Genomic DNA, 72,089 nt, shown 5'->3' with positions numbered 1-72,089 from the left:
CTCAAATTTTAGCTTTTTAAATAAGAACACTAAATTCCAACCTTTTCAAAACTCTAAGGATTAAATTTTTAATTTAACTAAATTGTTAATGGATAATGACTTGTCTAATTTTATCTAATCTCCTTCCTCCCTTTCTATGTGCTAATTTTCATTTTTAATCCTACATTAATATTTTTACAATATAGTTTTCAGGCTTAATAATAATTCATGTTTTCTAAAATTATATATATATATATATATTTACTATTATTGCTTTTTGATTCAACAAAATATGGCATGAAAATTTTAGGTCCGGTTTGATAACCAATTCGTTTCTTGTTCTTGGTTTTTTAAAATTAAGTCTATTTCATCTCGATTTTTATAATGTTTTATATATTTATTGAGTATAATGATTGAATTCCTAACTAAATTTCAATAACAAAAACAACTTTTTTAAAGGGTATCTTTTTTAGTTTTTCTTGATTTTTTTAAAATATTGGTAAAAAAGAGATAACAAATAAAGAAATTTAGAAATGTGAGTAATACCTATATGCTTAAGTTTTTTTAAAAAAAAAAACTAAAAGACAAAGCAGTTACTACATGGGATCTTGACAAAAGATTTGAATATCTTAATTAATTAAGTTAGAATAGAGTTGAGGGACAATTATATGAAAATTTTTATAAATAGAAAAATTGTCAAACCATTTACAAAAATAACAAAAAAAAAAAAAGCACTAATAGACAACGATAGACTTCTATCGACGTTTATCGGTGATAGATTTATATTAATTTTTATTCATGATTAACTTTTATTAGATTATAAAAATATTAAAATTTTACTATTTTATGTAAATAATTTTTCTTAATTTTCTATTTTTAAAAATCTCCTATAATTATATTTATAAACATACAACTTATCGAAACCGTTGTAATTTAAATAGAAGTTGTCTGTTTCATAATTATATAAAAAGAAATTTAATTTAATTTAAAAATGTCATTGAAATTGATGTTACAAGTAAAATATGGATACAATGCATTTAGGATTAATTTATAAAACTGTCTCTTTAGAATTAGAATCGTAATATAATAAAAATCGAGTTGTCATTTCTTCAAAAAGATGAAAAGAAAAGCAAATCCAGTGGTCATAAAACTTGGGTCGAGATTGCATGTCACCTCCCTACAAAAACAAAATCTTAATATAATAAAATTGGAAAATAAAGTTAAATAAAATTTACCATAAACTTTACCACATCGAGATGTCTTAATTTTCAAATTATTTTTGAATTATGTGATCAAACCGTATCAATTCTAAAAATAATTTTTTTTATTATTTGAATTCAAAATTTTAAAATGTAGAATTATATTAAAATGGATAAAAACGATAATAAATATAATATTTCATGTTGTAAATTTAATTATTTTTTTAAATTAAAGTATATAATATATTATGTATTATATGATATATGATATTACAAAATAATATAATTACCCAATTTTTTTTAACATTAATAATAGTTTATAATAAACCTAGTATTTATTGGATAAGTATATTTAGTTTTATAGCTTATAAATATATTTTTAAACATGTTTTGTAAAATTGTTTATATTGGAATTTAATACCCATCACATATTGAAAACTTATACAACTTTAATTTATTTAAATTCATTATTTTCAAGATTTTGTTCTCCGATTGCCTATCAAACAGACTTAAGTTGAATTATTGACTTAATTAAATATTATAATTTTTTTTTTTTTTACCTTCTACTCAATTTTTTTATTCCCACAATAGTTCTTTATTCTTTTCTTTTCTTTTCTTTTCCATTTCGAAAAAAAAAATAATCTAAGCTTGATTGTTTACGGAATCAATCATTGAATAGCTCGATTAAACCTCATTATGTTTTTCTTTTTTTAGCTCTAATGTCTGTACTTTAAAATATTATCAAATTTGCACAAAACATATATACTTTATAAATAATTGCAAATATATATAATGATTCTTCTTAAAATTTATATTAAAAAGTAAAATTAGAGTACTTATTTGAATTTAAGGCATTGATTGCAAACGTTTACCTAAATTTAAAGTGTTATACAATGATTTCTTAAGTGCTTTAAAAAGTGTTTATAAACAAAAAAGTTTTTAAGCACTTAAAAAGTCAATCCAAACATATTCAAAATTAAATATACGTATCAAATTTAGCGATGTCAATCTTCAAAAGGAAAAAAAAAAAGTTGAGTGATATTAACAATTATCTTCACATAGACTTCGTTTGGTAATCTAGCTTTTAAAATAACGGTTGGTTCTAGAAAAATCGGTTGGGGATAGAAGTAAACAAGTATTTGGTAAATTTTAATTTTAAATTAGAAAAAACCTTGTTAAGGTATTCGGTAAATTAATGTAATTTAGTTATACAACTATTTGAAAATATATATGATTTGAATTGCAACCATTTTTGTTTAATTAAAAAAAATTATGAAATAATTTTTTTAAAAAAATAATTGTTATAAGAATCTGAACTAATTAAAATTTGGAATAAATGTGAGAAAATAAATTAATGAAATGAAAATTTGAGATGAAGGAAAGATACCAAATGTTTAGGAAAACTAAAATCTAAAAGCTTAAAAGTGATTTTAGATAGATTAATAAATAAGTTGTTTTACCAAAATAGCAGTAATTAAGATTCTCCTAAAATAAATTTTTAGTATTTCAAAAGCAATCCCAAACGGACTTATAATCCTCCCATATGAACACAAATCAACAATATTTAATTTACATTTTTTTTTAATCTCTAACATTTCACATTTGTTATATTTAAAATTAGATGAATAAATGAAAACAAAATGGTAACTAAAAGTTTAGAGTGAGAATTAATATCATTTTCTTTATAAGTTTATAGGGAGAAAAATGACTCTCATATTTACTTGAATGGAGTGATAATATTATATATTATTTGGACTTTGGATTAAAATGTTACAAATTGAATTAAAAGGGCATCTTCAAGATCCAAAAGCACAACCACCCACTTGGAAACTGGAAAACAACCAACATTTTTTTAAAAAAATAAAATATAAATTCTTTTTAATTTTCCAGTTGTTCCAACTCTCTCAAAACATGATTAAAAAGATGGTGACATATGAATTTTTATTAAAAAAAATACTACTTTTATGAGAATTAGTTATTTGTATAATAATATTTTTAATGGATTTATTTCCTATAACATTAAACTGAATTGAATTATTAATTCCAAAAAATAAAAAGTTGAGTTGGATAAAGTAAAGTTTTCAATTGAATGAATTAATGAACACATTTATTTATTTATTTCGAAACTAGCACATTCAATTCATTAAATAAACAATTAGGCTATTCTAAAACCATGGTTTTACAAGTAATTTAATAATTTGGAATTTTAACAAAAAAATCAATTTAGACATGGTTTAATAATTATCTTCATTTCTTAAAATACTATTTTGGTCTTTTGAATACTCCTCTACTCTACTTTACATATTCTCAAATATCTAATTTTATTTCTTGAACTTTCAATAAATCTTAAAATTTATAAATACAATGAGTTTTTGTTGATTTTTTCATAAAGAAAGATATAGTCTTTATTATCTCTTCATTTATTAATTCTAAAAATATGTTCATATGTCGTTTTCTCTTGCATGAAAATTATTGTTATTATTATTACTATTTAATCAATTTTGATAAAAGAAATTATAATTTTTAATGACTAAATTTAAGGTTTATTGAAAGTATTTGGACTAATTTTAAGATTTATTGAGAGTATAAGAGTTAAAATTGGTTAATTTAAAGTACATGGACTAAAATAAAATGAAACCCAAAGTACAAGGACCTGTAACTTTTAAAATATTATAGGGTTAGAGTTATAGTCCAATTAAAATTCTGAATATCGTGATTTATCTGGTCCAATATGGTACTTGTCAGTTGTCACACAGGCTCTCTATGATGTCTAATTTTGATAGTAGGTTCCAATGATGTCTAAGTTAGAGATCAGAGTATCAAGTAGGAGTGAGTATGATAAGGCCGAAAAATTGAGCTGAACGACCAAACCGACGTTGGTTGGTCGGAGAAGGAGATGGGTTGGTTTGGAAAAATTCTAAAATGGGAAATTTCAAACAAAAAAAATTAAAGAATAAAATCAACCAAACCGACAACCGTCTTTTAATTCTCGATGGTCAAGATCGAGTTGAACATTTACTAAACCAACCATAATCGATTTGGTGGTGATTTAGTCGGAAAATCGATTCTGACCGATCGATGCTCCAAGAACATAATAAATTAGAGTTTGAGAGAATGAGGATGCAATAAAACTTCCCTCTATTGGAATTATTTGTTCCGAAGTTTTTCATTTTTTTGAAGATTCAACAAATTCATATATTAAAAAAAAAAGAAAGAAGAAACAAACAAAGATGATTAATCATGACTCACAGTTGATAAAATTCAAATCATCTAGTAGAGTGATTTGGGATATTAAAATGTACATATATTAATTTTCCCACATGTTGAAATTGTTTAAACATTCAAGGGGCCACAAATTTTCCATTATCCAAGACTAGTCATATATCCACTACCAAAGGAAGAAATAATCAAGTTTCTTTCTTTCTCATTTTGTAGGTTAAAATATCATTTAGCGGTGGTTCGAATTCAATCATTGTACTTTCAATTGTCAAATTTTAATTTTGGTATTTTTAATAAATCTTAAATTTTATCTTTCAAAATTGAGATCATCCGTTAAGAATTATGCCAGAGCAGTTTATGAATGTTTACACGGTGGACTAAATGTCCACTCGTAAACCGGCATATAAATTACATTACATAGTCCGTTTTAGGGATACTTACCATTCAGTGACTTTTTTAATTTCAGTATTTTCAATAAATCTTAAATTTAGTTTTTCAAAATTAATTTTTTTAAAACTGAAATTAATTAAATATTAATAATAAATTTCATGTAAGAAAATATTATATTTGAATATGTTTCAAAACGTACAGAGTGAAGTTAATATTTTATAAAAAAATGAAAAAAAAAATCAATATTAATAAACGAGCAGTAGGGAATAATTTAAGATTTTGTGAAAATACAAGGCTAAAGGATATTAAGTACATATTTGTGCGTGATTTTGAAATTATTAAAATCTTTAATGATTTGAAAATAATTTAATATTTAACTTCACACTTATAAATAAATTTTTATTTAATAAAAATTAGTTTTAAATAATTAAATAAATAAATTTTTATTTAATAAAAATTAGTTTTAAATAATTAAAAAAGTGTTCTATAAAATAAAAGATACAACTATATATTGAGAAATTGTATGTGTGAACATGAATTTCCCCCCTTTTTTATGTGATAAAATAAAGTGGGATAATGATTTTACTTTTTAGGGGTCCATCTCCTTTCAATTATTCAAAAACAATTTTTTTTTCCCTTTTTGAATACCTTTCCAAGGCTTGTTGCGGCTTTTTGCTATCTCTTTGGTTTGGTAAATGTGAAAAATGTTTAGAGAGGCCTAAAGGATAGCTCCTTGGTTTTGTGGTCCAAGTTTATGTGGTATGAGCTAATTCTCTTTTCTCTCAATTATTTCTAGAAACCTTTTCTTTTGTTGTTGTTGTTTTTTCTTTTCTTTTTAATTTGTCCATGTGAACCTTGATTCCAAATTCTCTTGTGATGAGGTTCTTAGAAAATCGACTTTTTATGAATGTGTTGTTTTTATGTATATACACAAGACCTTTCCGTTTCTAACTAATGTGAGAGAATATATGTGGTTCGAATGGCAATGGATATTTTTAAATATTTATAATCATTATGAAGTGATTTAATAGTCAACAAGAGTTGTGTATATAATAAATATCTTAGAGAGATCAATGCATTCAATACATGATGATCAGTATTTAGGATTTATAAAAAAAATTTGACACCTAAATGTTGCAAAATTAGACCAAGTGTCTTGTAAAATTAGTTGAGATGCTCATAAGTTAGCTCGAATATTTATGAGGGGAGAGTCTTTACGTCCCCATTTTGTTTTTACATCTTTTAGTAATTCTTATTTTGTTTTTCATTACAACTATTCAAGTTAGGGTGACCACTCTTGAAGAGAAATTTCTCTTGTGGCATTAATTTAATTTAGATTATATATGTGAAAAATCACAATTTAATGGTGAATGTTGTTTGAATAAATAGTCACGTCATTTCCATTGTTATACTATTAATGGGTGTGATTATATATGTGAAACATCACAATTTAATGGGTGTGATTTTAGCTGTAAATATGAAACACTACAATCTAACGTGGATATATGTTTTAACAGACAATCATGTCATTTTCTCTTCAAATTTTCATAAACTTTTATTTTACCTCTCTTTCAAATAGTTATAAGTACTTAAGTCAAACAATGAGAAAAAGGTACAAAAACATCGATAACAATTGTATTGAAATAAAACTATTAATTTCACGTGCATCAAAACCTGTTATGTTCTAGTTTTTTAAAAAGGCAATTTAACTAGACATGAGTTAAGAAAGGAATACTTTGGACAAAGGGCCAAAACATGGTAGCCTTTTCAAAAAAAAAAAAAAAAAAAAAAAACGGTAAATACAAGTAAAAGACAAATATACCTTTATTAAATCCCAACATTTTTTTTGTGTATTTAAAATTAAAAACTACCAAATTAAACGAAATCTTATTATTTGAGAACTTTATTTTAAAAACAACTAGAAAATCTTACTAAATCTACGTTGATCACGTAAAATAATAATAATAAAAATGATCTCTCCATTATATATATATATATATATATAGATTTTGATCACATAAAATAGCAAAAAATAACCTCTCCATTTAAAAAATATATATATATATAATTTAGCATTTAAACACAGGGTAATTAGAGGAACAAGCCATGCATGCATAAAAATCTTCACCAAACTATACCCCACAAATACCTTACAATAAAAAAAATATATTTAAATTTTTCGTATAAACTATAACTATCAAATACCTTGTAATAACTAAACTAACCACTAATCATTGTCATCATATAATTACCATATACTTTTTTAATAGTGTTATTTTAATAATTATTAACAAAAATAGGATTGAGTGGAAATTATTTACAAAAATAGGTGTTTGAATCGTGTACTCGATACACGACTACCTATGACCTGGCATGCGCAGACTGCCACATGGATAGTCATTCAACCTTGACCAGGTAATCGTGGACGGGGTCCATGATTACCCTAAGTCATGTACCATGGTCCCTTAAACCGCCGTCTCCAATCTCGTTGTTGCTGCCGCCATGAATCGATCTACCACCTACCGTCTCCAATCTTTGTCGTCATCTGCATAGGTAAAATTTTTTCTTTATTTTTTCTAATATATGAATTTGTTTATAAAAAATAAAAATTGTTTCATTATAGATTTTGGGCTGTTGAATTTAGTATTGAATATTAAGTATATTTTTTTGTATTATAGATTTTGGATTGTTTCATTATAGATTTTGGGTGGTCGTCTCCAACTTTCAACTTCTTTAGTATTAAATATAATTTTTTTTTTAATTTTTTATGTTTTTATCTAGGTTGATTTAAATGTATACGGTATAAATATTAGATTTGGATTAATTATTTTTTTTGTAATTGAACTGTTGAATTTTTGTAATGTATACTTTATAGATTTTGAAAATATTTGATTTTGAGTTGGTATCGTCAAATATGTTTACCCAAATAGATTTGGAAATTACTAATTCAACATGTGAATATGAATGAAGGTCAACTTTGGAAGAAAGAAGTATATGTGTAGATAATTTTTCAACTTTGGAGAAAAGAAGTATATGTGTAGATAATTCTAGTTTGATACAAAAATAAATGTTATTTAATACTAAAGAAGATTTACATCTTGTTGTAAAAAACTATTGCGTGACAAAACAAATCAAGATATTTGGTAGATGGGTATGTGAGATGCAAACCGTGGAATGATGGTTGTGATTGGAGATTATGGGCATGTCAACATAAAACTCATAGGATGTTTAAAATCACCAAACTTGGAGGGGAACATCATGTTCGTATTCAGAATTGACATTCAATATTTATGAATATCGAAATTCAAATTTTGGTTAGAGTTGATCTTGGGGTACCTGTGGCCCTATTCTAAAAAAATTTTGGTTAGAATTGACATTCAATATTTATGAATATTGAAATTCAAATTTTGGTTAGAGTTGATCTTGGGGTACCTGTGGCCTTATTCCAAGAAAGCAATTAAAAAAAATATGTGGCTATAATGTTAAATTATAGATGAGTGTGGCAAGCCAAGATAAAATCATTGATTACTAAGTGTGGTGATTGGGAGAAATCATATTCAGAGCTTTCGTTTTAGCTTTCATATTGGTTGAGTGCTCTTATTCAATCTAGGAACACAATTATGAAAATCGTAGACCCGGTCCACGAGTATGTGCTTGATCAGTCCATCGACTGTGCTGACATGGTGTTCACTGGATTAAAGCCTAATCGTGTATAGGGTACACACGATTTCCCTCCCAAAAACTACCATATTTTTGTCAATACTTTCCATTCCCACCTATTTTTTAAAATTCTTTCTCATCTACCCTATTTTTGTTATTAATTTAAAAATGCACTATTCTTGAACTCAGTCCAAATTTTTCGTACAAATATATTGTTTTGAAACCCGTTAATTAACTTTTTGTCAAGCTTAACAATATGTTATACTTAAAAAAAAAGCTATAACTATAAAATATGTTGTAATAACTAAACTAACAACTAATCATTGTCATTATACTGAAAAAAAAAAACTAAACTAAACTCTTTGTCATTGAGCTACATAAATATATAGCTCAAACAAAATAATCATTTTTAATAAGGTTAATCTTATGCAAATAAGATGTACTAAAAAAGCCAAAACCTTCGTTAGAGTAAGCCACATAAATACAATGTACTCAAAAGCAACAAAACAATCAGAATTTGTCAAAATAAGGTTAAAATTTGTATTATAAAGGGAAGATTTCGGCAAATGCATATGGAATTTGACAACTTACTTACGAAGATGTATTTGGTTTCTGATTTCATGTCTTCCCTTCATTTGTTACTTTTCCCATGGTCTCATCCCAACTCTTCATATTTTTATGAAGAATTTGGTATCTTGAATTGTGATTGATTTCTAAACCCGAACTAGTCTCAAATGGATGATGATCGTGATAATAAGGAAAATGGCTATTTTTCTCTTAAGAAAGAACTTGAGATCCAACGGTACTTCACACTAGGTTGGGCTTTATGTCATGGCCCATAATACAATTGCAAGGCTTCGAATTGGCCTGCAATTTACAGCCCATTGAGCCCTCACAACAATTTATTCACCCTGGGTTGGGCCATAGATTAATTTATGAATAAGAATTATGGCAACTCATGTGACATGTACATGGCCGTAAATTTCGAAATTTCAAGGACAACTACCTTCTTAATTTTGCTCATATAGTTAATATAATCTCTATATTTAATTATTATTTTAGATTCTATTTAATCACTTTTCGAATTTATCTCACTTTAATAAAATATCCAGATTTTCTACTAAATTTATATTTGAAATATACATATATTATAAAAATTCTTTTATCCATATATTTTATTCAAATCTCTATATTGTTTTTCATAATTGTATACATATATTTTTTGAATTAGCGGTATATTTCTCACATTTTTAATAAATTAATTATATATGCTATTTTTTTTATATTATTTTAATGTTTTGGGAAAAGAAATATCACTTCCAAAAAAATATAAGAATATTTTTGCTCCCTACATTACCATAAAAACTTTTGTTATTTACATAAAGGTTTCATCGATTTAGGTTTTTTTTTTGTGGTTTTTTTAACAAGCTACTGTTTTTGTTATAATTTTACATTATGATTTGATTTAAAATAAACTAATCTCTTCCTCATTTTTCCCTCTTTTGAAATTTAAATTTATTTTTAATATAAAAATTAGATTTTGATAACTAAAATAAACCAATCTCTTTCTCATTTTTCTCCCCTAATTGATTCAAATTAGCTATTATTTTGATTTGATTTAACCACTTTTCAAAAATATTCAGAATTAATCAATATTTAATTTGTTTATCAAAATTTGGATTTTAATTTATAATACATCTTTAGATTTTATATTATTTTATTCATTTTTTATTATTCTAAATTCAGATTATTTTTTATTTTAATTATGATTTTTTGAAATATTTTATACATATTATCATCTAATAAACTGTATATTTCATTTAAATTTGATATTTTTTATATTTTAATTATCTTTTATTCATTATCATCTTATTGTATTATTATATCATTAATTTGTCTTTTTGACAAACCAATACATATTCAGTTTTGCAATTTTGCTATTTTTGCTATGCCTCTACAACGAGTTAGACTTTTTCATAATTTTTTGTGGTTGATAAGTTATAAATATATTGTAATTGTTAAAGCTTATGAAAATGGAATTGTGAATACAATGTAATTGTAAATAAACGAACTCACTTCTTAATTTTTCTCGTCGAATTATATTTGAATTTATATTTTATTATTAAATTATATTTTATCTAACTACTTATCGATTTTTTTAATCAGAATAAACAGAAACTTATAGTTTTTTCTCTCCAATTTATATTTGGATTTATTTTTTATTATCAAATTTGATTTTATGCAACTAACTTTTGATTTGTTTATATGTTTGTTAAAAATTCAATTTTATCTGAATATTTTTTTATTATTTTATACATATTGTTATCAAATTAATTTAATTTTTTTAATTATTTTATACATATTGTTATCAAATTAATTTGATTTTTTTTCTTTATATTTTCGATGTTTTCAATTTTTCATATAAAAACATGTAAAAATGGCTTATTGAACTAAAAAGAAACATATAAATGGGAATTAAATTTTAAATATTTGAAATATATGGATGTGTATATATATATATTTTCCAGTTTATTATTATTATTAATATTAATAATAATAATATTAGTAGTAGTAGTATTCTTATTCTTATTTTATTATCATCATCATCATTATTATTATTTATTAAAAGAAGATAATAAAAAACCCTAAATCTTGTCTTCTTCTCTTGGCTAGCTTTTTACAACCACCCTCAAGTTAACCTTTTTTCGCTTGCACACATGTTTTCTACTTTTGTTTCTACCTTTAACATCATTTTCAACAATGAAGTTCTGAGATTGATAGTGTTTAAAGTTGGTTTTCAAGATCCAATAAGCAAAATGGTCACATGGAATAAAGATTACGAGACTCCGGTTTGGTGTCAAATGCAATCATGCTTCCAATGGTCACATCGTCATCTTCCCTTGCATAAAGGACCATATTGGGTGATTTTTAATTTTGCAATATTTAGCTACTATGTATTTGTGGTTCAAGAATGTCTAGCTATAGTGTATTTATGGTATATATATTGTCTAGGTAGAGTGTATTTGTGGTATATATGTTATTTAGGTAGAGTGTATTTGTGGTATATATGTTGTCTAGGTAAAGTGTATTTGTGGTATTCATGTTGTTTTTAAAGCAGTGTATCTCTACCTTTTCTTTTGTACTTAATTTTGTTGTTTTAGTGTAGTTTTGTCATTTACTAATTAGTATTTTTTATATATATAAATTCGTTTCGCTAGTTTTATAATTTTGAAACTTTTTTGCTTTTTTCAAAATGAAACTTAAAAATTTGTTGTTTCTCTTGTCAGCCCTTATAATTTCTCTTAATTATCCAACTTCTTCATGCCTGGAATAAGAAGCTATTGGTTAAAACACCATAATGTAAATTTAACACAATATTTTAAGAGTAATTGCAATTGACACACTTTTATGGCTAATAATAATTGAGCTTCATTTGAAACTTTATAGAAATTGTGATTAAAAATGGTCGATTATAGTCTAATTAAGCCACAATCAAAGTTTCATTAACCAATTATGACAATTTCCATCAATTTTCATAATTTATCTCAAAATTTTCATCAATATCGATATTTCCATTAGAGGTGTTCAAAAAACTCGATGACCCGAAAAACCGATCAACTCAACCCAACCTGCTCAGTTTGGGTTGCGTTGGGTTCAAATAAATGAAAATTTTATGGGTTGAGTTGGTTCATGGGTCACCTAAAATAACCCGAACCAACCCGAACTTATTACTAACTTTAATTTTTTTTTCTTATGTACAATTAGATACATATATTTATTTTAGTTTTCTTTAATTTTATCAGTTTTTTGGATAATTTATTCTTCAACAACTCTTAAAAATAGTTTTTTTTTCACTTAAAAAAATATTATACATATTATATTTATAACTATAACTATTAAATAAATGTAACTATTTATAATATTTATAATATTATATATTATACATTATATAAATTGAAATTGAGTTGTTAATCTTAATTTATATATGGAAATAGTTCAATCGAATGTTTACGTATTAATATTTTATTTTCTGTTATAAAAAAAATTAATTAAATGATTCGAGTAACCTGAACCAACCCAACTCAAATGTTTCATGGTTGGGTTTATCTTTTAATGAGGGTTATTTGGGTTGAAGAAATTTAAAACCGAAACAATTGGGTTGGTCTAAAAAGTTCTTCAACCTAACCCACGAATACCCCTAATTTCCATATATCGGGACTTCGATATTTCTATGGACATCGATATTTTGAAATTTATTTATACTTTTTGAACCAAATATTATATTATAAAAAAAAAAAAGAAAAAAAGAAAAAAAAAAGAAAAAAGGGAGAATTCTATCTAATCTTATCCAAAATATTATAATATATATTGAAATGGGAAATTATAAACTTTTAGGTTTAAATACTAGTTTGATATTGTACTTCTAATTTTGGTTTATTTTTATCAATGTACCATTAAAATATTCATTCTGGTCACACTAATTCAGTTTGATTCTTGTATTTTCCAAATTTCAATATACATTTAAATAGGGGTAATTGTTTTAAATGGTAAAACTGTTAAAGATATTTCAAATATAGCAAAATAGTTCTATCTGTCATTGACTATTACGAATAGATAGTGACTCCTATATTTATAAATAAGTTGGCTCATTATCTTATATTTAAAAACATTCTTTTAAATAATCACGATTTTGGTCCCTATTTCAGATTTTGAAATTCAATTTAAAACAAATAGAAACTAGTCAATACAAATTAATGATTATATTTTAGAAAATGTAGTGAATGGGGTGTCACTGTGAAATTAATCATTGAGACATGATAAACATAAAAATTAAGACCAAAATGCCAACAAGAGTGTAACTCAATTAGTATAGTATTGATACGACCTCGAGATTTGAGATTCGATTCCCCACCCCACACTTTAATTAAAATATCTTTAAAATAAATTAAAGACCAAAATAGTCCATTTTTAAAGTAAACAAACCAAAATAGACATTATTTTGAAATTTTAGAGACAAAAATTTAAAACTATAGGGACCATTTAATCTATCTAATTTTAACAAGTTAAATTATGTTTGGATTGTCGAGAATTATAATTCTTTAACCATTAACAGAAGATACATTAATAACTTAAGTTGTGGATGTTGTTATTATTATTACAAAAAAAATGTTGGAGATCATTAGAACCATAGACTTCAAGTAGTAATACATGCTATATGTCAATTAAGTAATGTAAACTTCGATTGCTTAGTAACTAAGTTATGTTTAGAACAATTTAAAGTTTAATTTTATTATATTTTTTGAATTAATTATAACCATTCTATTGATTGATTGATGCTAATCTAATCATATTTTAATTGATGAAACACTTGTTACCTTCTTCAATTTCTTTTTCTACCAAAGCTGAACTTTTTTTAATTAAATGATTAGTTGATGCTTGTAGAATATTATAATTTACCCTTGAGTTTCTCTTTGACTAAGTTTCTCTCATAATATAACTAAAGTTTTTCTCCCCTATACTTTTCAATATTAATTCATACTTCCTCTTTATGAACAACTTGGGTAGGCTTCAAGGAAAGTTCTAAAAAATGACCCCCCAAAAAAAAAAAAAAATGTGATCACATAAATATATATATTTTTAATAATATGTATAGTGAAGGAAAGAATAAATCCAACTTTTAATCTCGATGTTGATAATATAAATTTTATGTGAATTCAGTTGTATGTTTGTTTTTGTGTGATCATATAAATTTTTTTGAGTGGATTAATTTGTTATATTTTATCATAGTTAGAATATACGTATTCAAATTGAAAGTTTAAAAATGTAATTGTGATGATGTATAATTTTATCCTACTCGAACAATATATACTCTAAACATCTTTGCCCTAAACATTGTCCTTATACTCTCAGATTATAATAATAGAAGAGAAAAGATATTGAAAAACATGGACAGCCTAAGCCCTCCAACAAGATGCCTTAGTTTTGGCTAAAGAACAATATATATGTTTTTTAAGGTAAAAGCCAAACAAACACATGGAGTAAAGATAAAAGCCAGCTACTACATAAAAGGTAACAAAAAAATTTCTAATCTTTCTTCTCTCTGACTTCTTCTAAAGATCTTCTAACGCATTCTTTACTAATCACAACTCAAACCCTAATCACACAGTAAAAAAAGAAGAATTTATCACGTGATAAAATATGATTGGACAACTGATTAAACTGTAAAAAGATGAGTGCAGTTCAAGATGCATCTAAGTATTTCTTATTTTTTAAGAAAATACATTTGAATTATTTTTAAAATACCTTTTAAACTTTGCCATTTGTTTTAAAAGCACTTGTATTCTTTCAAAAATTGTCATATCACAATACAACCATTGACTCTTTAAAAATGTATAAAACTATTCTTCAAGTAGAAATCTGTTAGAATCTTGTATGAAAATTGAGATTTAAAATGAGTGTAGCAACGTTTGGATTTTAGTTTTTATTCTAGATCATATTTAGTTTGTCAATTTTAAAGAATTGCTACTCTCAAGATAATTTTAAGGGACAAACACTTTTTTGGTCCATAGGATTTGAGTTTAATTTATATTAGGTCCATATGTTTCAAAATGTTACATAATTAGTTCTTAAATTTTGAATTTGATTTCAATTTAGTCCCTAAATTTCAAAATAGTGAAATTGTAATCTTGAAATTTGAGTTTTGTTTCAATTTGGTCCCTAGGTTTCTATATATATACTTTTAACCTTGATTTTCCGCTAAATATTTATTTGCCATCTTTAGTGTTAATGTTATTAATTAATTTAAAATATTTATAATTAATTAAGTTTAACTAATTTTCATCACTATTAAAATTAAATTCAAAATTTCACTTTATTATTATTATTTTAAATCAATTAATAGACAATATGTCAATGATTAAAAGTGAATATTTAATTAAAAAAAATAAATCTTGAAACTTATGGACTAAACTGAAATAAACTCAAATTTCAAAGATAAAATTGTATCATTTAAAAACCTATGGATTAAATAAAAACTAAACTCAAAACTTAAGACTAAATGTGTAACATTTAGAAACATAAATACCATATGAAAATTACACTACAAGAATTTTGCGCTTTAATGTCGGTTGGAAAAAATGAAATTGGATATATAATGTCGTTTTGTTTTTTTAAAAAAAGCAGATCTTTAATGTCGGTTGGAAAAAGTGAAATCGGATGTATAAAGTCGGTTTTATTTTTTTAAAAAAAAAACGGATCTATAATGTCGGTTTTAAACCGACATTGCAGAGGTACCTTTAATGTCAGTTTAAAACCGACATTAAAGACCCGCTTCACTTTTTCCTCTAACTTTCTATTTTTCCCCCATTTTTTTCATTTCCCTCTTCATTCTCCTTCTATTTTCTTTTTTCCTCTCATTCTCACACTTCCCTCTTCAAGCCCTATTCTTTCTCACTTCTCTCTTCTAAACACTTGCCATTCGTTCGTCAATCGTGGATGAAAAGTCCGTCGGATCTGCTGCTCATTTCGTCATCGTTCGCGTGTCTCCACCAGATCTACTGCTGTCATCGTTCGTCGTTCGTTCCATTTTCGTCGTCGTTCCGTCGTTCTGCTGTCGGATCTGCTGTTCGTTTGTGATAAGTTAAATGTAAGTGGTGATTTTCATTGGTTTCATTTTTAGTTGTATTTTCAGGATGGCTAAATACCTTCTTTTTTTTTTTCTTTTTACATTAAAGAAATTTGATGTAATAACTCGCTATCGCATAAAGGATGGTGGTTTGGGCTTCTTCAGTGACATAGCTCTTGTACTTATTGATGAAGTTCATTTTTTGAATGACTCGCGTGGAGCAGTGTTGGAAGCCATAGTTAGTAGAATTAAAATGATTGCTCACAACCCCGAAATGAAATCCAGTCCTCTCTCACGTGTTCGCTTCTTAGTTGTATCTGCCACAATCCCAAATATTTGGGATCTTGATAAGTTTACGTTAGGTCTTTATTATTAGTTTAAGTTACACCTCCAAGTTTATGGAAAATGCTTTAAATTTTTGTTGCATCTCAAGATTTGATTTAAACCGTTGCAGCGAAACAACTTAGCGTCCCTGTTCAAGGAGTTAAAAGGTACACTTTTGGTATTAAATAACAGCCATATGTAGTGTCTTCATTGCTGGATCAAGCATATTTCATTTGGTTTTCAATGTTCCATCAGGTTCAGAGGGGAAATGAGGCTTGTGATTTCTGAAATTACCAATTTCTGGTTTGCTTCTTTGTCACGTGCAGTCTACTATTTTATAAATGTAGAGTGCAAGTACGAGATGGTTCAGTGCTTAGAATAAATGAAACTACCAATAAGTATGCAGCACATGATGTGTTTTGTTTTGTTTTGAATTTGTTTTTTGTTTTCCTATTGTATACTTAATAATGTAAATTTTCTGCAGGCTATGCCCCTGCTAAAAAAGATTTCATGTTTGAGAAGGTATTTGATCGAACTTCTGCATAGAATAGAATAGATTACTTTCAAGAAGTCACAACGAGCACAAAGTATGTTTGGAATTATCTAACAGTTTCAACTTCATTTCATTGTGTAATAATCATGACAAGAAGAGACACTGTAATGGCACGATATCTAGCTTCATTTCTCTCATTTTCTCTCATATTGTTCTCATTTTCTTTCTCCATATTGGATTAGAATGTAACACCCGTTTATGACTCATGGGTACTATTTATTTGTAGTTTAGATTTGATTCAAGGTGCTTGAGTTTGTGGGTTGCACTATGGTAGTTTGTGGGTTATTCATGCACCATGGTAGTTTTTGTGACCACTTTTGAGATTTGAATTACATTGTGAGCTAAATTTGCTTATTGATGTATGTGTTCTTGAATATTCATTTTTTTGAGAATTTTGATAGTTCTGTTGAGAACAAGTGGTTGTGAAATGTTTTTGGGAGTGTGTTTCTTTGAACAGGTTCAAGATAATTTTTTGGTTTTGTTGTGGTAGCATCGTTATGCTGCCGAAAATTTGTCATCGTCTTCGTATCTCATATCTAGATAACCAAGCTTCTCTTCTTCAAGATTTTGAAAAAGAAGTTTCTCTCATTTATTCAACTATTAAGTTTTCTTGTTTTGGGTGCAACAAAGGAGTAAAGATTCGGTATCGCAACCTCTTTATGCTTTTTCTTAGGGAACTCTAGATCCAACACATTCACTACAAGAATTTTGTCTTGAATGTATCATTCACTACAAGAATTTTACACATTCACTACAAATGGAGAGTGACAGTAAACTCATAATGTTTGTATTACTTGTAATTTGTGTTTTCAATGCCTGAATTATTATACGACCTTTTAAATTATAATTTTATTGTAGAATTTTCAGATTAAATGTAATAGATTTACAACCCATACATGAATAATATGTCATAGCCACAGCGTTCGATGATAATGTGTCATGTTATACTTTTTGACCGAAAAAATATATTCGACAACGAAATTAAAAAAAAGGACAATAATTGATCAAACGGACAGATTCTGGGCTTCAATGTCGGTTTAAAGGGCTTCATTTGATTCTTGGGCTTCAATTGCAACCGACATTAAAGACAGTGTTATTAAAGCCCTTTAATGTCAGTTTAAAACCGACATTAAAGACAACCGACATTAAAGGGCTTTAATAACACTATCTTTAATGTCGGTTGTCAACCAACACAACCGAAATAACCCTTTAATGTCGGTTTAACCCGAAATCCTTCTAGTGTTAGATGCAAAATATATTGATCATAAAGATGTTTTTTTAATTTTAAATTGTTAATAAAATATCAAAATAGTATTGCAACTTTTGGAAGAGTAAAGGGGCCATTTAGGGCACCAATTAGAAGTTCGGGTGATTATTATAACTCACTCCACATTTAGGGCACAAGATATAATATACCACTATTTATAAATACCTTATTTGCTATAATATTTATAAATAATCGCATCATTTTCCTTATTTACAGTTATTCAGATAGAAGTGGTTACACAGTGAAGTGGTCTTATCATTTTGTGTATAAATGTGATTTAGACCGTAGATATGAAACATCACAATCTAACATGGATAAATGTTCCAACAAACAATCGCGCCATTTTTCCTTTAAAATTTCATAAACTTTTATTTTATATTTCTTTTCAAATAGTTGCAACTATTTAAGTCAAACAATAAACAAAAATACAAAAACATCTTAATAATTGCACGGAATCAAAACTATTAATTTCACGTGCATCCCAATAGTTTTTTTTTTCTTTTTCTTTTTTAAATAAAATTAGCTAAAGATGAGTTAAGAAGAACTTGAGATCCAACGGTACTTAACACTAGGTTGGGCTTGCTTGTCATGGCCCATAATACAATTTCAAGCCTTGGAATGGGCCTACAATTATCAGCCCACTGGGCCCCCACAACAATTTATATTCACACTGGGTAGGGCCATAAAATTATCCAAGGTCACGTCTGGCCTAAAGAAAAGCTATTGATTAAAATACCATAATGTTGAGTCAATTTAACTATAATATTTTCAAGGGCAATGTGTACACTCAAGTGTATAACAAAAAATGTAATAAAATCTATCGATGATAGTGTTGTTGATAGACTATCAATGATATAATCTATCGTTAATAGACTCCGAGAGCCAAACTTAAATTTTGTTATATCAACATTTTTTTTTGTATTGTACTATATTTACTAATAATTCGAGTCCAATTATTATATTTCTAATTGTCCATGATCTAATTTATAAATGGTCTTTTTCAAAATAGATAACTAAAGGAGGGAGCATTCAAACTTATCTTTTCCAAAATATTATAATTTAGATCAAAATGGGACATTATAATATTTTATATTTAAATACTATTTTGATCATCATACAAATTTTTGGTTTATTTTTGTCAAAGTACCATTAAGTTATTATTTTTTATCCCTATGTTTGAACCGTTGATTATTTTGGTTCTTGTATTTTTAAATTTTTAATATACATTTAAAAAGTCACGATTTTGTTCATGAATTTCAAAATTTACATTAGATTTAAACAAAATAGAAACTAGTCAATAAAAATGAATGGTTATATATTAAGAAATTTAGTGAATGAACTGTCCATGCTGAAAATTTGATTGAAAAATGAGATTAACATAAAAATTAAGAGGCCAAAATAGTTAATTTTTAAAGTATAGGATCAAAATCGACACTATTTTGGATTTTGGAGATCAAGATTCAAAACTACAGAGATTAAAATAAGCAAAAGTCAAAATTAAAAGGATTAAAGTAGTATTTAAATCAACCTAATTTTAACGAGTTAAGTTGTGCTTCGATTGTCAAGAAGTATAACTTGCTAACCATAAGATAAGACATTAACAACCTAAGTTATTATTTTTTCTAGTACGATTAAATAGTAGGAGACTCGAACTACAAATTTCTAGTCATTAATACAGAATATATATCAATTGAACTATACTTAATTTAGCAGTTTAATATCTAAGTTATGTTTAGATCAATTTAAAAGCTGATCTAGTTATACTTTTTTCAATTACTTATAAACGTTCTATTGATTGATTGATGCTAATCCAATCATATTTTATAGATAAAACACTCGATTCCTACTCGAAAGTCGGAAGATTAAAATTGGGGGGGGGCCCCCCCCCCCCCATTTTTTCCTAATTAAATGGTTAATTAATGTTTTGGAATATTATAATTTGCACTTAGAGTTTCTTTCCAACTAAGTTTGCTCTCCTAATACAATGGAAGTTTTTCTCCACAATACTTTTCAACATTAGTTCACAATCCCCTAATTTTATGAGCTTGTGCAGGCTTCATCTAAAGTTTGAAAAATAAATATTAAAATAGTTCAAAAAGAAAAGAAGACGACGACCTTATAAAGTTTTTTCTCCTCTTTTTTACAGTGTGTGAGGTGGAAGAATAAATAATTTTTAATTTTAAAGTTGATAATACAAATTTTATGCCAAACTGAATTATATGTTCATTTTGGACGTGATCATATAAAGTTTATCGAGTATTTTAATTTTTTTTATACTTTGTTATATAGTTAATAGGCGTTTATAAAATAATAGATAAGTAAATGATTTAATTTTATTGACAAGATGGAGATTGAGTGAAGATATTAAATTCCCCATGTCACAAATATAAATTAAATAGTGGGGGACATATAGAGACAGATAACCAAAACTTGACTTCTAATGTAAATATAAGCTCAAAAAAATTAAAAATTAAAAATTAAAATTTAAAAAAAAAAATTGTTGAAAAGGAAGACGTGGTCTAATATAGACATTCTTTTTTATTTTAAATTATTTGCATTTCAAAGAGTCCAACCTCTAAAGATAAATTATTACATAAATCATTAAATTGATCAACAAATAACGTTACGATGATGTCAACATAACTTAAATTATATATGTACTAAAACGAGTATTATTTAATGAGTAGATGCGTTGAACAATTTCTCTTAGATTAGAAGATTCAAATATTCAACCGTATTTAATAATGCATTGAAAAACTTATAAATTATATGAGGATTTTTAAAAATAGAAAAATAAAGAAAATTGTTCATACGAAATAACAAAATTTAATCATTTTAGACTTCTATAAGTTTACATCACTAATAGAACTTCTATCAGTCTCTATTAATGATAGACTTCTATCAATTTTCGTTTTTTTAAAAAATAATTTGACATTTTTTCTATGTGTGAAAATTTTGTAGTTATATATTTCAAAACTAATAAAATTGAATAAAAATAATTAATACATAACTTCCAAAAATATTTTTTAAATATACCATGGGCACTACGATTGAATTATAAATTTTCACAAGCTTTAAGAAGTGCAATTATTAAAATATTAATGGTTTAATTGTAAACATAATATTCATTAATCTTTTGTAAGTTGAATGCTAATTTGTGTATTTTCTTTCTAAAAATGGTCTCTAACAAAGTTATAACTTGAAGGATTTCCTTCTCCTTTCCCATTATTTTCTTTATCATATTAAAGAATTTTTCAGGTTTTAGTCGAAAAGATCGTGTTACTCGATCATTATCAAATGTAATTTCGAAAAAAAAAATTAAATTAACAAATTCATTATAATGTAATTATTTAATATAAATAACTCTTTGGATGTGAATTTAAAAATTTACATTTGGATATAAATTTAAAGTATTTTTGAAGTTTCTCTCTTATACAACTAATAGAGGAAAATTGTCAGTTACATTGTGATGGTTGTCTTTACAAATAATTTTTTATCAACTTTTGTTGTTGAGTATCGAGACAATAAAAATCATCCTCACACATTTGTGTTTATCAAACTAATTTTAAACGTACATATTCGAATTGAAAGTTTGAAAATGAACTTGTAACATATAATTTTTATCCTTAATATTCTTGTATATCTCTCAGATTATAATAATAGAAGAGAAAAGATATTGAAAAACATGGACAGCCTAAGCCCTCAAACAAGATGCCTTAGTTTTGGCTAAAGAACAATATATATGTTTTTTAAGGTAAAAGCCAAACAAACACATGGAGTAAAGTTGAAAGAGCCAACTACATAAAAGGAAACAAATTTTTTTTTCTGATTTTTCTTCTCAATCTTCTTCTAAACACCTTCTAGAGCATTCAAAACATTGGGTTGCCGAAATTGAAAACTACCAAATTCCACAACTTTTTCTTTGAAAAAGCATAGGAAAAGAACAATCTTTGTAGGATTCTAAACAACACCCGTCTTTTTACGGTTCAAATTTTAATCACACGACAAGAAAAGAAAAATTACCATATGATAAATAATAATTGAACAAGAGTGAGAGGTGAATTCCAAGATATGCCCAATCATCTTTTTGTAAAGAAAAAGAACATAGAAATCTGCTAGAATTTTATATGAAATTGAGACTTATGACAAGTGTGATCATGTTTGAATTTCGATTTTTGTTCCAAATCATATTTTAATCTATTCTACGATATTCTAGAAGATAGTACTACTATAAAGATAGTTTTGAAACTTTTTGAACTATCAAAATATCGGTGTAAGAATTGGGTTAGGTTGGAATGTGTTGTCAAGTTATTATAATTATTATTATTATAACTAAAATTTCATAAAATTCAAATGTTAAATACCAACTATCCCTCATATCTATTACACGCTTTAAAAAAGATAAACATTATATCGAATTCTAAAAGAAAAACATTAAACAAAGACATATTTATAATTCGTGTTGGATTAGGTTAACCCAAGATCCAAACCAAACCAATCCAAAAAATAGAAGAATTTCAATCTAACTTAATCCAATCCAATTTTTAGAACTTAGGTTTTTTAGGTACTTCGAATTGTTGAGTCATTTGAACATCCGTGCAAAAGTATGACTTTTACCTTTGGAAGAAGAAGAAAAAAAAAGAAAGTTGAAGGCTATTTTCGTAATTTAGGAAGAAAAAAAACTAATATAATTACTCAGCTTCCTCTGCTTTGCTGTGTGCATAGTGTAAAAAGCACCTACTTTCTTTGTCTTCATATTCTCTCTTCCTTCCACGCGGTTTCGCCGCCCGCGGTCGGCCCCTCTCCCACCACCACTCTCTCCGCCGCCTCCAAAATCTCTCCCCACATATTGTCTATATATATCCACCCTTTCCTCAATTACCAATTACCATCAAACTTAAAAGAAGAAAAAAAAGGGAATTATTTCCGATTTTCCTTTCCTCTTCTGTCAAGACTTCAAAATTCTATTTTCATTTCATCTCTTTGATCTCTTGCAAACATGAGTTCTGCTCAGCCTGCAGGTGATTGATTGATTTTAATTATATATTTCAAACTTACTTGAGATTAATTCTATGCGATTATTGATTTTTTTTATAATAATTTTCGTTTTATTAATTTTGGAATATTTTGTTTTATGGGTTCTTTTTGGGGTTATGTGTAGGTGTTTATCCTCCACCCTCCACGGTGCCAACCTCTTATGCAGCTCCACCGCCGGCGGGGTATCCGATGAGAGACGGCGGAGACTTCTCTCAACCCGCCCCTGTTCCGGCTGAAACCAAGTCTAGAGGCGATGGCTTTTGGAAAGGCTGGTAATTACCTAATTATCAATCATATTATATTTTAAATTTGGATATTAAACTTTATGAAGAATTTGGAAAAAAATATATTATTTTTGTAAATATATTTTCAAAATTTTAATATTGTATGATGGAAAATTTCTGCTCCCCAACCCAATCAAAACAAAATTAGCATTATATAAATAATTCATGATTTTTTTAATTTCTTATAATTAAAAAGAATTTGTACTAGCTCCGATTTATGGTTCGAGTCCCCTTAAATTTATATGCTATTTATATAACATATATAAAATATTGACATTGGTTATAATTCCAAACTTACGTTAGAATTGAGGTCATCTGATTTGTAATCTTCAAATCTATGTAAATGCATGAACGATAAGATTATCGTTCTTTTTACCTAATAATTAGGTGTGATCTATATTTAATCTCCTCTTCTCTTTTTTATGCAATTTTTTCATATTTTTTAAAAAAAATAAAAATGACATATGTTATATTTTTATTGGGTGTTATTCCGTTTTTTTATAGAATTATAATGTCAATAAATAGAAATCACATTTATTAGTTTAGTATACAATAATTCTGAAAACGTTTCTATAATATGAGTAACGAAAAATATTATTGTAAACATTGTTTTTTAAAGGTTAATGGGTCTTAATTTTTTTTCCTTTTTTAATATTTTTTCCTTATAATTGAAATTTGTTTTTGCAGTTGTGCTGCGTTGTGTTGCTGCTGTGTGCTGGATGCTTGCTTTTAATCGCTACAAATTCTTAGGGATGATCGATATTTAGTTTCTCATTTTAGTGTTTTAATTTTCTTTTGTGAATTTTTGGATTAAATTATGTGATGATGTTGTAATAATAAATTTGGGTGTTTGAAAATTCATGCTGATGAAACCATATTGGACTTCCTTGATCATATATCATGTATCTTTTTTTTAATTAATTATAGTTTTTTTTTCCCTTGTGGAGTAGTTAAGTTTGATTTGTTTAAACATCTCGTGACACGTGGCGAATTATTTTATTGACACGTGTGCATGGAAGGAGATAAGGATGAAAAAAGGGAGAATATATTTATTTGTTTGGTAATTTGCTTACTTATTCAACTTGGATACGCATATTATTGTTCCCATCTTTTATAATAAGGTCTTTTAACAAATGTGTATGGAATTTATTCATTTTTCATGAAAAGTGATTTGATGGTAAAGTTGGAATATATATATATATATATATTAATTAATGATAGATGAATTTCATCTTAATTAAGTTTGATAAATAATGGAGTTTAATATGGGATTAAATGATAAAGTGAACTCAAGTTTGATGAACATAATTAAGTTAATACTATCGACTTCAAAGTTAGAGATTCAATTCTCGTATTAAAAAGGAAATACATCACTTTTAAAGTTAAACAATTTTATCAAATTGATAATGAAGTTATAAAAGTCAATCATAATATGTAATGATCTAAGAAATTTTATATGTTGAAACTTCTCATTGTAGATTAAAATTAGTATGGATAAAATATGATTTTTTTTTTTATTTATTTTTTATTTTTTAATTATTTTTTTAGGGTTGATAAAGTCATATGAGAACTTCACCAATGTTGACTTATGACATCTTAGATTGTTGAATAAGATATAAATGGTCCATTTTTGTTTCGATTTGATTAATGGATGAATCCAGTTCGAAAGCATATGTTCGATTAAAATATTTTCAGTATTACGGGAATATGAAGAATTTTACATACTCCCTTCATTTACTGAGTGCTACATCAGCATACTCTTAAAATAGATTAGAGATTAATTGACATTAGTATGAAATCTATTAATATTTACTCAGACAAATTTATAACGTGAATAAAGGGAGTATGGTACTCTCGTAGTACTAAAAAGTTTTCCTTTTGTTTGACATCCTTGTTCATTTGCCTCCTTTCCAACTTCTTAAGTTTATTATTTTATAATTTGAAGTTTGTTTACTAATTTTAGTTTTTATAGTTTTATATGTCCAATTTTAATGTATTTTCAATAAATCTTAAATTTAATATAATATGTGTATATGCTACAAAAAAAGTATAGTAAAAAAAGTGCTAATCGATAATTAAAAATTTTGAAAAAAATCAACAATTAATTACAACATGAACTAAATTTAAGATTTATTAAAAGTACATGAACTAAAATGGAGTATTAAAAAATATGAAGTAAAATTGAAAGAGATCAAAATAGTATCTTAACCATTTTAATGCATAAACTAAAATGGAGGACTCCACGGGGAATTCGTGGAGATTAGTCTTCGCAGCGAATTTTTCCTTCCCAATTTTTTTTGAAAAAAATAATTAATATTTAAATCATTAATGTGAAAAAATGTTAATTAAATAATTAACTCTGTCAGTAAATTATTTATTAGGGTTAATTTTTAACTTGAATTTGAAGATAGATTACTTAAATTTTGACTTAGAAAAACTAATAAACTTTTTTAGTAAAAAAAAAATATAAATCAAATTATTCACATATATAATCTAAATTTAAATATATTCATTATCTTAATCAATAAACAAACAAACTTAAAATTTAAATGTGATATTTATATAATAATAATGACAACATAATATTAAATAATTATAATCAATAAATAAATCAAGACTAATCGGAACGAGATGGGAAATTGGCAGGGGTGGAAATGGATAATGCATTCTCCATCCCGTTTAGTTTTTTTTTTTTTTTTACTCATAGGACGGGCCCACGGGATCTGTCCTGGAAAATTAGAGGGCTAATATATGTTCGTGATAACATAATTTTGTCGACTTCTCCAAATTCTTTCATAAAGAAAACAAAAAACAGTTGGTATAAAATATCTTTCTCGTATTTATTTTCTTTAAAAATTCAGCCCTTGAATAAGTGAACATTGTTGCCTTTTTCTTTCGTGATTAAGTTTATGTCCACGACTTCTTTTCTATTTTCTCTCATTTACGTAAGCATGAATTATCAATGACATGTTGAAATTGGAAAATATTTTTATTCATGCCAAAGTCTCGGGTACATAGAATCGATAGTAAATTTGTATTTTGAAAAATTAGAGAATCTATAATACAAAAAACTAAAAAGATTATACGATATATCTCTCTGGAATACACGGGTGTGCCATGTTTCGTGTTTGACTAGGCTTGGGTACCTTAGTCCTAGATGATAATTTGATTCGGGGCATGCACGAGTAGAAATGTCCACGGGATGGGACGGAGTCGGAGATGCCATTCTCCATCCTATCCCCGCTCCCCATTTCATTCCCCATCCCCGTGAAATTTCCCACGGGGATTGGGGCGGAGATTCCCCGCGGGGAATTTTTTTCATTATTTTTTTTAAAAGTTAATTAATTTAAATTACTAATATGAATAAATTGTAATTAAATAATTAAATTTATCACTAAATTGGTTATTATGGTTACTTTTATATAACAATTTGAATTTAGAGATAAATTACTCAAATTTTGGCCTAAAAAAGCTAATTAATTTTTGTAGTAGAAAGAAATAAATATAAATCAAATTATTCATATATATAATCTAAGTTTAAATATTCATTTTAAATACATTCATTATCTTTTATAATAAATAACCAAATTTGAAATTTAAATGTAATATTTATATAATAATAATAACACATAACATTAGATAACTATATTAAATAAATATGTAGAAGCTAATCGAGGCGGCGCGGGGACGGGGATGTTCCCCGTCCCCATCCCCGTTTAGCTCACGAGGAATTTTTTCCCCCACTCCCTCTCCCATTCTCCACCTAATCGGGGAATCCCTGCCCCGTCCTCGTGGGAAAAATGGACATCTCTATGCACAAGGAGGTTCAGGACATGCACGAGACGTGTCCTATTAACTATTTTGTTCAGCTCGACCCAACATGTTGATTTGGGACCAAAGAGTCGTGCTATTTTTGGCCCAAAACTTGCTATTATTTTGGTTTTTTTTCGTATATATTTATTTTAAGTCGGTTATAACATTGGTCCAATAATCATCCATAACATTATAAGAATATGATATTGTCTATTTTGTGCATTAACCTCCATGTCTTTGCTTTTGATTCACATAAAATGCTTCATTCAATAAAAATATTGTTCCTCACTCATATATTCATGATTTTTCTCTTATCTTATAAATGTGAGACTTTAAATGCATTTCTAACAATCCTCCTCTCAAACAAATCAAATACCACCAAATCGTTGACTCTTCAAATAGTTATCTATTCACCTACCTCTTATCGTGATCAGCTATTCGCTCCTACTATAATTTTTCAAGCTCGCAATTTCTTTTATTCCACACTTGAGAATTCTATCCATATATGTTAAGTCATAGACATTACTCTTATAGCAATATGGGACGTTAACACGCAGTGGACAAAAGCAAAGGTGAAGCCTATCATCCATATGGAAGATAAATGAAAGAAACATACTACAAACTTCTCGAAGCTTCTTTATATTTTGGTGAAAGAAATCATTTTTGTAATATCTAAAACCTTGAAATGTTTTTCAAAAGAAGTATTGACTTTTATCTACTCACTTTAAGGGATCATTTCAACCCCAAATTGGGAATAAGTGTGTGTTAAGTAAATGGGAGGTGAGGTTTTTTTAATCTACATTTTGCTATAATATTCATACTATTTACAACTCAATGATTAAGATAATCAACTTCCCACCATCTAATTTTTCCAATACCTCTACCTGCTAGCAATCAATTCCGACAATGACCACCATCGACAATCAAAATGTCACCTTATTTTGACAACGATAATCACTAATGACATACTATGGCAATCAACTCCAACGACCAATTCTAATAAAAACCACAATATCAATTACAATTATCACCTTTAATACCCAACTCTTGCGATAAACTCCAATGACTAATTCTAATGACCAACTCAGTCGTTCAATTAAAAAATCGATTGGGAAAATATTTTTAAATACAAATTAAATTATTAGTTTATAGTGCTCAATAGTCTTCTTTTGTAGTAACTTGACATTATTGGAAACATTTTTGGCTTGATTGAGGCTCAACATCCTATGTGGGGAGATTATCTTAAAAAAAAACAATATTTTGTATATGCTTAGTATATAAATTATTTATATGCTTAGTATATGTCATTCAAGTTTTCATTTTTATATGCTTAGTATATCAATTATTTATTTGTATAATGCACATTAAAAAAAACACAATATTTTGGATTAAATCTTTGTACACAATTTTTCAAAAATAAAAAAATCTCTTCATATAGAACATAAATATTCCAAATCTAAAGCCCATTACAAAATCTCAATAGAAAACTCATCCGTGAATATATATATAAGAAAGACCTCAGCAAAATCCCTAAAATCAAACAGAAGCAAAGTTTTTTTTTAATGTCTCACTAAAATATTTAACTGACCATTCATAACACTTTAGTTCTTGATAGTTTTAAAAAATTATTTAAATACTATTTTCACTCGTTTATTTTTATTTTTTATTTGTCTTACTTTTGAAAGCTCGTTTTCAAAACTCAAATCATTATTGAATATATACATACATACATACATATATATATATATATATATATATATATATATATATTAAAAAGTGGAAAAAGGATTTAAAAAAATGTTGGTACGTTCATCCCTTACTTAGAATTAAATTTTGTATTTTTGAATGTTGGTATTTCGTTGACTATTTACGATTAGTCGTAAATTCTGACTGAGTTTTTTTAAACAACAATAATAAATAATTATTTAAATGACGATAATTGAATAAAAAAAATTGAATTGATACAATAATTGAATAATAAGATTAAAAGAAATAATGTTCATATAGGCAAATTAGTTTATAGTACAAAAAACTGAACCAGATAGCATTGACATATGAACTATGCACAACCAAACACAGACATATAAACTCAGACATAACAACTCTGCGCACTTAAACACAAACATATGAACTCAAACAACACAACTCTGCACCCCAAATACAGACATCAAAGCCCCCCACACATCAGAATTTCAGACATTCTATATCATCTCAATGCCCAAACAACCTCTTTGAGTATATAGCAAACCAAACAAACTTATATATAAAACATTTTTGAGAAAATATTAAAAAGAATCAAATGACATGTTAAAAAAATATTGTTATTTCTATTTGCAAATATGATATTTAACATGTCACTATTGGTATGATAAAACAAAACAAGAAAAAAAAAAAACAAAAAAACCTAGCCTCATACTTCAAAATTCCATGTTAAATAAATATGCATCCAAAATAGAGACTTCTTGAATCGAAATTAAAATACTATGAACCACAAATACAGATTTCTTAAACTTAAACTAAAATACTTTTGCACTGCAAATATACTCTATACAACTCATTATATCCCCAACATACTATTATAACTAACTTTTGCAATAATTTCTTATCCTTTAAAATGTGAAAGTCCAATTAAAGGCCCAATTAAGCCCAATTAAACACAAACTAGAATAAGCCCACGAATCATTAAAGGCCAAGATCCAAATATAATTAGGGTTTCGGTGGAACCGATTATAAAGCAACTCGTCTGCAGTCTTTGTCTAGGGTTTACGATCTCTTCGTCGTCGACAGATCTAATCGGAGCATTTCCGTAATCGAAGCTCCAATCGAGTTAAGAAATGGTGAAATTTATCAAGCCGAACAAGGCTGTTATTGTTCTTCAAGGCCGATTTGCCGGCCGGAAGGCTGTGATCGTCCGAAACTTTGATGAAGGAACCCGTGACCGGCCCTACGGCTATTGTTTGGTTGCAGGGATGAAAAAGTACCCGAGCAAAGTCATTCGCAAAGATTCCACGAAGAAGACGGCGAAGAAATCGAGAGTGAAGGCCTTCATCAAGCTTGTGAACTACCAGCACCTAATGCCGACGAGGTACACGCTCGACGTCGACCTCAAGGACGTCGTAAATGTGGATTGCTTACAGTCGAAGGGCTCGAAGGTTGCGGCGTCGAAGGAGATCAAAAAGAGGTTTGAGGACAGGTTTAAGACTGGGAAGAACAGGTGGTTTTTTACCAAGCTTAGGTTCTGAGGAATTCATTTTAAGTTTTGGAGGTTCCTTTTCTAGTTGTTTCAAATTTTGAGAATCCATTTTTACTATTATGAATCCCTTTTGTCTAGTGCGTATGTTACTAAATTTTTGTTGATCTTTTTTTATCCTTAAATGGGAAGAACGAGGAAAGAATCTAATCTAATGATCTCAATCGTTCGATCTCTTTTTAACGTCTCATATTTGGATACAGTTTCAATGTTGTTCTTGATGAAAGCAGTATGAATTTTAGATGATAAAATGGTATTACCGATCCACACATACAAGTACAACCGGGGTGATCATGGGTTTGATTCATATAGTGTCTGAAATTTATGTTTTTTTCATCACTCCATGATTTGCATGTTTCAGGATGGCTGCGGATCTGAATATTCTTTGTTTTTTCTCTGTGCTTACGGAGGCAAGACCAGAAGGATTGTTATTTTTCTGTTTTCATTTCGTTAGATTCGGCTAGCTTCTTAAGGGTTAAATTATAAATTTGATGCTTATAGTCTAGAAAGTCAAAAGTTTAGGCCTATGGTTTTAATAATTAAAATTTAGTGTCTAGTTTGATTAAGCATTATCTCTATGTTTCATAAAATCTTTCTAAGACAGTCTTTAAATTTTAGGAGTGAGCATGATAGATTGAAATATTGAGTTGATCGACCAAAACTAATCAAAAGTAGTTGGCTGGAGAAGAAGAGGAGTTTGGTGCAACCCGTTTGTACTCCTCGACAATTAGGATCTGTTTGAGCATTTTTGGATGGTTTGATGGTAGTTTGGTTGGAAAATTGACTCCAATTGTTGTTGCATTCCCCTACTAAATTCTAAATCATAGAAAGAAAGAGACTAAATTCTAACCTCTTTTTCTATCTCAGCATTTTATTAAGTATAACCTCAAGTTCTCAAGTGTTCATCTGCTCAAACATATAATGTGTATTTTGTTTTGTTTTTTTTTTTTATAATTTCAATTTGCATAAGAGATGTACAACTAAAGGTTATTCTTAGTGTATCCTATTGGCACTTTATCATCTTTTCCCCCTTGGATTTACGAAGAATGAGATTGATAAGAATTCCATGTTTAAATATTTAGTTGAAACTTGAAATATTGATAAAGGGTGGAGATGGACAATTAAAATTGAAAATAATACACAAGCTCCAATATGACTTTTCTGTTTATTCTTGACTTATTCAGAAACAATTGGAGCGAACACTAGAATAGAACTCACTTCACACATTCAGCTTCACGTTCATCTAAACAAACTTTTCAACATCATCCAATTAGGCTACAGGTCGGTTCCACTACTTGTGTTGAGATTTGAGTTCCTTCACCCTCGCTTCTGTGTCCTTCAATGCTTTCCCATAGATGCTTATAATCTGAAAACAATATCATTTTAGAATGGTAACAATCAAGCTCCATGTTCATTAATTAATGCTTTACATAAATAAGTAGTTTTTGACGATTTTAAAATCACTTCTAAATCGAGTCCATGAAAGGATTTTTCTTTTATCAAAGACAATAAATTGGAAGGAATTTTGTTGTAACATGGAGGATGTAAGAATTTGTGTGGTACCTCGTCAATTTCTTGAGGTGTGATACAGAAGGGAGGACTCATGGTTATAGTATCCCCAGAAACGCGTACTAACATTCCGTACTTCTCACACATTTCACCAAAATATGCAGCTACCCCTGCACATTAAATGGAACACCTTGTCAAAACAAATCTAGAGACATATAGTAAGAGAAACCTACGAGTTTAAACACATCATTGCTATTTTTCATCAAGTTATGTATTTATATGTTTTACTTTTGGTTGGTGATTAAAAAATGGGGTTTGAATTTATGAGATGTGAAGCGTTGATAATATTTGAAAGTTCTTTTATCTATATGAGTTCAATCCACAGAGGTGTTTACCCCATTCAGGAGGAAATGGATTGTCGGGTGATTTGTTATCTGTGAATTCTGTGCCTGAAATCAATCCCGTCCCCCTTATCTGCGAAAAGACCAAATCAAGTTGACACAAGCAAAGGTATGAGAGGATAACAAGAATGAAACAATTACACGAACCATACCTCTCCTATGATGGGGCTGTCAATGTAGGCTTTTATACCATCTTGAAACCTTGGAGAAAGCTCATTTACTCGCTCAAGAATATTTCTCTCCCTACGAAAGAACGTGTAAACAGTAAGTCATTCATAAGTTCATAACCATGGAGATTGAATACCGAAATATTCTTATGGTTGCAAGGTAGTCTTCGGTTTGTCAACACTTGATTGAAAAGATCAAACATACTTGTATATCTTCAATGTTTCAATTGCCACAGCACATGCAACGGGATGCCCAGAATATGTAAATCCGTGGGCAAAATTACCTGAACAAAACGACAATCAATTTGTCTATAAGAGAATACTTTTGTTTGTGCCATAACTAACATACCAAGCTTATTGCTTTGAGAGTGTATGACATCTGAAATTTCAGGGCTGACAAGGACACCACCAATAGGAATATATGCAGAAGAAAGAGCCTGCAAAGTTAAGCGCCAAAAACAGGCATTATATTCAAATATCTTCTTCTCAGGCTATTCAAATTGACACAACTTCTCTTCACCTTAGCAATTGATACCAAGTCTGGCTTAATATTGTATTTATCACAACCGAACATCGTCCCAAGCCTTCCAAAACCACAAATAACCTATGGCAGGGAAGAGGTTACAGGGCACTAGGTAAGAGAAGTGAAATGTATGGTGGCCAGTAATGTTTGTATTACCTCATCTGCAATGAAAAGAACATCATATTTCTTCAGCACAGCTTGGATCTGCACATGAAATTGAAAATTAGCGAACAATTTTCGACTTTTTCTTCTTTTCTTTTATTATGAAGAATTGGAACTCTAGAAGCACTCATGAATACGCATCTAAATAAGAAAGTACGAACATTCGATGTTTCGAACTTGTACAGAAAGTGGCCACTTACTTTTTCAAAATAAGTTGCAGGAGGAAGTATCACACCACCTGATCCTATGACGGGTTCGGCAATAAAGGCAGCAATCTGAAAGAAACAAAGGTTAGAAAAGATCATTTGCATATGTCAAATATTTGAACTTTCAAATCAGGTTTTGTGACATTACAGTCTCAGGTCCTTCCTTTAGAATAAGACTCTCTAAATTGTTTGCTAATCTCGACGAAAACTCTTCCTCGGTTTCACCTGGCACATTATTGACACGTTTAGCATTATAAAGGTAATGCTCTCAACTTTGTTGTCCTATAAGAATATCAAAGTGCACACAAATAAAATAGAGCAGTTCAGTGGCAACCGGGAAGATGATAGCGCCAGTAGTGAGGACAATCTGTGTGCAGGACAAATGGAACAGGAAGATCAAATTTTTGATGCAAAGCTGGAATACTACAAAAAAAATATCCCCAGTTAATAGGCGTTGCCCAAGCAAGTTATTTAAACTTTTTGAAGTATTTGGAGAGTTTCTTAACAACATGTGTTTGATTATCTTCGTACCCGGTAAGACTGGCCGCTACAAGTGTGGAACCATGGTACCTGAGATAGCAAAGATAGCAAGACTTGGATGAGTAAAATGAGTGGATTTCATGTTTGAAAGGAGCATTATTGAACATACCCTTTCAAACGAGAGATGATTTTCTTCTTCTTTGGTCGCCCCAGTGCATTATTATAATACCAAACCAGTTTTACCTACATGAGTTAGAAAATGACATTACTCATCTGATTTAAAATCAAAGTAGCTTAGCACATCACATACAGACGTTAATTGAATTGACTTGGGGTATTACAGTTATGATCGATGCACAATTACATTCAGTTCAACTGGACACTTGATGATCTTAAATTAAGCTTTCATATTTACCTGACCTCTTTCCTTTCAGTAGTTGGGCAAAAGGTACTTAAATTTTCAATGAGTCAGAATATACAGCTTACTGACATGATAACAATGCAGAGTGAAGGTGCAAAAAAGGCACCTGAGAATCATTCGCTTCTGATCCACTATTTGAAAAGAACACCTTCCCCATCTTCCTTGCTGTAAAAATTTCAAGTATTTCTTTTGCTAGCTCCTGCAGGAGGCATCGTGATAAAACATGTTAGAGTATTTATATAATATTAAATTTACTTTCACTTATTAGCTTTAGTTTTTGGGCCAATCGGTGATTTAACATGGTATCAAATAGAAGTCATGTGTTCAAACTCCTACAACGTTATTTACTCTTCATTAATATGTCACGAGTGAGGGGTGCATTAGAACGTTGGTATAATATTAAATTTGTTTTAACCATTAGTTCGGGTATAATATTAACACAGATTGATTCTTTCCAAACTGTGTTTGATTTCTTTATACCTGAACTTTCATATCATGATATCAACTAGCAACTTTTATGTCATTATATCTAACAGCAAGATTGCTTTAGTGCATTTTTGGGGAGTGATAATTGAAGTAGTAATTTCAAAAAAAGAGAGTTAAAAATACATTTTTAAAATTAATTTTTATACAATCATAATGTTTGATTTCAAATCTTAAAAGTGATTTTCATGTATTTAAAAGTGATTTATGGTAGGTTTTAAAGTGATTTTAAACATGACATATTTTAAAATTACTTCCAAACATACACTTAGTTTGAGAAGGTAAAAGGATTACCAGAGAAGGTTTCGTTGTGCGATTCCAAAAGGAATGATAAAATGGCAGTGTATTGAGTTGTTTGGTTGCAGCAGCAACAAGTCGAGGCTCACTTCCCCCTGCAAATATCCAATATTCGTACGCAACTTGAAGCACTTTAAATTGCATTTGAATTAGATTTCCATATTTTTTAGTCTCTCCTATGTTGTTATTTACCGACATCAAGACTTCAAAAACCATTATATACTTAAGACAGTAAGAATACCCAAGGATGTGGACCATAAACCAGCAAGGGAGTCGAGATATTTCTTCCCGTTAATGTCGTAAACATAGGAACCCTGCAGGCACGATAAATTAGCATAACCAAACCAATCCAATATTGTAGAAAGATATTAACGGATTGAGAAAGCCCAAGTCCTTGTGGTATTTGCAGGTAATATAGTGTTGAAAAGTGACCAGGAAGTCTACCTCAGATTTTTCTATGACCAAGGGATTCACATCAGCAATCTGCCAACCAGGAGTGAAAGGAGCAAGCATACCATGGCCTTTGAAACTGGGATTTCGGATGTCAAATATGTGAGATTTCATATAGTTTCAAATTGAAAACGCTATGAATGGATGAATATATACAAGTTGATGTACAGAAAAGGGAATTTGAGAGGCATTTGTGAAAAAAAATCTTGTCACGAATACTTCAAGTTACCTTTGACCATTTCCTGTATCAGTAGTTGAATTATCATCCTTTTGCAATGATGCTGCCGTACCATACGGCTGGGAAAGTAACTGAACCTGAATGAGCCGCTCACAAGAAGTTTTAAAAGCAGCAACATCTTTTGCAGATGAACCAATCTGGAAAGAATTAAGATGCATGAGTTCATATTGAGTAATACAAACTTCCCTAAATCTGACAAATCACAGAAAACAAGCATGCTTTATGGGGTATATTCTGAAACTCATTTTAATAGTTAACCTTGACCCTACTGCCCAAAGCAATAAATATGTATATATATATATATATATAAAGTACTACGTAACTTTGTTTAAAAAATACTCCTATTCTTTCAAAAATTGCAATACTACCTCTGACTCTTCTTTTCACATAAAAGTTTTTAAATTGTCCTTAGGGTAGAAAACCCATTAGAATGTTGGACGTACCCAACGTTTCTGAATGTCATTCTTTCAGATTTAATGTTTGCAAGCATCCTAGTCATCACTGTGTCGATTTTTCGTCCTACAATCTAAATGATTTTTATTTTATGGATAGTTTTAAAATATTTATAAAAGGTCAAAAGGTATTTCTGCAAATTTTAAAAGAATAGGGATATTTTGAAATAATAAGTGAAGCTCGGGATAATTTTTATAATTTAGCCGAAGATAATAAAGGTATGTTTCCTATTTTATCTCTCCAAACGCCTCTAGGTACTATAGTTGAGCCTTGGGAATGATTAGGAAAGAATCCAACTTCCATTAATTCGAGGGAGTAGGAGGATACTTTGGGGCAGATTAAAAGCATTTTTAAAAGAAGACAAGTCGCCTCAGCAAGATAAAAAAACCCCGTGCCAAAAAAATTGAATCTCTAACAACAGAGTACAACAACCCACAGTTACAAGACACCATAAACGTAATTAGAAGTTAAGTTCAAGGACATGCAGGGTGAGAAAAACTATAGAGAACAGAACAAACAGATAATGGGTCAATCAAAAAACACAAGAAGAAGATGAAAGATGATCAAATTTGAAAAGGGTAGCGATGATCTGAAACCTTGGGTTTGATAATCGTACGAAACAGTTTGTTGAACCCCATTTCTAGTTCAAGAGGAAGCAATAAAAATGGAGCTGCTATAGAAGCAAAGGAAGAGTAGTAGAGTGAACCGTACAGGGACTGATGAGCACACTTTAAAAGCGTTGGAACTCCATCCTTTTCTCAATAATGGAGTCGTTGTTACTGTGTCTCTTTTTTAAAAGTTTGAGACACCATAATTTCCATTTCGTCTTCTTCTGGTCTTTGATCAAACTTGCTCTTGAAAATCTTAAAGCCTAGATGATAGAAAATAGCATCAAACTTTACAGCTTGTTTCAGTAATACTTTTCAACTTTTAAAAAGTTGCACAAAACCCTTGTACTTTCAAAATTATCCTCTTCCTTAAGTTCTGGATAGAAATCGTTTCTTCTTTTTTCCACATCTCCCCTCTTTCTTCTTTACTAGTCCATTGGTAATTCCCCTTTTTACTTAACATCGCCACCCCCCCACTTTGCCCTAATCCCAAATCTTGCAAACGAATTTCTTCAAGATTACAGAGTTTAACGATATAAAATAGCTCACCAGAGGAAAAACAGAGCATCGGCATTATCCAATGAGAACGGTGATCGGAAGTTTCGCCATTGCCGCCACGCTCGGTTACTAAAAGAATTCAAATCAACAATCGATGGTTGAGATGTTAATCCTAACACGAAGCCAAAGGAAATGAAAGGAACTATGAAATGTTACTTCGTCTTCGAGTCGGAGGCTGTCGCCATTGTTGTCGATAGATAGCGAAGAGCACCGTTTTTTTGCATTTAGAAACCCTTTTTCCCTCCAAAACATAACCGTAAAATAATTTTTTTATAATTTTTTAAAAAATAGCTTAAAATATCATTTCGATTTATATAATTTAGGTTGGTTGGTTCCATTTTAATTATCACACTTTCCAATTCAATATTTTTTTATATATTTTAATAAATCTTAAATTTAATTATTCTGAGTTAATTTTATTGAAATTTAAAATAATAATAATAATTCTATGATTCTAAAAAATCATTTTTATGTAAGCAAACTGGCATACAACGAAAAATCAGAAAAGCAAATCAAACTAAATCGATTCCACGATTTGGTTCAAATTTTTAGTATAAAATTAGATGACTTGATTTGTATATGAAGAAAACAAAATATTACTAGTTCAAATCGACTTTTTATTGAAAAAACTATTCAAACCCACATTAAATTGATGGTATATATACTCTTAAAACTAAAGTCTAACCCTAGGTCTTTAATATTATGTTTATTATGGCACATATATATTTGTTGTTTAGAATAAAGACCAATTATCATGGTGCATGTAGCTAAGTGGTATTGACATGTGTTTCGATCTAAAGAATTATCATGGTGCATGTAATTTTGCTATTTTGTAAAAAAAAAAAAAAAAAAAAAAACCAAAATCGATAACCAAACCGACAATAAATCGAACTAATAAAAAGTGATCCATTGCTTTTATCCTCTATTAGACATCAATTTGGTTCTCTTCTTTATAAGATCGATTGATTTGGTTCTTGGTTCTCCACAAGATTGAAAAAATACTTCCAACTTTCACCCCTACAAGCAAATATAATATTTAACATAAATATGTTCTTAAAATTATAGGAAAAATGTTAATAGATAATAAAAAGTTTTAAAAACAATCAACAATAAACTAGCAGTAGAAATTAAATCTTACATTTATACAATTGAAATTTTAGTGAATAAAATTAACCTCGAACAACCCAGATTACCCCAACCCAAAATGTAAGGGTAGAGATGGGTAAGTTTTATTTTTAGGTTGGGTTGGATTATACTTTTTCTATTTTTGTAGTTGGATCATGAGTTGGCTATAAAAAGAATTTGGTTCGACCTAACCCAAGCCAAATTATATATATGTATATTTCTCATTTGTTTAAAGTTTGATTACTTTATATCGGTGAATTTGTGAATTTTTAATATTTTTTTAGAATTATTATGATGTTTGTCTTTGTTTAAAGTTTGTAATAAATATCATCGATATTTGTTATTTAACATTTGAATTTTATGAGGTTTAGTTATCAGTCATGTGTTATAGTTAAATTTATGTATTTTAAATTAAAAAGAAAAAAAAAGTTATAACCCGACAATTTAACCCAACTAACTCCGAATTTAAGGGTTGGGTTAGAAAAATTTTTGGATTATCAACTCAACTAACCCAAATTTTTGAGTTGGTCCAAAAAAAAAAAACAACATTAACCCAATCCAACCATATACACTTCTAATTAAAATACGTTAAAATCTAAATCACATAAATGTAAAAATTATTATTGAAAAGAGGTAAAAAGTATATATAATGAATATATTATAGATTAAGTTATTTTCAAGAAAAGCAAAAGGATGGTCTTCGGTTGATTGCTGCGTCAGCCACTAAATTTGTCTCAAAAAAGAAAAAAAACTTTAAAGTTTATCTTTACTTATTATCATAAATATGTAAAGTAGTTGAATTTTCAAAGAAAATTACAAAATATAGGACTTTTTTTGCCCATACCCATATACATATTTTAATTAATAATATCTTCCAAGTTGTTATCACACATATATATATATATATAAAATTCTAGTCTAATATTTTATTTCAAAAAAAAAAAAAAAACTTAAACTATTAATTTAGTCTCTAAACAGATAAAATTGTGTCTAATAAATCTTTAAATTATTAAAAATTGTCTATCAAGTTTTTTGATCTTTCAATTTTATATCTAATAAATTCATGAACTTCTCAAAGAAATTTATTTTAACTCATATCTTTGTATGTTTGTTTTTTTTATATATAAAAAAAGTTAAGTAAGATAATAAATATAAAATGAGCAATACTTTAGTGCATTCCACTCCAATCATATAATATAAATAAAAAAATAAAAAATATTTTTAAAATATTAAGATAAAAATAAAAAATTATCATGTAACAAATTACGATGAGATAATCTATAATGCAAAATTGAATTTAGGCACGTGAGCACAAGGGAGGAAAATGGCCAAACAATTAGTGGCTAGGATAAGGTTCAAATCATTAATAATGTTGAAGCAAATATTAGCATGGGTCCATCCTTTGGACTAAAAGCATCTTTTTATTTTTATAATCAATAATAATTGATGGATTTGTATTTGACCAAGTGTATAATCGGATATTAACTTCATGCTTATTTGACCATTTAATCATTCTTTTATATATATATATATATATATAATTGCAAGTTTATTCTATAAAACTTTTATATTTGGATAACGAGTTCTTAAACTTGATATATACTCTTTCACTTGTGCATAGAAGTTCAAATCCTCGTACTTCCACTTATTGTATTAAAAAACGATTCTTGAATTGTAATGTTTAGTTACTTATGTTTGATAAGATTTTTTGTGTCTAATAATTCTATTTTTTTTAGCTAATAATTCATTGTTCTAATTAAGTTTATAAATACTTTTTGTATCTTTGTCTAAAAAAAAGAAAACTATTTGAACTTATGAGTTTCTATGTCTGGTTATTTAAAGGACGTTTGGTGTAAGGATTGTCTTAAGACTAAAATAATCATTTCCTGCAGTTTTTACTATTTTACATTCATCATTTTTTATTCTTTGCCAGTATTTACTATTTCATTCTCAAACTAAAATATTTTACACCTAAAACACATACTATTATAATCCAAATTAAAACAATCTAAAGAAATTTTTATAAATAGAAACCAAACCAACTTCTGAAAAATTAAAAATAAAACTTATGTTTTAGGGAGAAAAAATTAAGAATTCACAAGTTTATTTAGAAAAGATGAAAAGTATTCTATAGATTTGGGTGGTTATCAAATAATAAAATCTAAATTTTTAAATTTTGGTTTAATATTTAACAACATTAGAAAAAGGTACACGAGGATATATATAAAAAGTATGAATTAAAATAACATTTATAAATTTAATTCTCACATGGATAAAAACCTAAAATGGGCCTAGATTTTTAAAGAAGTGCATTGATTGATCCAATTATTTCAATATTAAAATTCCATGCTAATCTGTTTTAGTCAAAACTTGAAATCTTGAAAAGGAGTTTTCTTTTTCAAGATATGAATGATTAAAGTTAAGAGAATCCACACACTAACTCCAATATGATTTCTTTTCATCTTTATTTATTCACAAATAATTGGAGTTCATGCAATATAATTCCCACTTTATTCATTCACTTTTACATTCATCTAAACAAACCTCAATTGGTATTTAAAATCCTTCACTCTCTCTCTTCAATGCTTTCTCATATATGCTTATAACCTAAAAATAATATAATTTTCAAGATTATAGCAATCAAGCTTATACACATTGATGCTCTACTACACTAAAACCAATACACATACACACACACATATATAGAAAGACACATATTATTAGAACAATTTCAGTTAGTTGTAATAACGAAAAAATTAAGGAAATGGAACAAAATGTTAATAAATCCAAATTTCTAGAGTTAAAATGTAACGACCCGACCCCCCTAGAACTCAAGCTAGGTCGTTACTAAACACATGCATGCATGGAACTTAAAACGACACCCTTTTATAGTGAAATAAATGTTAAATAAATAAGGTAAATTTAAAATATATTCATTAAATTCAAATATTAAAATCAAATGATATGGTATCCATAAGTCATAAACCGAAATAAAAACAAATCTCAAACGGTAAGTTTCAAATGTCAAGACTGAAAGTTAAAAACATAAAAGAACTCTCAAAACATGAGCGAAAGCGTTAAAACTAGTCCCCAGTGGCTCGTTCATGGATTCCTCTTGTCATTCGCCGGCGCGTCCCTAACCTTACCTGAAACATAAACATGAGAAAGGATTACCCCCACTACTGGTGGAACGTAAGCACTCTCCTAGTCTTCATGGGACACATACATACATGAATTGCTGAATTTCATCCTACTGTAGTTAAGTATACCCACCACCTCTAGTAAGTCCCGTATGATCCACAACCTCTAGTGAACCCCGAAGGAGACACCACCTCTAGTGAATCCCAAAGGAAACACAACCTCTGGTGGATCCTGAAGGAAAGCACCACCTCTAGTGAATCTCGAGGGAAACACGACCTTTGGTGGATGTCGAAGGAAACCACCATCTCTAGTGAATCTCGAAGGAAACCACCACCTCTAGTGAATCCTGAAGGACACACAATGTCTAGTGAGCATCTAATTAATCAGTGAGGACACTATCACGATCTCAACATCACAAGTATCTTAACATGGTTCTATAACATACATATACATCTCATCATCATGGTTCTATAACATACATATACATCTCATCATCATGGTTCTATAACATACATATACATCTCGTCATCCTAGTCCCATAACATACATATAATATCATCATCCTCAGATCAAATAGAAACTCATAGAATAATAATATACTCAAATCATGTTAGCATTCGAATATCTCTATGCGCATCTAGTCTTTTAAATCCTCATATCAGCAAGACATACATAAATATCAAACCATCATCAAATCCTCAGTAAATCATAACTACATTGCTGGCACGTGGGCAGTTCCAGTAGTAAGATTACTTACCTTGATACTAGATTCAGATATCGATCCAAGCGACAGTCTTCAATAATCAATTTTTGAATTCAATACCCCAACGAAACCTGAGCAACAACCACCCTCAAGATTCCAATCTCCAAAATCTTTCTTCAATTAGACCATGCTTCCAACTTTTAATCCCTTTCTCCCTTAAAATTTTCAATTCACAAAGAATATAACTAACCCCCTTCTAAAATGAAATTAATTCTTGACATTAATTTCAAATTTAATTTGTGTGATATTAAAAGTCTAATTTCCATAACTTTCCTCCGATTAAACCATTAAATGGGAACACCCCTTCCTTCCAAAATGAAATTAATTCTTGACACTAATTTCAAATTTAATTTGTGTGACATTAAAAGTCCAATTTCCATAACTTCCGTCCGATTAAACCATTAAATTGAAACATCCCTTTCTTAGCAATTAAATCACAATAATTACATTTTGAATTTTCAAAATTCCAAAAAATGCCCTCTAATACTAGAAAATACTGAAATTACATTAAGAACAAAATTCGAGTTGTTAGATAAAATTTCGAGTTTGAGAACATAGAGATCAAAATACTACCAAATTTAAACTTCATGGATCACAAGTATATTTTTGCCATCTTATAACCACATTTTTATTATTCATTCATTGAATGAAACACTCAAATTAATTTTTTGTTAAATTATAATCCTAAACTTGTACATGTAGATTTGTGACTATTTGGTAATAGGAGAATTTCTATTACATACTAGTTTCATTATTATTATTATTATTTTGCAAAGTATTGAATTGTAATAAAGCAAAATAAACCTCACAGTCAGAGGTCAATACACAATCACAATTCACAACACAACCAGATGAGTTAGAAAAATAATGACAAAAAAAAAAAAAGAAAAAAAACACTAAAAAAAACTCACAAAATACAACTCAAGGAAACATAAGTAGAAGAATCCACATGACTCCTCTAAACAAAAGCTCCAAACTACTTAGAAAAATATAGAAAAACATCAACCCTCACAGCATGATTAACCATCTGAGAGGTCGTTAGATAATCTATGGACACAAAAATTACACTCTCTACAAGTATGGTAAATAATAATGATAAATAACAGCACACCAAACCTTACACCACAATAGATGTCTAGACTAAAATGAGATGTCTAATCTAGCTATGTGTTCCAATAAGCGATCCTATGAGAACATCCTCCCCACAAGGGTATATCTCCCAAATTTAGGGATGTTCAAAAAACTCGATCATTGAAAAAATTTAATAAACCCGATCCAACTTGTATAGTTTGGGTTGGATTATCAACTCATTTTGGTTCAAATAAATGAGACTTTATGGGATAGGTTGGTACATGGGTTCACTTAAAATAAACTGAACTAACCAAAACTTATTCTTATTTTTAAATATATATATATTACTTTCTATTGTTACATTTTTAATATTTTTAAAGAGTTTTAAGTTATACATGAGAAAGTTAGAAAGTTAAAAAAAAAAAAAGTTTTCATTATTAAATTAGAGAAAAACGTATTTGTTATAATTATTTGGAGAAATGTTAATTAATTGTGTATTAAATATATAGACCTAAAATTTAGTATAAATACCTAGTGTTTCTTTATCTCATATCACAATACAACACATCAACAAATACTCAATACATCTTTTTCTTATACTTTCTCTCATACTTTCTCTCAATAGCTCGTTTAAAAGCAATTGGCCAAAAGAATGGTGTTTTAATTGTGGAACTTTGAGCTCAACCTTTTAGTGTAGAGTGGTTTGAGCTACACAATGTTTCAGTTGGGTTATTGTATCTTGGAGTGGTCAGGCCAAAGAATATCTACTGCACTGGTGGTTGATATAAAGAAATTTAATACATACCGCAGAGGGCTTGAATCTCCTTAAAGAGAGTGAGATATTCGTACCTCAACCTAATTGTTTACATGTCTTATTTCTCAATATTTGTTCCATTTTTCTTTGTTATTTGTAACTCACTCATCAATTTTTAAGGAGATTTAGAGATGGAGTCTACTATTTAGAAACCAAATGAGAATGCCGGAGATCTCAACAAGCCATTTTGATTTTAGGGAGTACACTTTGAGAGATAGAAAAGAAAAGTATTGTTCTACATTAATCTTCTCAAAGTGTCCTATGTCCTCACAGGAAAAAAAAACCAAAGAAGAATGATACTGAAAGCATGAACCTTGAAGAGTTCACGAGACACTAGGAGAAAATTGATAAGTATGAGAAAGATGAGTACAAATGTCCAAACATAACTACAAAAATTCAACTAATATATCTAAATAAAGTATATCAATAATATATTAGATACATCAAATAATATACTGTCTCTTGATAACATATATATATTTTTTAATAACAAAACGTTTGAACCCAAGCAAATCAATTATCAAGCAAAAATAAGGAGTTTGTAAGTTGTAAGGTTGCTAAAAAGGAAAAAAGGAAACTATTTAAAAGGAAAAAACTACAAAAGGGATAACATAATGTAGTAGGTACAAAAACTAAAATAGTGATAACTCATATAGCTGAACAAAAAAAGTATACAAAACAACAGAAACGAAAAAAAATATATACAAATAAGACCTCTTTTGATAACCATTTGATTTTTTTTTCAATTTTGAAAAAATAAGCCTACAAATAACTCTTACACTTCTACATTTCTTGCTTTGTTATCTATTGCATACCCAAGTTCTTTAAAACCAAGCCAAAATTTAAAAGTTAAGTGGTCATTTAATAATCATTTCATTTTTAGTTTTTGAAAAACAGGTCTGTTTGGTATTCTATTCAATTTTTTGTTTTTCAATTTTAAAAACATTTCTAAAATTAGGATGGAATTTTGAGAAGTAGTTTTTGAAAAACGGTTATTACAAGGTTTTTCAATTTTTGTTGCTTACGAGTTGACTTCTTGAACAATTCTAAATTTCATTAAATATATTTGCGTAGCCTAGTGGTTAACTTATCTTTACTCTTTATGTGCTATATTTTTTTTCAAAACTACTTCAATTTTTTTAAAATGAAAACATAAAAGTTTCAAAGTTAGTTTTAAAATATGAATAAAATTATTACAATTATCATTTTAAAATTTAGAAAAACAAACACACAAACATAAAAAATTGTTACCCAAATTCTCATCTTTTATATATAAATTACTACTATTATTTACACATTGTAATATTTGTTGAATCATGTGATTAAATTATTCATTCATATATTAGTAATTCATGCAATCTTAAAAAATAATTATTCAACATATTAATTATTCTAGAAAAAAACAAAATTATCTCAGGAAACAACGTAAATATATTGGATTTAGATAACTTGTTTTCGATGTTACATTCTGAATGAAACTATTTTTATGTATTTTGTTGATATGTTTATTTTTATTATTTTTTCATTTAATTTGGATATCTGTGCATATAAAATATTGATATATATATATATATATATGGACTTTTTGTCTTTTGTCATATAAAATATATGGACTTTTTGTCATATAAAATATATATATATATATATAAATATAAAGTATAAAACTAAAGAAGTCATCAAACTTCTTTTGATTTTTCTAAAAAAGTTCGTGATTATCATACAGTTTTTTTGTCTCTTGTTTTTGAAATATAGAAAACTAAAATGGTAATCAAACATGTATGGTTTTTGTTTTTTCAAAACAGACAATCAAAAACAGCTTTTCAAATACCAAAAAACAAAAATAGAAAATAAAATAGCTATCAAATGAGACCTACAATATAAAAGTAGTTTTTAAAAATTTGTTTTTGTTTTTAGAATTTTGCTAAGAATTCTACTCGTGTGCTTAAGAAAGATGCAAAAATCGTAGGAAAATTAGAGGAAATAAACTTAATTTTAAAAAACCATAAACAAAAAACGAAATGATTATCAAACAGGATCTAACATATTACCAATATAACAAAAAGCTTAAGTTTGTTAACAGGCAAACTTAATAAACAAAACAAATCAAAATTCAAAATTGAGAATATTGCCATATCGGTAAATTTTCATATATCGAAGATACTTGTAATTATATATTCTAAATTTATCACCCAATGCAAATTTCTTATTATTTTAACCCATGTGTTATACATAATTTTTAAATATTTATCTTAGGACAAGTAATGAATGAAAGTAATATGAAAATTTTCATACTATCATATTATTTTCTTAATTAGTCATTGAAAATTTAAAAAGTGTCTAACAGATTCTTAGACTTTTAATTTTATGTTTAATAAATATTTTAAGTTTTAAAAAGTATCTAATAAACCATTTACATTTTGTTACAATTAACAGCCTTTCTAAACACATAATTGAATATTTAGTTTTAGATATAAAATTCAACCTTATGTTATATAAATTAGTTATTCAAAAGTTTTGAATATGTCAAGCATCTCTCCAATACAAATTTAAACACTTATAGAACTAAAGATAATGTTAGCAACCTAGAAATATATAGTTTAACCGTTCCATCTCTATCATACAATTGTACTAAAAAAAAATAATGTTAAAGTCTAGAGTAATTTTAAAATAAAAAAATAAAAAATTGGGACTTATAAAATTTTTTGGCTAAATTATAAAAAATGTCATTGGGCTTTGTATTTTGTATCAAAATACTCTTGAATTTTTAAAAGTTCAAAAAATGCCCCTAAACTTAAAAAAATAGTTCAAAATAATCTTCCCATTAATTTTGGATGGAAACTATTAGAGGTGTTTGGGGTAAGACATGAAATATTGAAGAGTAAGAAATTATGAAGTCTAGGGAGTTATAAACTCTCATGCCCACAGTTGATAAGGTATAAAATTGACTTTTTTAAGTAGTGAGACTCACCAACTCCTCGAGCCAAACAAGGAGTAAAGTTTAACTACTTTCCAACTTCTGCTTCCAAACTCCTTAGGCCAAACACACTTTGTTTAAAAATACCATCAAACTTTTAAAAGTATAAAAAAATATCCTTAAACTTTTTTTTTAAAAAAAAAAAGTTAAAAAATACTCTTAATGTTATTATATGAATGGAAATTGTTAATACCACATTGTAAAAATAACTCTAAAATTTAAAAAAAAAAAAAAAAAAAAGTTTCAATATACTTTTGCCATTTTTTAGTGCAATAAGGGGTAAGAAGAATTCGAACCACGAACCTCTTGTTCCTAATAATTGAGCTATCTCTTTTTGATGATCTTATCATTAGTATAGTGATCAATTTGTTTGAAGTTTTTTCGAGTTTGAAAAGAACCAATTTAAAAATAAATTGTATAGATCTCCTCATTTTTTATATGGATATTCTTATTTTTTCCTATTTGTCTAATAATTTTTATACCAACTTTCTCGGTAGCCAAAATAAAAATTAAAACTTTAAGTTAAATCATAAAATTCCACAAAATATTACAAAATTCCAAAATAAAAGCTCACCTTAAAACATACAAAAACTATAAATAGCCGGACAAAAAAAAAAAAGTATTTGGTTACAAACACACACTCAAGTAAAACCTCAGTTGCTTCCATTATTCTTTTTGTTCTCGTTATAGTCTATGTACCCAACCTGATGTGGGTAATTTTATTTATTTATCTATTTATAGATAAAAAAAATATCAAATAGTTAACAAGGGAAGTAAGAGAGCATCGAAGGAGGAGAGGAGAAAAAAAAAAGGGTAAATAGAGAAGTAAGAAAGTGCTAACCGTTCCTATTCATATACAAATAGTAAATTTTTTTTTTTTTTAAATTTAAAGGTATTTTTGAAAATTTTGAAAGTTCAAGGATATTTTTTACACAAACACGGATGATAAAGGTATTTTTGAATATCTCTTAGAAGTTTAATGATATTTTTGAAGGGTATTTTTGGAAAATTTTCATCAATAGAAAAAATGTCAAACTATTCATAAAAATAGAAAAAAAAATCATGATAAATATTGATAGATTTGTGTCTACAATTTCTAGTAATGATAGATATTGAGATTCTATAAGCTCTCCATCAAACAATAAATTTTGCTATTTGTATAAATATTTCCTTTGTTTTTCTATCGTTGAAAATCACCATTTTTTTATGCAACGTACAATATTTTGTATCAATGATTTGTATAATTTACCAAACTTGTAATCTAACTTACCTCTGTTTCTTCTTCAGCCGACTCAAATCGAGGTCTTTCGGCGATAGCCTGGATCATCACTCCGTTCGTCTTTCCGGCGAAAAGGGATGAAAGTCCGGCGAAATGTAGTGATAGAAAAAGAGGAAAGAGGCAAAAGCTAGTTTCCATTTCATTAAATGAGCTTCGAAGTTCGAAATGAGCCTCAACATCAATGATATCTTCCGTCGATTATTCTTCTTTGGTTAGTTCGTTTTAATTTCCGCAGAGCTGCATCACCTGGTCTCGCCCTCCGGCCGTGTTTCGAGGTAATTAATTCAATTAATTGAGTTGGGAATTTCATTTCTCTTCAGGTTCTTGCATTCTTGTCTTCAACTGAGACTTCAGTATGTAAATTGAAGCCCATTAAGCTGGGGCATTTCGTTTTCTTTTGACCTTTCGATGTGCTTCTTTATATCTACTTCTTGATTTCACGTGTTCTTGCTGTTGGACTAGGTGCAATTGAAGTTTTTAGAAGTATGTGTTGTAGATTCGAAACTAAAAATTAGTGATTGGGAATTGGAGGGTGGGGGATATGGACATTAAAAATTGGGCAATTCTTCAGCTGTATCAGCATCATATGAAGTCTGAATGAGTGCTTAATTGGTTTATTCTCACCTTATAGCTAACACTGACATTATTAACCACCATGGCTGTGGATTATAAGATTTGTGAGAATCTGAGAGTAGGTGAACATGGATCGAGAGATGTTTACTCTTCTTGCCATTGAGAGTCTTCACATTTTTCTTAGTAAATTAGCTCTTTTTAAGTAAGTAAAGGGTTAAGGCTTCCACGAAAGATTCTGCTTCTTTTGGATATGGAAACATTGTCTACAAAGATGGTAGTAACAATTTTCTTTTAAAAAGATAAACATGGATGTGTGAGCCAGTTTCTACTTATTAAGCTATGAGACTGCATCTGGATAATCGATACCCATATTTTCTATCCATCGACAGATCTACAGTCTCGTAGTACATTCAGAACTTTATTCATTAAATGTGTTGAACGTTGAATATATGCTAGGAAATATCTAACTCAACTTCCCGGATATAAAATGGTGGAACAATAAGTAAGATGTATATCACAATGTAACTTTTTTCTGCTTCCTAAAAAATTTGATACCTACAGAACCTGTTCCTTGTGAATTCTCAGGGACCTTTCGTAGAACAATATTTATGTTGAATATTATATTTTGCTCATGGATATAGATCTTGAGTTGCCCTCCAGTGATCAAGAAAGGTTAGACATCATTCAGAGTAAAAATGATGGCATGGATGGGGGTCAGGCAAATGGTCAGGGAAAGTATGCAAATTCTCAGCACCGTGAGGAAATGTCTGTGCCAAATGCCAAAAGTAGTGATGAGGATCAGATGGATATCATTAATGTTGAAACAGACGTTAGAATGGGTCCTTTTGAACCAAAAATTGGTTTGGAGTTTGAGTCGAAGGAAGAAGCATATTCATTTTATAGAGAATATGCTAGATCTGTGGGATTTAGCATCACCATAAAAGCAAGTAGGCGCTCAAAGAAATCTGGAAAGTTCATTGACATTAAAATTGCATGCTCTAGATTTGGAAGCAAGCGAGAGTCTAGTACGACTGTCAACCCTAGACCATGTATGAAGACAGGTTGCAATGCTAGCATGCATATTAAGAAGAGGGAAGATGGAAAATGGTTTGTACATGGCTTTATAAGAGAGCATAACCATGAGATTTGTCCTGATGATTTCCATCATGCTTTAAAGGAAAGAAATAAAAAACCGGATATTGCTGTTTCTGAGAAAAAAGGTCTGCAATTGGCTTTAGATGAGGGAGATGTCCTATTAATGCTTGAATATTTTATGCATATGCAGGAAGCAAATCCGAATTTCTTCTATGCCGTAAATTTCAACCAAGAAAAACAATTGAGAAATGTTTTGTGGGTGGATGCAAAAGCAAGGCACGATTACCAGAATTTCAGTGATGTAATCTTGTTTGATACTTACTACATAACTAACGGATACAAAGTTCCTTTTGTTCCTATTGTTGGAGTTAATCATCATTTTCAGTATATCTTGTTTGGAGGTGCACTGATTGGTGATATGGCTACTTCAAGTTTTATTTGGTTAATGAAGACATGGCTCAAAGCAGTGGGTGGGCCAGCTCCCAGAGTGGTCTTAACTGATCAAGAACTATCTTTGAAAGAATCTGTTGCTGATGTATTTCCCAATACACTCCACCTTTTCTCTTTATGGCATATATTGAGAAGAGTTCCTGAAAAACTAGGAAGGATTATAAATCAGAACGACGGTTTAATGGAAACCCTCAATAAGTGCATTTATAGATCTTGGATGGATAAAGAATTTGAAAAGAGATGGTGGGAAATGGTAGACAAATTTCAAATAAGGGAGGACGAATGGCTTCAGTTACTGTTTGATGATCGTAAGAAATGGGTGCCAACGTATGTTAAGAATTATTTTTTGGCTGGAATGTCTACAATTGAACGATCAGGGAGTGTGACCTCATTTTTTGACAAGTATATATGTAAAGAAACTTCATTCAAGGAGTTCATTAAACATTCCGAGATATTTTTCAAAGACATGCTTGAGTTGGAAGCTAATGCTGATTTTGAAACTCTGCACCAAGAACCTGTCTTAAAGTTGCTCTCTCCTTTTGAGAAACAAATGGCCACGATCTACACAACCACAATGTTTAAGAAATTCCAGTTACAGATATTGGGAGCAGCTTCGTGTCAAGTGCATAAACAGACAGAAGATGGAGTTACTGTAACGTACCATATTCATGATCTGGAAGAGCACCAGGACTACCTGGTAGCTTGGAATAAAACAGAATTGGATATATGTTGTTTATGCCGTTCTTTTGAGTACAGAGGCATCCTTTGCAGACATACTATCCTTGTTCTTCAGATTTCTGGATTAACTAGCATCCCACACAAATATATTTTGAAACGTTGGACAAGAAGTGCAAAGGTCAGGTTAAGTGAATCATCAAACCGACTTCATTACCGAGTGCAGCGTTTCAACAACCTCTGCAAACATGCCATTAAACTGGGTGAACTAGGCTCTTTATCTCAAGAAACCTATGATATTGCAACTGAAGCTTTAGAGGAAGTACTGAAACAATGTGTTTTTGTAAACAATTCTACCAAGAGCTTTGCAGAAACAAATACCTTGGTCTCTGTTGGTTTTATTGACGAGGAAGAAGATAATCACGGTGAATATATGACCAAGTCGTCTGTGAAAAGAAAAATGAGTAAAAAAGGCAAGGTGAGTCAAGAACATTGTCTAATCTCGTGTGGTTAAAAAAATATTAGTATTCTGTACTAAAAATCTGTATGAACTCCTGATTCTACCTTTCAGGTGACCAAGCAGGCAAGGTACAAATCGTTGGAGATGGTATGTACTATGCAGTCTGCTAGAGATGGTGCAAACTGCTGTCAATTGAAAATAGTATTATTCTTACAATCTCGTACCCATACATTCGTGCAGGAAGTGGATCCGAGAGCCGCTGCACTTGATTGTTTCCATGGCTCCCTGCCAGGATCAGTACGATGACATCTTTGAAGTACATATGTTCTATTATTTTGATTTAAATTCTCAAATGCTATGCTTTACAGGGTCAGTCGAGCACAAACTCTCCTTTTTGTGATGGACCTGAAGGTTATTATAGTCATCAGGCTATGCAAAATTTGGTATGCTTGATGATACTTAGGATCATAATGTTCTTGAAGAAATAAAAACCACAGTTTGACTCTCTAATTTTTCAGGATCATTCTCCTTCGATTGTAGCTCATGTTGGTCCATATAGCAACAGACAAACTATGCAGGTACTGGTCTTTGATTCAATAATCAATGCTAGATCATTATGCAACTTGGTTCAATACATGGACTTGATATATTTATTTTTCTTCAGTCCCAAGGACAGCTTAATTTGAGGGAACTAGGTGCACAAGGGCGTTTTGATGTCGAGGATAATCTGCAAGATGTGGTATGCATTCAGTTATGTGTGTTTCTTAATGATTACATTTCGGATTCTCATTTTGCGAGGATGTAATTCTTGTTGTAGGAACAACCTGATGATGCCTTGACACAAACTCACATTAACAACCGGACATATTCAAGATAGGCGCCTGTCTGGATAGCAGAAACAAGAACAAGGACAACCTTAACATACATAAAACCAGTTGGCAGTTGTAGTAAAAGGTTTTGTGGGCATGATCTAAACGTCAATTCATGTTTTGTTCTTGTATTCTTCCACTCAGTTTGGTCTTATGTTCTAGTTCTTCTTTGTAAGAGTATGTTCCAGGCACTAACAAGACCAATGTTATATTCCTTGTGCAGGCAAAGCATTTTTCCTTGTCACAGAGCTACTCTTAATGAAGTAAATATCCATAATCTTTTAAGAAACTGTGATTTTAGAGTTTGACATCAATATTAGCTACGAACTATATGTTTTTCTGCTATCTTTTTCTTTTAGTTTTTTAGTTTACAAAATAGATGACTTTTTAAAAGTAGTTTCCTTCTAAGCTTCTTAAACAAGATTTTTGATTGAATAAGCTAGGTTTTTTCTCTTTTATTTTCTTTCCTCATTTAAAAATAAAAAATAAAAAAAAAATCGAGACCATTTTGATTTTTCTTTTAGTTTTGTGTTTTTAAAAATGAAGTTTATAAGCAAAGGACTGCATTCTTAGCTACTTTTTAAAAAACTAAGCTAATTTTTTATAACTAAAAAATGGATAGTTTTTAAATATTATATTTTGAAATTTGATTTAGAATTAAAATGTGTTTTTAAGGAATGTGAAAAATCTATCGTGTTAAGAAACAAGCATAATTTTTAGAAAACAAAAGGCGAAATAGTTTTTAGAAAAAAGAAGGCGAAATGGTTATTAACGAAACTTTTTAACGATTTTAAACAACGTGGAAGTTTCTTAGAACTGTTTTTTAGATTTCATTGGATCAGTACCTAGTGTTTTATTTTGAGAGAAATGATGGTTTGCAAGTTGTTTACTAGTAATATGGCTAACTATTTCAAGAGTATGATCAGGTATTATCTTCATGCTTATTTTTCCGTTTATTCAGTTTTTTCTAAAAAATAAAAAAAATAAAAAAAATAAAAGTTTAAGTTTGTATTAAATAGATTTTTAAACTTTAAAAAATGTCTAATTAGTCTCTAACTTTGAATTTTGTGTTTAATAGATTTTTTTAGACTTGTGATTTTGTGTTTAATAAATTTTAAGTATTTTTTTTAATACAATAGGCGTGGAAGATTCAAACTACAAACCTGTTGGTCGCGAACACATATTGTATGTTAGTTGAGCTATTATGTCCATTTGGGTTTTTAAACTTTCAATTTTTGTTTCTTATGGTTCATTTATTTATTTAATATTTCTAAAATTCACAAATCTATTGTACACAAATTTAAAATTTTAATTTCTTCATGGTAACCATTTCCTTTTTTGTTTTTGGTTTTTAAAAATTAAGCTTCTTTCCTCTTTATTTCTAACAATGATATGCATTTTTCTTAAGTACCATGGTTGAATTCTCAATCAAATTTCAAATATAAAAACAAGTTTTTCAAAGCTTTTTTTTTTTTTTTTTTATTTCCAAATTTTGACTTGGTTTTTTAAACCATTGGTGAGAAGTAAATAACAAAGAAAAAAATTTGAAAGTAGAAGTTGTGTTTATATAAACTTAATTTTCATAAATAAAAAACAAACAAAAATTAAATGGTTACCACACAAAACCTTAATGTTTACCTCTAAAAGAAAATAGAATATAAAATATTATTCCATCTTACAAAAAATCTTACAAAAAAAAAAAAAAAAAAAAAACTAACTAATCATTGTTCCCACGAGATTTGAATGGAACTTGAACTTTGTATTTGTATTAATTTTATGAAAAGTGAATACAGTCTCTAATACATTATTTTGATGCTTTGAAAATAAACAATAGTCTTCAAGTTGGTTGATCTTCTTGAATGATCGACCTTTGGGCTTGTTGATCTTCTTCCTTAGGCTTTTTGATCTTCTTCGATGATCGGTCTTTGGGTTTGTTGATCTTCTCCTCGATGATCGGCCTTTGGGCTTGTTGATCTTCTTCGATGATAGACCTTTGGGCTTGTTGATCTTCTTTGACGATCGGCCTTTGGGCTTGTTGATCTTTTTGATCGACCTTTGATCTTGATGTTCTTCTTGGATGATCGACCTTTGGGCTTGATGATCTTCTTGGACGATCGGCCTTTGGGGTTGATGACACGAGGCTTCTAGAGAAACTTGTTTCGTGGAGTTGATGTTAATTTGATGTGATGTGGTTCGATATCTAGTGTTTGATCCTCTGATTCTCTCTCGGTTTGATGGATGTGCTTGACTTGAAGAAGAAAAACACCAAACGTTCTTGAAGTAGAAGTCTTGGAAGAGTGTTTGTATCTTCAAGAGTCTTTCGTCTTCTAGGAGTGCAGCTTTAGGAGTCTTGGGAGTTTTCTGCTTGTTGATGAATTTTCTCTAGGCTCTCTGAATGTAGAATTACTTGTATCTTCAAAGGACTTCAGTTTTCAGAATGCTTGAACTTCAGAATGTTTGTATCTTCAAAGGACTTCAGCCTTCAGAATGCTTGTATCTTCAAAGGACTTCAGTCTTCAAAATGCTTGTATCTTCAAAGGATTTCAGTATTCGGACCTGATCAACTTCAGGAGTCAAGGAGTCTTCTGATTGTAGAAAATTCCCCTATAAGCTCTCCGGAGTATAGAATTACTGACCCCAACAAATGAGAGAACTTCTCTATTTATAGAGTTCTCAGGTGATTCAATATATTTTTGGGTTTAGAGACTTTAACCCAAATAATAATAATATTAAATTGGACCAAGTTAATTTTATCCAATTCAATGGTCATGATGAAATCACGTAGCGTCATTAAAATTTGTCTTCAACTTCATTCAAGATATTTGTCAATTCCTAATTGAGCGCAAATTTAATAATTTGGAATTTCGTCAATGACGTGCGAACTTGTGATTGGTCCAAAATTTCTCATTCAACAAATGTTCCCTCTCGAGATTTATCCACCCATATATGTGCGAGATTTATGCACATATATGAGTGGATAAATCTCGAAAAATATAAAGTTGAAATCAAAATTCAAATATATTTGTTTTTGAATTTGACCTCAATTGATGTGTCAGTCAAACTATGAATTTAGTACATAAGTTTAACTTGAATTTGGGATAAAATTTGGAATATCGCCAAATTTACAAAAAAAAAAAAAAAAAAAAAAAAAAAAAAAAAAACTTCGTCCCAATTTAATTTGATTTGGATTTAAGATATAATTTGGGATATGCCCATATTTTAAAAAAAGATCAATTGAAATTTTTTTTCTTATTCACAATTTATTTCGATTGAAGATTAAAAAAAATCTCAAGACTAGACAACTTGAATTTGGAATAAAATTTGAAATATGGTCAAATTTTTCCAAATTTTAATTTGAGATTTTACCTCAATTTGATTTGGATTTAAGATAAAATTTTGGATATGCCCAAATTTTAATAAAAGATCAATTGAGATTTTTTTTCTTATCCGCAATTTATTTTGATTGAAGATAAAAACTCAATAGATACTTGAATTTGGAATATGGCCAAATTTTAATTTGGATGAATTTTACATCTTTCCCACTTGATTTGGAAATAGAGATAACCTAAATTTAGATGAATTTGATATAAAATTTGGAAGATGTCCAAATTTAAATTGAGATTTTATCCTTAATAATTAGATTTGGGATAAATTTAATTTGAGATTTTCTTAAAAATTTGGCTTGAGGATAGAAGTCTGATGATTTAGATTTGGGATAAAATTTGGAATATGCTCAAATTTTAATTTAGGATTTTTTTTTACAGATTTTAATTTGTGATTTTATCCACAATTTAAATTTGATTTTGAATAAAATTTGGAATATATCCAAATCTTAGTTGAAGATAAATTTGAGGATAAAATCTAATAAAATCAAATTAGATAGGAAATTGTTTAATTTAATTTTTTTATTTTAATATGAAATTAGGATAGAATCAAATTAAGAAATATAATAAAAAAATATAATATTTTGAATCAAATGTTTATTTGATTTGGATATCCTAATTTGTTAGGGAACTATATAAACAGGACCCAAACCCTTCATTATTCTTATCCATCTTCTTCTACACTTTCCTTTATCTCATTTTTCTTCTTCTTCCCATGTTTTCTTTCTTCTTTTTTTTTTTCTTTTTTTTTTAATCTTTTCTTTCTTTCTTTCTTTCTTTTTTCACCATTTTTTCTTATTATTTTCCTTTCAATTTTCCTTTTTTTTTCGTTCTTTCGTTTTTCTTTTCTTTTTTTTTTTTAACTTTTTTTTTTCTTCCAACCGAAGTCGCACTTGAATTTTGGAGATGAAGCGAAGTCGCACTTGAATTTTGGAGATGAAACGAAGCCGCACTTGAATTTTGGAGATGAAGCGAAGCTGCCCTTGACTTTTGGAGATGAAGCGAAGCCACGTCAGACTATGGAGATGAAGCGAAGCCACGTCAGACTTGGAGATGGAGATGAAGCGAGCCACGTCAAACTATAGAGATGAAGCGAGCCACGCCAGACTTTGGAGATGAAGCGAAGCTGTGCCATCAGTTTGGAAATGGGCCATGCACATTGACCATGAACTTGAAGATGGAGTAGAACCATGCATACCGACCATAAACTTGAAGATGGAGTCGAGCCATGCACACCGACCATGAACTTGAAGATGGAGTCGAGCCATGCACACCGACCTTGAACTTGAAGATGGAGCAGAGCCATGCACACCAACCTTGAACTTGAAGATGGAGTAAAGCCATGCACACCAACCTTGAACTTGAAGATGGAGCGGAGTCACGCACATCGACCTTGAACTTGAAGATGGAAGTAGAGTCATACACACTGATCTTGAACTTGAAGATGGAAACAAAGTCATACACACCGATCTTGAACTTGAAGATGGAAGCGGGCCCTATACACTGATCTTGAACTTGAAGATGGAGCGAAGCCAGACACGTCACCTTGAATTTGAAGATAAAGCGGAGCCATGCACACTGACCTTGAACATGAAGATGGAAGTGGACTCATGCACACCAATCTTAAACTTGAAGATGGAAGTACGGTCATGCACGCCGATCTTGAACTTGAAAATGGAACAACATCGATGGAGCCTCTGAACTTGAAGATGGAGAAGATCGACGAGACCTTCGCGTTTAAGTTTGACAAAGCATCGGCCAATCTTCCGCATTTGAGTTTGACGAAGCATCGACGAATCCTCTGCACTTGAGCTTGAAGAATCAGTGAATCCTTTGCATTTGAGTTTGAAATATCGACGAATCCTCCGCATTTGAGCTTGAAGAATCGATGAATCCTCTGCATTTGAGTTTGAAATATCAACGAATCCTCTGCACTTGAGTTTGACGAAGCATCAATGAATCTTCACATTGAGCTCGACTTCGCGACTTTGAGCATGAAGATGGTATTGCAAAGCCTCCAGACTTGAGCATGAAGATGAAGCATCGATGAAACCTCTGAACTTGAAGATGGAAGAGCATCCAAGTTTGATTTCGAAGAGGAAGCGAAGTGCATTCCAAGTGTGTGCCTTTTATTTACTGTGCTAGCTCCTTACGAGGGATGAACTTCTTCAATCCGTTGTGTTGCCCCCAATAGGGATGAACATCTCTAGTGTCATTCTTTTACGAGGATGATCAACATCAATCTTGTAGTATCATACTTAGGTGGTTGTGGTACCCTTTCTAATGGACTAAACTTAAATTTCTTTAAGTTGCCTTCGTACCTCTTAAAGAAAGGAATCAAATCATGACGTAGTTCAAGTTTTTTTTTACTGGATTGAACTTGAAGTTTCTTTCAAGCTGCCTACGTACCCTTCATAATGATAGGGATCAAGTCATAATGTAGTTCAAAAAGAATGTTTTTTTTTATGTGCAACTGAACTTAAATTTCTCTAAGTTTCCTACGAGAATGTTTTTTTTTATGTGCAACTGAACTTAAATTTCTCTAAGTTTCCTACGTACCCTTTATAATGACAGGGATCAAGTCGTAACGTAATTCGTACAAATGTTTTTTTTTTTTTGGGCCGTTCACATTTTAAGCTCATGGGGGCCAGGAGCATCATGCAGTTTAGGTTCTTGCGATGAGGAGCTTCTTCATTTAAACTTCAAAAGCTCTTATTTCATCATGGTTTTGTTCACCCTCTTCATTTGTAGGATTCGTCAATATGATGAGTTTTGGCTTCACTATCAAGGAACCTTCTGTACTTATGTCAACAGAAAATTTCCTCTTCATGCGTGAAAGGACACGACTGTGAATCTTTTCGTTGTTGTTTTCTTCATGGAATGACAACGCCTTCAAGATTTTCATCCTTCTTTTATGTTGATCGCTTGTTGTCTTGAGACAACCAAAAGCAGATTCTGAAGGTCGATCTTTCTTTGATGTGGATATACTTAGTCTTTTGAAGGCTGAAGTTTGAGTAGAAGTAGTTGTTGGACATTGGTCTTCTTCTCCTACCATGGCCATACTCAATCTTTAAAAGACTGAAGATCGAGCACTTGAAGGCTTAATACGATCGAAGACAGAAGTTCTTTGCTTCATTTCTTCTGAGTCGTTGACTTCTTCGATAGTTATATGATTATTGTTGACTTCCACTATGCCGATAGTGTGACATGCAATAACTTTCGATACTTTCTTTGGATGATTATTGAGAAAGCTTATTGGGAGAAATTCTGCCGAAGTTGCCGGCCGTTGGAATTGAGGAAAGTTTTTGTCTTCTTTTTTAGCAGGCTTAGGCTTTTGTGTCATTTTTTTGCCTTTCTTTTTATGAGTTTTGTTCCTTCTTTTATAGCTTCGACAGGAACGCAACTCTTTTTGGGTGGAGTTTGATTGTCTTCTTTTTCGACGAGTCACAACTATCTACCCTTCGTTGTCATCTTCAACGAGCTCATCTTTCTTTTTGGAATTTGCTGTTTGAACTTCTTGCTGGAACCAAACAATTATAGGCTCGAAGGCTTCGAACTAGATCAAGCTTTATCTTTGAGCATGGGACACAGACAGTGTTGGAACATTTGAAGTCGCCGCTACTGTAGCGTGATTTGTCTGAACTACTTCATCCAAATCTAGCTCAATCTTCTTTTCACGAGCCAACTTCAGAATTCGTTCCTTCAACTAGGTGACCAACGACCCGATGATACTTGCAGTAGTTAGGATCATCTATTTTTCCTTTTTGTTCTAGCCGCTTGTATTCCGATAGTTAAATAAGTTGCTTCTCTAGTAGCTGCTCCAACATATCTGCCACATCAGAGTCAGGGAATGGATAAACCTTCTTTTGTCTTTCTTTAAGAGTTGGACGACGTTTCTCGCCCTCATTGTGCCTTCTTTCAAATTTTGTTTGTTTTCATTTGGAGGGAAATTTCAGCAGGGTCACATGAACGACCATAGATTCTTTTATGGCACTATCCACGATCTTTTCAGTGCCCTTGGCTCCATTCTTGTATTTTCTCCCTTCAGGGACTAGGAAATCTTTAGTTCCCCTATTGGCGATGCTCAACTCCATATTATGAACGTGTGTTGCCAGCTCCTCAAAGCTCTCCATTGATTGATATAATCGATGACTGTCACTCCTTTCCACTGTCTGATGTTCATCAACTTCATCATGCTAACAATGCGCCTTGTACTGTAGAAGCGGTTCAGGAAATCCCTTTCTAGTTGTTCCCAACTGCAATCACTTCTGACTCCAAATCAGTATACCAATCAAAAGCATTTCCTTTTAAGGTACGGACGAACTACTTGACTAGCTAGTCTCCTCTGATTCCTGCATTTTCACGGTTTCAATGAAGTGTGCAACATGTTGTTTTGGATTGTCCTTTCCATTGAACTGCTGGAACTTTGGAGGTTGATACTCAGTTGGCATTCTCAGGTTGTCGATTATCTTGGTGTATGACTTGGAGTACATAAAGGATGTTTGCGACGTCCTCCGTACTGAGTTCTTATGGAGTTTATGATCATATCCTGGAGCTGTTGAACTGACAAGGAGGCAACAGAGGTGGATTCTGGCGGCTGACTTTCCTGCAAGACAATCTTTCCTTTGTCATTGGCTTTTGTAGCTGGAGATTGACTTGACTCAGCAATATCTCGATCCTGTATCTGATCTTTTAAAGTAGCGATTTCACGATCTCGCTCCTTTACAACCTTCATTAAGAGATTTATCTTTATCTCCATCTCTGCCATGGCCGACTTAGTTGTTACGTCAGTCATTATGACAGACATTACATCAAAATGTGATTCTTTCTCTGATAGATCAGTAGCAGAAGCATAGTTTTCAAACAAGGGATTTTCTCTGATGACGAACCCATCTTTAGGAAATTCCATCAGCTGATCCCAGATTTTCTCCGTGGTGATAGAGCTTATATAAGTATTTCTTGCGACGGTAGCTTTGGATGGAGCTTTCTTTGGTGTCATTTGTAGATTTTTTGACTCGGATGACGAGAGAGATGAAAGATAGAGAGGTCCCACGGGGCGTGCCAATTTGTTCGCACGAGATTTCAAGAGAAATTTATTTCGTGGAACTTGAACTTTGTATTTGTATTAATTTTATGAAAAGTGAATACAATCTTTAATACATATTATTTTGATGCTTTCAAAATAAATTATAGTCTTTAAGTTGGTTGATCTTCTTGAATGATCGACCTTTGGGCTTGTTGATCTTCTTGGACGATCGGCCTTTAGGCTTATTGATCTTCTTCGATGATCAGCTTTGGGCCTTTTTATCTTCTTCGATGATCGGCCTTTGGGCTTGTTGATCTTCTTCAATGATGGGCCTTTGGGCTTGATGATCTTCTTGGAATTTCGGCCTTTAGAGTTATTGATCTTCTTCGACGATCAGCCTTTGGGCTTATTGATCTTCTTCGATGATCGACCTTTGGGCTTGATGATCTTCTTCGATGATCGACCTTTGGACTTGATGATCTTCTTGGACGATCGGCCTTTGGGCTTGTTGATCTTCTTGGAGGATTAGTGTTCACATGAGGCTTCTAGAAAAACTTATTTTGTGGAGTTAAACTTAAGTTGGTGTTGATGTTAATTTGATGTGATGTGGTTCGATCTCTAGTGCTTGATCCTCTGATTCTCTCTTGGTTTGGTGGATGTGCTTGACTTGAAGAAGAAAAGCACCAAACGTTCTTGAAGTAGAAGTCTTGGAAGAGTGTTTGTGCCTCCAAGGGTCTTCCGTCTTCTAGGAGTGCAGCTTTATGAGTCTTGGGAGTTGTTTGCTTGTTGATGAATTCTCTCTAGGCTCTCTGAATGTAGAATTGTTTGTATCTTTAAAGGACTTCAGTCTTCAGAATACTTGTATCTTCAAAGAACTTCAGTCTTGAAGCGTGATCAGAATGCTTGTATCTTCAAAGGACTTCAGTCTTCAGAATGTTTGTATCTTCAAAGGACTTCAGTCTTCAGAATACGTGTATCTTCAAAGGACTTCAGTTTTCACTTCAGGAGTCAAGGAGTCTTCTGATTGTAGAGAATTCTCCTATAAGCTCTCTAGAGTATAGAATTGTTGACCCTCAACAAATGGAGAGAACTTCTCTATTTATAGAGTTCTCAGGTGGGCTTCATGAGCTTGGACTTGGTTAACCCATGGGCCTACTATTGGGCCCAATTAGTTGGATCTGGATTTGATTTGACATTTGAGTCCAATTCAACATATTTTTGGGTTTAGAGACTTTAATCCAAATAATAATAATATTAAATTGGACCAAGTTAATTTTATCCAATTTAACAGTCATGATAAAATCACGTGGTGTCATCAAAATTTGTCTTCAATTTCAATTCAGGATATATGTCAACTCCTAATTGAGCGCAAATTTAATAATTTGGAATTTCGTCATTAATTTATTAAATGACGTGACGTCTTGTGATTGATCTAAAATTTCTCATTCAACAATCATATTTGTATTTAACCTCAAATGTTAGAAGTCCAAGTTTTTCTCAAAAAAAAAAATAATTATTATTATATATATATATATAACGATATGCATTTGAGTTACACCTGTAAATGTGTTTTTTTCAATACCACTTTGCATGGGAGATGCACAACCAAATGTGTAGTGAATCATTAGACTTTTGAAGATTAACATTGATCCAATGACCAATATGAGAAATCTATGCTTATATATTTAGTTGAAACCTTCAGAAATGATGTTTCAAGAAATAGATAATTAAAGCTGAGATAGTCTACACACTACTATATTAGCTCCAATACGGTATCTTGCGTTTATTCTTATTTATAAACAATTGGAGCAAACAATGAAATAGAACTCTCAGCTTTACATTCATCTAAACAAACTTTTCAGCATTATTGATTAGTAGACTCGATTGGTTCGACTACTTCTGTTGAGTTTTGAGTTCCTTCACCCTCTCTTCAGTACCCTTCAATGCTTTTCCATAGATGCTTATAAGCTGAAAAATAATAACATTTTCAAGATTGCAACAATACGATTCATATCATACTCGTTAATGCAAGATAACTATATAAAAGACCCAATCCCGAAGTTCAAAATGATTCTTCCTCCGCATTTTAAAACTTAAGAATTTTGACCTCTAACTTATATCATCGTATTTTACAAACTACCCTTAATTTCTTTTTCCCTCTTCCTTCATCTTCCTCTTCCCGATTTTTTTTTTTTTTTTTCTTTCCTTCTTTTTTGTTTCTCTCCCTCTTTTCATCTGCACGACTTCACCTTCATTTTGCTTTTCTTCGCAAGACCACACGACCAACTCCAGTTGCATTTGCCACTTTCGATCTCTCCTAGCCATTCAGTTTGTGTTGCAAAGTGACAGCGTGGGTCGGAGAAAGCAGAGAGAGAGGAGGGCGATTTGCATGAGACAGGAAAAGGAGCGAGCGAGCAAAAAAGAGAGTGAGCACAATCCGAATTTGACATCAACAAATGGGTCAAAAAAAACCTCATTTTCAAAAAGTAGGTCAACTTCCATTTTTTCTCCCAATTTTAGTCATCCATCCACCAGACTCCATTAATGCTCACATAGATGCCCTGTTATCCTAAAACCAACCAATTTAGATCAGATTATCTTAACCCATTCCTCCCAAGTCAGTTCCAAACTTCATCACTCTCTACCCCTGGAATGTTTTGATCAAAGACAACAAATTGATACAAGGACTTCTTGCAACATAAGAAAGATGATGCATTAATCTGTATTGTACCTCATCAACTTCTTCATTTGAGATAATGAAGGGAGGACTCATCATTATATTATCTTTGGCGACACGTACTAACATTCCATGCTCCTTACAAATTGCACCAAAATATGAATCTATCCCTGCACATATAATGGAACACTTGTTAGAACAAACCTACAGACAATATTCAATTTTCATATTCTAAGAAATCTATAAGTTTGAACATATCGTTTCTATGTTCATGATAGGATAATTGAACAACGAAAGGAAGATACCCCATTCAGAAGGAAATGGATTGTGGGGAGATTTGTTGTCTGTGAATTCTGTGCCTAAGATCAATCCTTCCCCCCTTATCTGCAGAAGGACCAAAACAAGTCGACACGAGCAAACATTTCGCAACACCGAACAAGAATGAAACAATTACTTGATCTGTACCTCTCCTATGATGGGACTGTTAGAGAAGGCTTTTATACCATCTTGAAACCTTGGGGAGATGTTCTTTACTTGCTCAACAATATTTCTCTCTCTACAAATGGGCATTGCACAATATAGAACATCATTTCTTTAATGAGAAACAGTGAATAAGAATTTCGTTGATTGCACAATATAGAACATCAAAACGTTTAAGTTACCTATATGTATGTCAGAAGATATAAATAATTAATCATTCATTCATAAGCTTGGAGATCGACCAACAAAATTTTCTTATGGTTGTAACTGAATGATTAATAACAAATTTGATCCCTATAAGTTGTAGAAAGTAAGAATTGTCTATGGTTGGATAAAATCCTCACAAATAGTCTCTATGGTAGGGACTATTCAAGGGTTTATCAAACCATGGGGATTATTTATGAGGTTTTATCAAATCTTAAGGACCAAATTCTAACTTCTAAAATCAGAGGGACTAATTTCTAACTTTCTCCAACCCATAGAGGCGGAAATTGTAATTTAACCGGTCTTGAGGATTGCCAACACTTTGATAAAGAAAATAAATCTTCAGTACAGGCAAGAAACAACATACTTGTAGATCTTCAACGTTTCCATTGCCACAGCACAAGCAACAGGATGTCCAGAATATGTAAATCCGTGGGAGAAAGTACCTGAATGAAAAGACAATCAGTTTGTTCTTTCAATAATATTTTTGCATGTGCAACAGCTAACATACCAAGCTTATTGCCAACTAAATTTAGCTCAATGGTAATTGACATGGCCTTCTTCCCTAGAGGTTGAAGATTCGATCTCCCATCCCCACAATTATTGTACTAAAAAAACATACCAAGCTTATTGCTTTGAGAGTGTATGACATCTGAAACTTCAGCGCTAACAAGAACAGCACTAATAGGCATATATGCAGAAGAAAGAGCCTGCCAAGTTCAGCACAAAAAACAAGCAGTACATAGAAATATCTTCTTCTCAGGCTAAAAACATTAAACAAGCTGTCTCAATTCTTCAAATTAGCCCAACTTCTTCACCTTAGCTACTGATACCAAGTCTGGCTTGATATTGTATTTATCACATCCGAACATCGTCCCAAGCCTTCCAAAAGCACAAATAATCTATGGCAGGGAAGAGATTACAGGACAGTAGGTAACAGAAGTGAAAAGGTATGGAGGCTAGAAATATTATATTACCTCATCTGCAATGAAAAGAATCTCATATTTCTTCAGCACAGCTTGGATCTACAGATGACATTAAAAACTAGTAAATAATTTTCAACTCTTTCTTCTTTTCTCTTATTTTAAAGAATTGGAACTCTAGAAGCACTCGTGATTATGCATCTAAATAAGAAAGTCCATATAAGCATTTGAACTTTCAAACTTGTAAAGAAAGTGGCAGCCTACTTTATCAAAATAAGTTGCAGGAGGAAATATCACACCACCTGCTCCCATGACAGGTTCAGCAATAAAGGCAGCAATCTGAAAGAAACAAAGGTTAGGAATACTAGAGATTATTTGCATTTGTCAAATATTTGAACATTTGAGTGAGGTTTCTATGACATTACTGTCTCAGGTCCTTCCGTGAGAATAAGATTCTCTAAATTGTTTGCTAATCTCGACGAGAACTCTTCCTCGGTTTCACCTGGCTTATCATTATCACATTTAGCATTATAAAGGCAGTTGTCTATAGTCAAGTTATCTGGTTCAGATACTCATGAATATCAAAAAAGTGATTATAACAACTGTGTACCAACACATAAATAAAATAGAGCAGTTCAATGACAACCAGGAAGATGATAGCGCCAGTAGTGAGGACAGTCTGTGTGCAGTACAAATGGAGCAGGAAGATCAAATTTTTTATGCAAAGTTGGAAAACTGCAATAAAATTTCCCCAGTTTTTTAAACTTTTTGAAGTATTTGGAGAATTTCCTGAAAAAAAAATTATTATCTATTATCTTCGTACCCGGAAAGACTGGCTGACATAAGTGTGGAACCATGGTACCTAAGCAAAGATAGCAAGACTTGGATGAGTAAAATGAATGGAGCATGTTTGAAAAACGGGAAACTGAACGTACGATTTCAAATGAGCGATTATTTTCTTTTTTTTGGTCGCCCCAGTGCATTATTGTAATACCAAACCAGTTTTACCTACATGAATTTGAAAATGATGTTAATTCATTTGATGACATCTCCAATCCGAAAATCTCTGAGCCAAAGAATTAAAATCTCTACTTACAAAGTACAACAACCTACCATTAGAAAATATTTTGAAACTTAGGTACCCAATGAAAACAAGGTACTTGAGAACCATTTGCTTTGATCCACTAATCAAAACCTATGGACTAAAGAAACTAGACTCAAAACTTGAGGATCAAAAGTGCATTTTTCCCTTATATTTTTCATGGAAAGTAAAACAAGAACCATATTTTCCAATTTAACTGAAATTTTTCAAAGAAGCTTCACCATTTCCATTTCAAGCATAGAATTAGCAATAAGTCAGAAAAGACAACTTGCTGACACGACAACAATGTAAAGGTACAAACAAGGCACCTGAGAATCATTTGCTTCTGATCCACTATTTGAGAAGAACACCTTCCCCATTTCCCTTGCTGTAAAAGTTTCTAGTAATTCTTTTGCAAGATCCTGTAGTAGACAACAAGATAAAACAGAATAAAGAGTAAGATCCTGTGTTTTTGACATCTTTTGATAATGAATCTCTTGGACTCATTTGTTGCAATGACGGTAAGTATCTGTTAGTAATTTGCTACACTGAGGTTGCAACAAATACATCTTGTGTCAGTGTAATGGTCACTGCGGCAATATTCTTTAGCCATCTTTCCAGTGTATACAAGAAGATGAATAGCAAGGTAGCGGTTTAAACAGTAGTTGCATGACTTGTTATTCAATTTCACAACATCTCAAGTTTTTTTCCCCCCTTTTAAGATTAAGTCTTGCTAAACTGTGTTGCTTTTTTATAACTGAATTTTCATTTCATGACATTTAATGGTAAAAAATTTCAGTAGCTTTATTCTGAGAAGGGAATACAATACCAGAGAAGGCTTTGTTGTGCGATTCCAAAAAGAATGGTAAAATGGCAGTGTATTCAGTTGTACGGTTGCAGCAGCAACAAGGCGAGACTCACTTCCCCCTGCAAAATTTCCATATTCATAAGTAACTTCAAAGATTCAACTTGCAACTTGGTTATATTTCCACGGCACAAAGACTACTAGTCTCCAGATATATTAGATTACATGGAGTTCCATCTCAAAATCAATTAGCAATCAGAGAAGTAGTCTATCTATCTTATAAAGAGCATGAGGTCCCTTGATTTTTTCATCTGAAATCCTCAACAAGATATGTCCTTAAAGTTGCATTCATATTTCATAGTCCTATGTTGTATTCACCATGTCTTTCAAGAGCATGCCTGGAAATTTGGCCTCTGCAAGCTTTTGTAGACTCCTTCAACTTATTAAGGACAAAATCAAGATTCTCCAACTCTTAAATTCTATCCAATAAAGCTAAATGCATGTTTGAGAGTGATTTTGAATTGATTAAAATCACTTCGAAATACACTTTTAATCACTCAAAATCAATTTAATGTTTAATTTTACACTTCCAAATGCATTTTTTTGTACTATTAAAACTGATTTTGAATGGTTAAAAGCATTTTTCGGGTGACTTTGTAAAAGACAAACGTGATTTTAGCCATTTCAGAATCACTCCCAGATATGTCAAATGCACCTTAAAATACAGAGAACTTATGGTTCTAAAAATAGAGCCTGCATTGAACTAAAATATATTTGGAGTTCAACTAAGTTGCAAACATGTTCTGTCTTTTCAAATTGTTTGAAATAACAAACACAACGTGATAGCAGAAATTGTTACAAAACACATACACGATGAGGATGACACTATTATTAAAGAAACAGATCCATATGCTTGACAGTGCCTCCGATACTTGCGTACAGTAACATTGGATTAGGTTTCTAATGAGGGCTAAAAAATATGATCGACACAGAAAAAAAAAAAAAGAAGCAATCTTTGCCATCTTAGTAGGAAATATTGTGAGAAATGTATCAAGACATCAAAAACCAATAAATAGTTGAGATTAGTAAGCAGTAGGATTACCTAAGGATGTGCACCATAAACCAGCAAGGGAGTCGAGATATTTCTTCCCGTTGGTGTCGTAAACGTAGGAACCCTCCAGCCATGATAAATTACCATAACCAAACCAATATTTTCAAAAGATATAACTGATTAAGACTAAATCCTGTAGGGAAGGAGGATCCTAATGGTATTGCCAGGTGATATAATGTTGAAAAATGACCATGTATTATACCTCAGATTTCTCTATGACCAAGGGATTCAAATCAGCAGTCCACCGACCCGCAGTGAAAGGATCAAGCATATCATGGCCTTTGAAACTGGGATTTTCAGATGTCAAATATGTGAGATTGCATATATTTTCAAATTAAAAATGCTTTGAAATGGATGAACATACACGTAGGCGAATTTGAGAGGATTCCGAAAGGAAGGCGTTTGTGAAACATAAAATCTTGTCACAGATACTGCAAGTTACCTTCGACCATTTCTTGAAACAGTAGTCGAATTATCCTTTTGCAATGATGCTTCTGTACCAAACGACTTGGAAAGTAATTGAACTTGAATAAGCCGCTCACAAGAAGTTCTAAAAGCAGCAACATCTTTTGCACATGAACCAAGCTGGAAATGTTTAAGATGTCATAATGATTTGGAATGAATACAACTTCCATTTATTCCAGGGAGTACGAACTGATAGTTTTAGGGCAGATTAAAAGCATATAAAAAGAAGATAAGTTGCCTGAGCAAGATGGTATCTCCAATAAAAAAAACCCTTGTGCCAAAAAAAGTTAAAATCTCTAACTACAGAGTACAACAACCCACCATTAGAAAACTCCAACGTAATTAGCAGTTAAGTTTAAGAGCTCGCAAAGAGAGAAAGATAAGAGATAACAAAACAAACAGATAATGGGTCAATCAAAAAACAGAAGAAGATGCAAATTGCAAGATGATCAAATTTGAAAAGGGTAGTGATGATCTGAAACCTTTGGATTGATAATCATACGAAGAAGATGATTGAATCCCATTTCTTGTTCAAGGCGAAGCAATAAAAATGGAGCTGCTATGGAAGCAAAGAGTGAACCGTACGAAACTGATGAACAAACCTGAACCCGTTTCCGTCCCCAAGAAATTCTGGCGGGAACTTAGTTCAATTTTTTTTTTTTCTTGGGAAAGAAAATTTAGTTCTTAAACAAATAAAATGGCTTCTTTCGAGAAGTTTGTGTAGATTGATAATTTTCATTTATGTCGCATTTATTAGTAAGGGATGGAAATTACGGAATTAAAAAAATTGTGGTATTCGATTTATTATGACGACATTTTTTAAAATCATAAATAAGAATAAACAGGAGAATATGATCATCTCAAATTTAAGAATCACATTCTAATTCTAATGTAATTTCATTTTATTTCGGTGAGATTCATTTTTTTCTTGTATTTTACAACATTTACCTTTTCTCTCTCCTTAAAACTTTTCTCAAACTTTTTTTATTATTTTTTTTTTCTATTCTTCTATCATTTCTCTAGACTCTTATTTTTGAATATCAAGCATTTGTTTTTTAAATTGTTATTATTTGTTTAGAATCAATTAGTTTTATTAATAAAGTTGTTTAAAGTTTTAAAAATTTTGAATAAATTCAAACACAACATAATAATAACAATTATCTTGGTTTACGAGTACAAATCCAATAAAATAAATAGAAAACTTAGGAAAAATTGTTGCACTCATCTAGTATGCAACATAGGAAGCACCAAACTAACATTTGTCATGTAATACTCTTTATGTCAAAAATTAATTTTTTTTAATTAAAAATCCTATATATATGAAAGGGACTGTATAAGAATAGATGTAGCTTAAGTTGCACCTAATCGTTATCGAAAGCTTACGAATAAAAACAACCCCAAAATTAGTTGACACAAATATATTGACAATGAAAATGGGAACTTTATGCTTGGGGGCACGAGTCAACTTTATGCTTGGGGGCACAAGTCATATCATGTTAGAACTTAGCCAATAATCTTCTCTCTATATATATTAAATGTTATAATCTACACTATATTAAAAGGGACAAAACGGGTAGAAACTTTGACTCATCATTTTTACCTTCTTTCCAAAATTTCCTTTTTGCCCTTTTGCCTTTGATTTCCCTCATTGCTTTTCACGTAGATTTTTTTAAACCCTCCGTTCTTGCTCTTCAAATAATTATTTTTGTATAACCCTCGTACTCTTTCATTATAAAATCTTTCAATTCGTCCATTTTAAAACCTTTTAATATAACTAACTCTTTATATACGATGATGGAAACTTTTTATGAACAAGAACTTTCATAAAATTAATTTGTTGCACGGTGATTTGTTCATTAAAAGTTATCGATCCCAAGAATGATGTTTAAGATTTCTAAAAGCCCAGTATTCATTTCATTTAGTTTCATAATTTTGAAAATTTTGATGATGGCCATTAAATTTACGTACCATTAATTCATTATCATGATTCATTCAAATTTTCTTACTCCATAATTTCACCACAAATTTTCACGGGTCTTAAATTTGTGTGAATTGAGAATTTTCATGGATTTAATCTTTTTTTTTAAGACAAAAATACACTATGAACAAATCATTTGAAATTCGCGATCATGTTATGAAGATTAGATTTGTGGCTTGATTTGACTAGTTTTTATTTATTGAAATGTAAATTTTTTATAAGTATTAATTTTTTTATATTAAACTTTTATATTTTGTTTAAATCTTTGATATATTTATAAGTGGTCATGTTTGAGAATTGATTGCTTTTTCTCTTTTATACCATGACTTTTTTATTATTTGTTCATAATAATAGTTTGTAGATTTTTATTTTATATCTTGGTTGCAAAGATATATTACTTCTTATTGATATTTATGTAATCCCAAAATTCTTGCTCTAATGCTTAAAAATATACAAATATTTTTTCTTTTCATTTATTTGCAATCTCTGAAGTTCTTGCTCTGATGCTTAAAAAGGTACAATTATTTTATCTTTTCATTTATACACATAAAAGATAGGTAAATCATTCTATTCTTAAACTTTGGATTTAAACTGAAATTTAGAGGGTATCATGACATTTTGATATACAATTTTGTGAATGTTCTTTATTTAGGTTGTGAGTTTTTGTGACATATGTTTGTTCATCTTTATTTATAGTTTTTGCTATATTATTAATTTATTTAATGTTGTTATTTCAAACATCAATTTTTTTTAAAAAAAAAATTATTATTTTTTAATGAAATTTTTAGCCATGGAAGTTGAAGTTTTTTATCCCAGTACTCAGTCCAAAAAATCATTAATTTATTTAATGTTTTTGTTTAACCCTAGATTTTTTTGGTTAAATATTTCATTTATATCCATTTTTTTAGATTCTTAACCATTAAAATTATTTTTTATTGGATTTTAACTAGATGGAGATTTATTTAATTATGAAAGGTCAAGTAAATAAATTCATTGATTTGTTTTTCTCTATTTATCGGTATCGTTGTTTTTTCAACTCTGAATACACACTTTTATCTATTTTTCATTCAATAATATAATTGTTCTTATATTTGTTTCCCACGACATAAATT

General features: G+C 30.0%; 3 protein-coding genes and 1 pseudogene across 6 annotated transcripts; 2 read left to right on the top strand and 2 right to left on the bottom strand.

The window, feature by feature from the left end:
* Positions 1 to 29,959: 29,959 nt before the first annotated feature.
* On the top strand, positions 29,960 to 30,775 carry LOC120086781 (large ribosomal subunit protein eL27x-like). Its single transcript, XM_039043575.2, has one exon. It carries the CDS (start codon positions 30,184 to 30,186, stop codon positions 30,589 to 30,591), a length of 408 nt encoding a protein of 135 aa, XP_038899503.1. The 5' UTR covers positions 29,960 to 30,183; the 3' UTR covers positions 30,592 to 30,775.
* An 876-nt stretch (positions 30,776 to 31,651) lies between these two features.
* On the bottom strand, positions 31,652 to 37,777 carry LOC120086780 (gamma aminobutyrate transaminase 2-like). Its single transcript, XM_039043574.2, has 19 exons — positions 36,986 to 37,777; positions 35,928 to 36,073; positions 35,693 to 35,777; positions 35,490 to 35,562; positions 35,246 to 35,343; positions 34,575 to 34,667; positions 34,217 to 34,290; positions 34,099 to 34,137; positions 33,902 to 33,990; positions 33,716 to 33,792; positions 33,562 to 33,636; positions 33,356 to 33,403; positions 33,197 to 33,280; positions 33,026 to 33,113; positions 32,882 to 32,960; positions 32,662 to 32,752; positions 32,504 to 32,582; positions 32,163 to 32,278; positions 31,652 to 31,965 (listed from the first exon to the last, which is right to left on the bottom strand). Exons 1-19 carry the CDS (start codon positions 37,025 to 37,027, stop codon positions 31,891 to 31,893), a joined length of 1,551 nt encoding a protein of 516 aa, XP_038899502.1. The 5' UTR covers positions 37,028 to 37,777; the 3' UTR covers positions 31,652 to 31,890.
* Positions 37,778 to 48,631: 10,854 nt separating this feature from the next.
* On the top strand, positions 48,632 to 53,133 carry FRS2 (FAR1-related sequence 2). 3 transcript variants are annotated; one of them, XR_005484139.2, is made up of 9 exons: positions 48,671 to 48,997; positions 49,881 to 51,993; positions 52,087 to 52,122; positions 52,216 to 52,272; positions 52,344 to 52,418; positions 52,494 to 52,553; positions 52,640 to 52,714; positions 52,793 to 52,929; positions 53,068 to 53,133. XR_005484139.2 is itself a non-coding variant. In XM_039042479.2 (8 exons), the coding sequence occupies exons 2-8, from the start codon at positions 49,999 to 50,001 to the stop codon at positions 52,850 to 52,852; spliced, it is 2,358 nt and encodes a 785-aa protein (XP_038898407.1). In that variant the 5' UTR covers positions 48,632 to 48,997; positions 49,937 to 49,998; the 3' UTR covers positions 52,853 to 53,133. The 3 variants fall into 3 exon arrangements, 2 of the variants coding, with proteins under 2 accessions (XP_038898407.1, XP_038898406.1); XM_039042479.2 differs by having other exon boundaries at positions 48,632 to 48,997; positions 49,937 to 51,993; positions 52,793 to 53,133; XM_039042478.2 differs by having other exon boundaries at positions 52,793 to 53,133.
* A 9,783-nt stretch (positions 53,134 to 62,916) lies between these two features.
* LOC120087143 (vanillin aminotransferase-like) lies at positions 62,917 to 69,722 on the bottom strand (annotated as a pseudogene). The gene is made up of 19 exons (XR_016531814.1): positions 69,482 to 69,722; positions 68,977 to 69,119; positions 68,737 to 68,821; positions 68,526 to 68,598; positions 67,448 to 67,545; positions 66,948 to 67,040; positions 66,473 to 66,545; positions 66,361 to 66,399; positions 66,184 to 66,272; positions 65,963 to 66,039; positions 65,802 to 65,876; positions 65,592 to 65,639; positions 65,433 to 65,516; positions 65,237 to 65,324; positions 64,982 to 65,060; positions 64,396 to 64,486; positions 64,236 to 64,314; positions 63,985 to 64,100; positions 62,917 to 63,221 (listed from the first exon to the last, which is right to left on the bottom strand). The product of XR_016531814.1 is annotated as a vanillin aminotransferase-like (transcript).
* Between the last annotated feature and the right edge of the window lie 2,367 nt (positions 69,723 to 72,089).

Source organism: Benincasa hispida, chromosome 9 (assembly GCF_027475165.1).
Source record: "Benincasa hispida cultivar pf3 chromosome 9, pf3_genome.v1.1, whole genome shotgun sequence".
Taxonomy (NCBI): Eukaryota; Viridiplantae; Streptophyta; class Magnoliopsida; order Cucurbitales; family Cucurbitaceae; genus Benincasa; species Benincasa hispida.
This window is presented reverse-complemented; position numbering and strand designations above follow the sequence as displayed.

Excerpts from the sequence above, each read along its gene's own strand:
- LOC120086781 (XM_039043575.2), top strand. The coding sequence starts at position 30,184 with ATGGTGAAATTTATCAAGCCGAACAAGGCTGTTATTGTTCTTCAAGGC.
- LOC120086780 (XM_039043574.2), bottom strand. The coding sequence starts at position 37,027 with ATGGGGTTCAACAAACTGTTTCGTACGATTATCAAACCCAAG. Across the intron at positions 35,344-35,489 it reads TTTATGGTCCACATCCTTGG|GGGGAAGTGAGCCTCGACTT; the intron begins GTATTCTTACTG and ends GGATATTTGCAG. Across the intron at positions 32,583-32,661 it reads ACAGCCCCATCATAGGAGAG|ATAAGGGGGACGGGATTGAT; the intron begins GTATGGTTCGTG and ends GTCTTTTCGCAG.
- FRS2 (XM_039042478.2), top strand. The coding sequence starts at position 49,927 with ATGGATATAGATCTTGAGTTGCCCTCCAGTGATCAAGAAAGGTTAGAC. Across the intron at positions 51,994-52,086 it reads AAATGAGTAAAAAAGGCAAG|GTGACCAAGCAGGCAAGGTA; the intron begins GTGAGTCAAGAA and ends TCTACCTTTCAG. Across the intron at positions 52,715-52,792 it reads AGGATAATCTGCAAGATGTG|GAACAACCTGATGATGCCTT; the intron begins GTATGCATTCAG and ends TTCTTGTTGTAG.